Raw genomic sequence first — 72089 nt, forward strand, 5'->3', positions numbered from 1 at the left:
ACATTTTTGGAGAATAAAACATGTCTTTAATAAATTATTTAAAATAGTGTAAATGTTTATTGGAAGAAACATATTTATAATTATTTAAGATTTAATAACGATATTGCTATCGTAGAGGAAAGACGGAGGGAAAGATAGAGGGATATAGAAGAATTTGTTTACAGAGTAAGTGAATATTAATTATAATTAAACGAAATTACAGAATGGCTTTTAACTCTATCGATTAAAAAAAAACAGGCCGATATCTCAATATTTGCGGAAGTTAGAGCAACCACGGACATTTTTAAAAAAATTCAAAATTTTTTTATATTTAATATTCACTTACTTTTGTGAATTTTTTTCAAAAATCCACAATACACGATACGTTTTATCCATGATACGTTTTCATAATATTTTATCATATCCGTGGTTGCTCTAACTTCCGCAAATATTGAGATATCGGGCTGTTTTTTTTTTTTAATCGATAGAGTCTCGTTCAAGGAAGGTTGGTATTGAATTTGGCGACGATCGGTAAAGGGGTTCTTTTTTAAAAAAATTTTAAATTTTTTTAGAAATGTCATTCTATTTCATATATAATTCTTTTAAATTCGGTTGATTAGACTTAGCTTTATATGCGATCAAAATTATGGACCTTTGATCGCGTATAAAGTTGGGTCTAATCAACCAAATCTTAAAAAATTTTTTTAAAAAAGAACCCCTTTACCGATCATCGCCAAATTCAATACCAACCTTCCTTGAACGATACTCTATCGATTAAAAAAAAAAAAAACAGCCCGATATCTTAATATTTGCGGAAGTTAGAGCAACCACAACATCAAATGTGCACATACACACACACACACATACACACATACGGACATTTTTTTTAGGCGATATTTCGACGTTTTACAACAATCTGAACATATTGGCAGAAAAAACTCAAAAACCAATCTCTTCGTTGGTTTCTTCTACCCCTATTTCATATATATATTTTTTAAATTTGGTTGACTAGATCCAACTTTATACACAATCAAAGGTTCATATACGAAAATCACGAAAACAAAGCTTCCTCTATGAGGAAGCAATAGGTAGAATCATAGACCTAGGATAAGATAGACGGAGCGTAAACTGCTACTATGGACAAGGGGGGTAAGGATAGCGCGGGAGGGGAAATAGACCCAAGTCTCGGCAAAGTTCGGTTAGACTCGGGGACGTTCGGACCACGTTACGCGCGCGTGAATTGAAGTTGTCGCATATGACGATCACAAACGTCAAATTCTGCAAATAAAAAATAAATATGCAAATTCTGCATAAGTATTTACCGTAATTACAAAAATGCGATGCGCGTCACATCTTCGACGCCTCGGACGCGCTTTCCTCCGTGGAAATAAAGTCGCGATTTCGAGCCCGCATTCAAATTAAGTACTCGCAGGATATTTCCGTGGGCGTTCGCGAGGCATCTCAGGATTTTCTAGTCGCTCGAGGAGCTCCCGGGGGTACCCGAGATTCTTCCGGAGGGCACGCTCGCGCGATGTCTCGACACCAACGGTGCCAGCAACAGCAACAGCAGCAGCAGCAAACTTTCTTTCCTTCGGTACCTTTCCAGATGGTCCAGAGCACCTCCCTCGTCGTTCAGCGCAACGTTAAGCCACTCGAATCCCTCGAACCTATTCCTCGAGGGGAAAAAAGGCACGCGGAAGATGGGCAAGGTGATTCCCTATATGGCGGTCAATCCCGCCGTAGGAGCAACGCTTGCGGAAGAATGTAAACAATCTCGGAGATCCCCGTCCGGCGATATTCCCTCGCGGATTCTCACCGCGCGCCGCGCATCCTCCGCAACTCGACGACGCCGCGACCGACGAGCGACGAAATCTGTACACTAAATACCAATTAAGCACTTCATTTCCATGATACGCTTCTGTATTCTAGGGCTGCGTTCGGGGAGCGCGCTATTAACGCTATTGCATCGTTCTATCTTTATCGCTCATCAGATGTACAACAAGGATAGAATAACCAAATAGCGCTGATAGCGCGCTCCCCGAACAAAGCCTAGGTTATGGTATCCACCGTCCGGAGAAATGTGTCAATTTGACACTGTCAAATGTGTAATCGAACAAACAGCGCATGCCAGCGCATCCCCTCCACATGCTGCCAACGCACACCAAAGCGCGAAGGCACATCCGTGTGCTGTCGAGTCGGTCGAGCGTTCGAATGTTTCCGAGTCTAACCGAACTTTGCCGAAATTTGGGTCTATTTCCCCTCCCGCGCTATCACCTACCCCGCAGGCTTACGCTCCGTCTATCTTATTCTAGGTCTATGGGTAGAATACATATTTTTCGGGCTCCCCCGATTTGATTATCACTGTCGGAGTCACAACAAAGGTTTTTACCCAGGAAGCCGTAAAAAAATATCAAAATTCGGAAAAGGCCTTATTGTAAAGAATTACCATGATTAAAAACTCTTTAAATATTTCTTCTCTCATAAGAAGCCGTAAAATTAAATAATCAACCTTGACATAAGTTTAGTTTTTAGCTATCTGCAAAATCCTTAAATTTGACTAACATTATTAAAAAATATTTTATAGATCCATTAATAGCAATGTAAGTCGCAACTTTGACGCAATAAACTCTACGTTATAATAATCAATATCTTTTTAACAATAAGCGACACAACAAATTATTCCTTTTAAGGGAAAGTCCTAACAACATACTTAATTTTGATTGCGATGACTGCTCTGTGAACTGATTAGTAGACAATTATGGTAGTCATTTGTGTCAAATATGAAGTTATTCGAATAACGTTCTCAAGTTATCGTTACAGTTTAAAAAAATTTTATTCTAAAAAATGGACACAATAATGTTAATACTTATTACTATAAAATATAATTTTTTTATGCCAAGATACTGTGCATATTAAACATACTTAATAAATATATATAACAAAAAATTCGTACTTCTATTAATTTATAACTTTTCACAATTTGACCCAAATTTTTTTTAATTTTTATTTCTGTCAGAGTCCTGTAACTCTTTAATAGTGTGAAACATTGCATTGGTTGCATCGCATTGGTTCTATATGAATGTTAATTAAAATAAACAATTACTGACGTTTTGAATAATCGCTCAATCTTCCGTGAGCCATTTATACAATAATATAATTAAAAAGTAAATTATATATGGTAAACTAAACTTTCAATAAAAATATTTTTTTAATTTTCATATTGTAGTAGCTCATATTTAAAAATAAGCATGGCTACCAAATGTTAAAAATTTTTGAAATGGCAGCACTGATATACTTTACACGCAGTGAACTATATACTAAACTAGAATCTGAACTCGACTCACTCTACTGAGAAGAAAACGGGACAAGCGGGAGGGAGAATTGCGGCCAACCCCTCCTTTTTTGTTGGACTGCGTTCAGAAATTCAACTTATAGCATTAGGGGCTAAGCAAAATGAAAGGAATAGAGAACAGGGAATAAAGAACAGTTTAATATTAGCATATGCATTGTGCATATGGCATGCAGAATATAGAATAAAATTTTATCACTGTTTCTTATAGTGCTATTCCTCTGTTCGTCTATTATGTGTTAACAAATCACATATGTTGATGATTTTTATATATTAATTATTGAACTATTCCCTATTCCCTGTTTCTTGTTCCCTATTCCTTTCATTATGCGCAGCCACTTAGAGTCACAGTATAAGTATACACAGTAAAGAGATTGAACTTTTTTAGTAACAAAGGACCCCGCACAAAAACCTATGGAAATGGGTTCTCGGCGAATTTGTCTGAAACTTTGGGAAAATGTTGTTCATGTCATTCTGATCAAAAGTTCTCGTGGCAACAACTCTCTTTAAAGCAGTATTTTAGCTCCAGGAGACCTCAAAGATGGATATTTTATCACGCGATCACAAATGATTTTACCCATTCAGCTTTCAGAATAATGATTGTGTGTGTATTGCATAACCCATAAAACCTGAGGACAAAATTCTGTTTTAAAGAGAGTTGTTGTCATGAGAACTTTTGATCAAGATGACATGAACAACATTTTCCCAAAGTTTTAGACAAATTCGCCGAGAACCTATTTCCATAGGTTTTTGTGCGGGGTCCTTTTATCCAGCTACCAGGAATATGGCGGCTGGATTAGGCGTCGATTCGATGGGTCATTTCTCGCTGAAAAGCTACAGTTTACGTCACATATACTATAGTATTAGAGTTACCTAGGTAATTATCCCTAGGCGTAATTTCTGAACGCACCCCTAGGTGTGCCTAAGCGTAATTCGTGAACGCTCCTCTGCTGTACTTCACGACAACAACTGAATACCATTGACCAATCAAAAGTCTGCTAAACAGAGAAAGAACGGTCGCAAAGGACTCTAGTCGCAAAGCAATCCGTCTTTTTTTTCTCGAGGACCGGATGCTAGCAAGGGAGTTCACGTTCCAGTATAGTATATATTATAGTTCTATGGTTTAGTTTACACCGTAAAAGCGTTTTGCAAACGCTTATTGTTGTGGCGATCACTGTATCATATTTAGTATCAGACAATTTGTATAACAGGATAATTATAATGATACCAAAAAGAAGACATAGTAAGTTGTGGAATTATTTCGAGGAATTGAAATCTAAGCTGGTAAAGTGCACGACCTGTAAAAAAGAAATTAAGATACCGCATCCAACAAGCCGCACAACAATATTGAGAGCACATTTAAAGAAACATGGAATATTTCTCGATAATGACACACTACCTGCCGACTTGAGGCAATATTACTCAGAGTTACCGAGACATAAGGCAAAATGTAATGATTGTGATAAAACAATGTCTATGTTAACAAATGTTGGAAATTTACGAGTACATTTAAGAAGACATTGCACAAAAGTCGAGAGTCGAGATGAGTAAGTACACATTCAAAAAATTATTAAAATACTAGACTATAAAATAAATGCAATAGAACGATCAACAGCTAAAGAAAAGCGCGAGTACAAGTTTTTATCGGGGCATAATATTTTGATCATAAAAGGGCCTCTTAAATCATAATAATAATAATAATAATTTTATTCTATATAAATATTGAATAAGCCATTTACAGTCTGAGCTTGGGACTTAGTAACTTAATAATATTTTTTGCACACTACACATATTTTTTCTTCAACTCAAACTCAACTATTTTTTCTTTAACCTTAATAACGTTAAAGTCAAGATACATCTAGTTTGCCCGTTCAATTATTTAAAGAAACAACAGAAAAAACAGGCGCACTTAATGAGTAATTATTTGTTTTTCTTATATCATACAATACAATGATATCTTGATATTTATTTTTTTACTCTTTTACAAGAGAGTAAAATTTACGACGTTAGTATTTTACATAATTCTGTTTCTAATTGCACCGTTTTCCAATGCAGACCCAGCACTTCAAGTTCAACGAGTTACGATATAGATCCCAATGCAGAACATCGAAATCAGGAAACAGTTGATTTGACTCTTCAATCATGTAAGCAATTGAAAAAAGAAACAAGGGCACGTGTTAGGTAATTATTTGTTTTGTTTATATTATACAATATAATGATATATCTTACTCTTGAAATACTTACTCTTCTGCAAAAAGAATAATTTATAATATTAATATTTTAAATAATTTTATTTCTAATTGCACCGTGTATTTCAATGCAGATCAAGCACTTCAATTTTAACGGGTTATAATACGAATTCTACCGCAGAATGTTACAGTCAGGAAACAGTTGATTTAGATCCTCAAACATGTAAACAATCGAGAAAAGAAACAAGGGCATGTGATGGGTAATTGTTTTGCTTGTATCACACAATATAATGATATCTCATTATTGAAAAATTTACTTTTCTGCAAAGAATAATTTATAAGGTTAATATTTTATATAATTCCATTTCTAATTCAACACATTTCGATGCAGAACAAGCTTTTCGAGTTCGACGTGTTATGATACAAATCATTCTGCAGAACAATACCTTTACTTCCTTATTGTCAGCGTTTTTTATTTGCAAATTAATATATCAAAGGTTTTACATTTTCATGGTTTCCATGTAATTGTAAAAAAGGAGTGATATCCGTACAAAACATACTTAAAAAAAAAGTTAATAAAGTGCGCCAGGTATACACACTCCATACACAATCTTTATTGAAAAAAATAACAACGTAGAACTACGTCAACTGTCATTATTTCATTCAACGAAGGAAAGTAGAGGTAGGGCTACATCAACTGTCACTATTTCATGTTATAGTATTCATCGAAAGACAGTTGACGTAACCCTACGTCTACTTTCCTTCGTTGAATACTTTAAGGGGATCCTGCAGCCGTATGATTTACCGACATTATCGTTTTTCGATGGATTTTTTAATTGGTTTTATAGAATTGCAAAAATCTTTTACAGAATTAAAGTACGCACAAAAATCTAGGGTAGCAAACGCGATTTTATATCAAAAACATCAAAAAATTAAAAATATTACTTATTTGGGCACATACACAGCTGTCACCTGACGACAATATTTGCTTAAAACAAAAATTCTGCAGTTTATACATACATAATGTTTATCATCTGCCCTTGGGAAAACATGTAGGAATAATACCGTGCAAGTAGAAGTAAGATTCAATGCGTACAAAAAAAGATCCATCGAAAAATTATTTTAGTAATGCAAATACGGATGCAAAATGACAAGAAGAGCAGCAACAGTAGTTGCCGGATCTTGCGAGAGATGGCGAGCAATCGAAAAAAGGACAGATGTCATTTCGTTAGACAAAGACAGATATAGAAAAAACAAAATTAGAAAGGTTGACATTATCGACATCGAGGAAGTTCGTCTATCACTGCAGGATCCTCTTAACATGAAATAGTTACAGTTGACGTAGTTCTACGTTGTTGTTTGCGGCACAGTTGTTACTGTGCCCGTTTTCTTTCCCAAATATATAATCTTTTTATAATTTTACCTTAGGCTTTTTCATATAGGAAGCTTTTTAAATGAAAAATATGGTGGACTTCTACCAGGTTTCCTCGTTTTTCTTACTCTCACGATCTCTTAATCCTTTATATCTTTTTCCTGTATTATTGTTTCCTGACTCATATGACGAAATGATTTCCTGTTTAATACAATTCGTCACTTTTGAGGATATCGATGTTCGAGTATTGACAGTCCAACGTATCATATATATTGACAGATTATCAAATTCACATAAAATATGTGAAACCAGCAACTTATAGATATAATCATTTATGAGATGGAAATAAAGAGTGATACGTTTGAATATATGTATACACATATACACATACATGTACATGTATACATATAAGTACATATTGCTCATAAAGTTTTATCTATGAAAAATTGACCAAATTGAGGAAGCAATCTGCAAATTTCTAAATTGAACACTTTTTTTATTATATTTGTAAATTTATAATAAAAATTGTATATGGAATAGAAGTAGAAAACTTCATACACTTTTAAAGCAGAAATCGGTAACTTCTTCCCAGATCATCAGAAAATTCAATACCAACCTTCTTTTAATGATGCTCTATATAAGAATACATGTATAACTTATACTCTATTTAGGCATAAATCGGTATCCCCTATCGACGACAAATTCAATACCAACCTTCCTTTCATGATAATTTATCCATCAAAAAATTCAGTTCAATGTCATAAAATTTACGGAAATTAGGGCAATTATAGAGATTTGTTAAGATAGAAATCGGTAATTCTTTTTAGAGACTTTAGAGACTTTAGAGAGAAAATGGGACTCTATAAGTTATCGAATGACACTTTATTTATTACTCTACAATTATTAATTTCAAAGATATAAACGTTCAAAGTGTGACATGTTTTCGTTGCATCTGTGCTCCTAGATTTATCCCCTACTTACTGTCGATAAACACTAGTATATTCTTTCACTAGTATATTCTTCCATTTCTTTACGTTTAATATTTAGATATAAATTTTAATACATGTGTATATTAATATTTATTTATTAATGTTTTCTCTACAACATATTGTGTATATATTGACAGATTATCAAATTGACATATAATATGTGAAACCAGCAACTTATAAATATAATCATTCAAAGAGCGATACGTTTGAATATATACACATATAAGTACACATACACATACATATATAATAATTTTCTCTTTATTTTTGCGGCATTTCTAAATTTTTATCTAAAACTTGCTTCCTAACCATTTTTTTCCCTCATAAAGTTTCCTGTAAGAGAAATTTTTCAAAATTATTAGCCTATCATAGATTGGTTTCCTCATAGAGGAAACTTTACATGCGAAGTAAAAATATGAGGGAGCAATGTGCAAATTTCTAATTTGCACGTTTTATTTATTATATTGACAAATTTTTTATAGTTTTAAAAGCAGAAATCGGTAACCTCTTTTCAGATCATCAGAAAATTTAATATCAACCTTCCTTTAATGATGCTCTATATAAGATTACATATATAACTTATACTTTTTTAAATAAAAAATTGGTTACTCCTTCAACGATCTTAGCCAAATTCAATACCAACCTTTCTTTAATAATACTCTATATACAATTACATGTATAACTTACACACTTCTTTTAAAGCAAAAATCGGTTACTCCTTCAATGATCTTCGCCAAATTCAATATTATACCAATCTTCCTTTAATGATGCTCTATGCTCTATGCTCTATATAAGAATGCATGTATAACATAATCTATTTAGGCACAAATCGATATCCCCGGATTGACGACAAATTCATGTCAATACAAGATCCTCCCAGTGTTAAGTATAAATTTCTTGCAGAAATTGGTAACCCTTTTCCCGATTTTCGCCATAATCAATGCCAACCTTCCTTTAACGATATTCCATACAAGATTACATGTATAACTTTACATTTTTTTTAGACATAAATCGGTAACCTCTTCAACGGTTGACGCCAAATTCAATATCAACCTTCCTTTAATGATCATCTCTATCCATCAAAAAATTCAGCTTAATATCACAAAACAAACACGGAGATTTGTTAAAACAAAAATCGGGGTAACCCCTTCACCAATCATCACCCAATTCAATACCAACCTTTCTTTAATGACACTCTATCCATAAAAATAAATTTCAGCTTAATATCACAAAATTTACGGAAATTAGAGCAATCATAGAGATTTGTTAAGATAGAAATCGGTAATCTTTTTTGGAGACTTTAGAGACTTTAGAGAGAAAATGGGACTCTATAAACTATCGAATGACATCTTATTTATTACTCTACAATTATTAGTTTCGAAGATATAACAAAAATTAGAGCAATCATGGAGATTTGTTAAGATAGAAATCGGTAACTTCTTTTGGAGAGTTTACAGATTTTAGAGAAAAAATGGGACTATATAAGCTATCGAATGACACCTTATTTATTACTCTACGATTATTAGTTTCGAAGATATAACAAAAATTAGAGCAATCATGAAGATTTGCTAAGATAGAAATCGGTAACCCCTTTTGGAAACTTTATAGACTTTAGAGAAAAAATGGGACTATATAAGCTATCAAATGACACCTTATTTATTACTCTACAATTATTAGTTTCAAAGATATAAACGTTCAAAGTGTGACATGTTTTCGTTGCATAACAAAAATTAAAGCAATCATGGAGATTTGTTAAGATAGAAATTGGTAGCCCCTTTTGGAGACTTTATAGACTTTAGAGAGAAAATGGGACTATATAAGCTATCGAATGGCACCTTATTTATTACTCTACGATTATTAGTTTCGAAGATATAGACGTTCAAAGTGTGACATGTTTCCGTTGCATCTGTGCCTGAATTTACCCCCTCCTTACTGTTGACAAAGGCGTAGTTCTACGTCAAAAATTTTGATCTAATTTTGTTATATAATTTTAATTGTTTTTCTTGCTATAAAAACAATGGTACCCCAAAGTTTGCATCAAGTAAATAAGATAAATTAGTAATTTTTTTTTACGTAGAACTACGTCTTTCTCCGCGGTAAGGGGGGTAATATCGGGTGCACGATGCAACGCGACGATGCAACGAAAACATGTCACACTTTGAACGTTTAGATCTTTGAAACTAATAATCGTAGAGTAATAATTGACATCTCATTTTAAAGCGTAAGAAGTCCCATTTATGATAAAACAAGTCCGAACTCTTTATTTCTTACCGTTTAGATATAGTAGCGATAGAAAGTTTTTTCTTGCAACGTTTTCTTGCAACGTTTTCCGCGAACTACTCATTTGTTAATAGACCGAATTTTAAAGAGTTATATATGAAACAGGGGTAGAATTTTCCGGGAATGGCGGTGGTAGGGTTAATTTTTTGATACCGATTTTTTTTAAACCGGTTGTGTAGTTTTTTGTTATATTTTCGAAAATAATAATCGTAATAAATAAGTTGTTATTTGATAGCTTATATAATCTCATTTTCTCTCTAAAGTCTATAAAGTCTCCAAAAAAGGTTACCGATTTTTTTCTTGCAACGTTTTCCGCAAACTACTCGTTTGTTAATAAACCGAATTTTCAAGAATTATATATGAAACAGAGGTAGAATTTTCCGAGAATAGTGGTGGTGGGGTTAATTTTTCAATACCGACTTTTTTTAAACCGGTTGCGTAGTTTTCGATGCCAATGTGTTTCTTATGTTCTAATACGTCGAAATATCGCATTAAAAAAAAAAAATGCAAACGTGCTAATAATAAAGGGGTTACGATTTTTGTTTTTTTGTTATATTTTTGAAAATAATAATCGTAGAGTAATAAATAAGTTGTCATTTGATAGTTTATATAGTCTCATTTTCTCTCTAAAGTCTATAAAGTCTCCAAAAGGGACAAAAGAAATTGTCTATTCGTTCTAAAATAGAACAGGTACACAACAAGTATAATCATTAAACATCATTAATAAAAAAAAAGTTACTAATTCATCATATTTACTAAGCGGAAACCTTCTGACATCGTTGTTTACGTAGTAAAAAATACAAATAAAATTAAAAGATCAAATAAAATTTAAATACTTTTAATAAAAATTTTGTATGGTACACGTATATTTGGCGCGTTTTTTTATCTTTCTTGGAAAAAAGTAAGTTTGAAGATCTGTACGCAATCTGGTAAATTTGAACTATCCACATAAACGTACATTCCACTTAATAAACCATGTCTCTTTTTGCTTATTAAGGCGATAATTGTATCACATTTAGTATCAAACAATCTGTATTACAGGACGGCACCAAAAGGAAAACGCAGAAAGTTGTGGGATTATTTCAAGGGATTGAAACCTTCGCTGGTAAAGTGCACAATGTGTAAAAAAAAAATTAAGACACCTAATCCTCCAACAAGACGCACAAAAATAATGAGAGTACACTTATTAAAAAGACATGGAATATTTCTCAAGGATGATACTTTCAAACTACCTGATGACTTGAGGCAATATTACTTGGAATTACCGGGGTATAAGGCAAAATGTATAGATTGTTGCAAAACATTGTCTTTTTTAACAAATATAGCACCTTTACGACAACATTTAGAAAGACATTCCACAAGAATCCAGAGTCAAGATGAGTAAGTGTACATTCAAAAGATTATTAAATTACTAAAAATTATAAAATGAATGTAATGATGAAACAATCAATAGCTAAAAAAAATTGAACGGACAAAAGTTTTATTAGGGCATCCATATAATATTTATTTGCAATTTTGATCATAAAATGTGCTTCTCAAATTGTAGGAATAATAATTTTTTAATTATTTTACACATAGAGTAGAGTGGGGTAAAAGTGCGCGACCGATAAAAGTGCGCAGTGCAGGTATTTTTTTACACAATTCCCAATTCTCAATATTTTAATTATAAATATTTATTATTTATTTTAGAAGTATTAGTATCTGTTATTCAAACCCGATTTTTTATTCCCTCTATCCTTTATATAAAAGAAATCTAATTACGACAAACAGATATCACCTCTTCCTTCTATTAAGAATTAAATCATGACTAATTATTTCACCAAGAATCTTAAAAATCTGACTATAAATTAAACTATTAAGTAACTCTAAACTCCATTTTTAATTCTCACTTCTCAATTCTCACTTCTCAATTCTCAATTTTCAATTCTTAATCCTCAATTCCCAATTCCCAATTCCGAATTCTCAATTCTCAATTCTCAATTCCCAATTGGAAGAAATCAAAATATTATATCAGAAAGCTGAAAAATGAAACTTAGCGTTTTCGATTTGTTGACTCAACCCGACTCGAATCAGATTAAAAGTTCGGAAAAATGATAATAAAATATGATAATGCTAATAGTTCAGTCAAAATACGATTAGACCTAGAAAAAATTGCAACACAAGGTATTATTACGTCATTGTGTTCAGAAAAATATACTGAACAACATATTCAAATTCCGCCATTTTCCGCTATCCTTAAGTATGTTTTTTATTAACAATTTATAAACAAATTTGTTTTTCTCCACAAATACGATGAATTTTGAATTTTTTGTAGAAATCAAAGTTGTAGAACAAACAAATATCTACAAAAAATGTTCTTATGAATTTTTTGAAATATCTTATATTATTTGAGATATTTACAACAAGAGCTACTAGGCTACGCGCGGAGCGGAGCGGAAAGTTCTAACAAGCACACGGCAGTCTCTACTGGTCGCTGCTAGTTCTCTAGGTTCTACAAGGAACTTGAGTTGGTTCTCTATACTAGTATATGTGTCTATGTACACACACACACACACACACACACACACACACACACACACACACACACACACACACACGCACGCACACACACACACACACACACACACACACACACACACACACACACACACACACACACACACACACACACACACATATATACATATACATATATGGGATAATCCACGTCACTTGTACCCCCCTCTGTCCAAAATTGGTATGGACAGATTTTAATGACTAAGGGCGAAAAATGTTCGTCTTGAAAAGAGCTTTTGAAAGGCGTGTGGCATATCAACATCGCGTCATAGTTATGGCTGCTTAAAGGGATAAATTCAAAATTTCAGATTCAAGTACATGACGCCATGTTGAATTGCGCATATATGCCACACGCCTTTCGAAAGCTCTTTTCAAGACGAACATTTTCCGCCCTTAGTCATTCAAATCCATCCATACCAATTTTGGACAGAGGAGGGTAAAAGTGACGTGGATTGTCCTATATATATATATGTGTGTATACATAGACACATATACTAGTATCGAGAACCAACTCAAGTTCCTTGTAGAACCTAGAGAACTAGCAGCGACCGGTAGAGACTGCCGTGTGCTTGTTAGAACTCTCCGCTCCGCTCCGCGCGTAGCCTAGTAGCTCTTGTTGCAAATATCTCAAATAATATAAGATATTTCAAAAAATTTATAAGAACATTTTTTGTAGATATTTGTCTGTTCTACAACTTTGATTTCTACAAAAATTTCAAAATTCATCGTATTTGTGGAGAAAAACGAATTTGTTTATAAATTGTTAATAAAAAACATACTTAGGGATAGCGGAAAATGGCGGAATTTGAATATGTTGTTCAGTATATTTTTCTGAACTTAATGACGTAATAAAACCTTGTGTTGCAATTTTTTCTAGGTACCTCCCCTTTTTTCCGTATTTTGACTGGACTATAAGAATATGTGACAGAAGTTAAGAAATGCTTTCTACCATGATAGTTTAGAGTCATCGAGTTTCAAACTGAACTTTCGATCTGACCCGAGTCGGGTCGAGTTAACAAATCGAAAATACTAATAGTTTTAACGCTATTCAGTCGAATCGGCTGTCATATGGCGCTACTCAGTCATGACAGTTTACGAATTAACTAGGTATTGTCAATAACCTAATTTACACGAAAACAAATATACCTGCATTGCACACTTTTGCCCTACTGCATGCGAACTTTTGCCTCACCGGTGGGGCAAAAGTGCGTTTTTGCAATCAGTTCAAGAAAAGCTTATTACATGGAATGTATTCAAAATATAAACATAAGCCCTAGTAAATTTTGAAAAAAAAAAATGTTTGAAGATTTTACAGTTCAAATTTCAAGACTCTAGCTATATCTCAACGATAGATATATGGAATTAAAAACTAAGTGTGTGTACTTTTGCTCCATTCTACTCTAACTTAAATAAATTTGAATCGCCTGTTTCCACGTTCTTTTATGCATCATAGATATAGGCAATTCAAAAATTTAGATTAGTAATTTGTTGTTTGACATTAGTAAAGGAAACTAGGGACAAAAGTAACGTGGGATGAATGTAATCTAAATGCTTCTACTTTCAAATCGGACCGCATAAATGTTTTCATGAATTAAACAGGTCGTAACCGGTCTTTTTCTACTCGAGTTTCACACTATTGAGTCATTTCCGCTTTTCTGATATTTTACTTACCGATCAGCGCCATCATCCCTTGATTTATCCGGGCGTTTTTTCGGGAATTTTGAGATTGCTCGCTCGCGATGTACACAGAACCTCAATTTTTCACTTAAAAAGTGAAATGCAAAGCATTCATGTAAAGCGTGTCGCCGACAAATGACGTTTCTCATATACTGAGAAAATCAATACAATCAGTACGAAGTTTGATGTATTGATTTTCCATAAAAACTGTTTGTGGAATTACTAATCTGACCTGCTATTAATTCACTCTCTTGTCATTATAAGCTGCTGGTTTCACATATTTATGTCATTTTGATAATTTATCACGATACGTTGGAAAATATATGAAATAGAGGTAGAAAAGACTGAAGAATATAATAGAATTATAGCCCAATATCTCCAAATTGGCGGATTTCTAAAAAAATTCCAAATTTTATTTAAAAAGAACCCTTTTTTACCGGTTATCGCCAAATTCAATACTAACCTTCCTTTAATGATACTCTATATAAAATTACATGTATAACTTATACACTTTTCAAGCAGAAATCGGTAAGGCAAAAATTAGAAATCAGTAAGTCAAAAATCGGAAACCCTTTTACCGATTCTCACTAAATACATGTATAACTTATATACTTTTTATGCAGAAATCGGTAAGACAAAAATTAGAAATCGGTAAGGCAAAAATCGGAAACCCTTTCACCGATTCTCGCCAAATTCAATACCAATCTACTTTTAATATACTCTATCCATAAAAAAAAATTGCGGAAATCAGAGCAATCATATAGATTTTTTAAGACAGAAATCGGTAACTCCTTTATTATTAGCAATTTTTTGAATTCTATTATATTCCTCAGTTTTTTCTACCCTTATTTCATATATAATACTTTAAGATTTGGTTGATTAAGAAAATCTAAACAAAAAAGTCATTAAGTACGATTCTTTCAAAAAATTTAAAATTTTAGATATTCCGATTTTTTTTCAAATTAGGTTGTAGCACAATGGCACATAGCCTATGTCCCTCAGAAAGACATAAGCTATCCACCGGTGTAAAAATTTTTGAAATCGATTCAGTAGTTTCTAAGATTACCCCGAACAATGCTACAAACTTTTCCCCTTTATACAATAGTAGAGATAGAGATAGAGATAGAGATATTACAAATCAACTCTGAGCTCTGCTGTTACAACTCTAGGGATAGGAATAACAGTAACAAATCTTCATAAAATTTGATTTTTCTACTGAATTACAAGATATGGATATATTTCATCAATACTATAATGTAAGCAAAGAATGTACGTGTTTTCCTTATGAAAAAAAAGAGTTTATATACAAACAAGCAAATTGAAGACATCAATTCAAATGAGCAAAATGTTACGTTTGTCCCTGGTTTCCCTTATTATTACAATCGAGGCCGAGGCAGATATATAAAATGTATTATTTATACGTAGGCTGGTATTCATAGTCAGATCTTATATTTAAGATCGTCTTAAATCCGGTCAAAGGTAGTCTCAATACTCCGGCGTCCAGCCAATGAAAATTAGCATCTTAAAACATTACTTAAGACGGCTTTGAAATAAGATCCGATTATGAATGCCGCCCATATAGTTCTTATAAGTATTCAAATTAAGGTTGTTCTGGCTATACTATAAAATACTATAATCCCAGACAAAAAGTTATTTCAATTTAAAATTGGTTGAAATTCTATATATATGCTTTTGTGAGTTAAGTACATGATATGTGCTTGTATCGTGTAAAGGATTTAAATAATGCTAATTAATATGATATTTGGCACTACAAATTAATATATTTGCACATTTTGCAAATTTTGTGACTGTCAGTAAAAAAAACTTTTAGACGTAAATTTTATCTGAAACAAATTGTAAGGAACGACAAAACGTTACGTATATTAGTAATATTTTATGTATACAGACATTGGATAATACTTAAAAACGCATAAGATGTGTGAGAAAATGTTATTGACATAATATTTACTTTTCTAGCCCTGTGTATCATAACCTATTTTCGAAATTTTACATTGCTTTTTCATTAATAACTTGAGAACACGTTAGTGAATTAATATCAACTTTTTTAGAAATGTTGCTCAGTATTTTATTTACTCACAAAGTTTCAGAATATTGCCAATGGTGCTGCCTTATAATTTTGTTTACATAAATGAGATGCTGCCATTCCATATAAAAACTCATACAAAATTAAAAGTTAAAAATAATTCATAAACCGGTTAGAGAATTGATTTCAGGTTTTGCATACGTGTACGTGTATAATAAATAAAAACAATACATTAAATTTTCAAGATATTGCACACGGAAAAAAAAGATTAGCTACTATAGCTAAGTCCTAATATATGGATAACTAACATTTTTTGTAACGAGAGTAACATTTTTGCAACGAGAACAGAAAGTTTTGCTACTATTGCTAAACTATAGCTCTCGCTGCAAAAAATATAGCTCTTGCTGCAAAAATATTAGTTGTCCATATTTTACGACTAGCTAAATTTTTGTTGGAAAGTTAGCGCCAGAACATCCTTAAATAGCTCTTGACTCTAATTAGCCAGTTCGTTCCACTTAGTATTCAAATTAAAGCTCTATTTAATAAAATTTATATAGGACGACACAAATCTTCCATCCACATATTACATATATAGATAATTAATAATTAATAAAAATTTCTATTAGCCAACAATCAACGGTTCTTTAGTTTACAGTCACGACAGGATCTTGGCAACTTAATAATATTATTTGTGTGAATTTATGTACATTTCCATATTATAGCAAACTATGCGTCGCGCCACGACCGTTACAAATGGACTTAAAACAGTAGTCTCTAACTAAAGCTGGAGTAGAACAATTATGATAAAATAGCGTTTCTCTCTAACTTGATTGTATAACCCCAGATAGCGCAATTATTACGTCATTTGACGTCATCACTTTGCTACCTGGGACATATCGGTCTTGTTTCACTTATCTATTAATAACAAAATCAGTCTAGACGTTAATTGTTTGACATTAGCATTACAGAAATTTGAGATGTAAAATATTCTCTCTCTCTTTCTCTCTCTCTCTCTCTCTCTCTCTCTCTCTCTCTCTCTCTCTCTCTCTCTCTCTCTCTCTTCCCTCCTTCCCCCTTTCCCTCTCCCTCTCCTATTTATCTTCCACCTTTCCTTTCTCACTCACAAAACTTCACTTCATGACGGTTTACCGTCAACAAGTACATAATAGCAGTACTACGTACAGTTGTAGTATTTTAATAATTATTACTTTTTCTATTTTTAATTACGCCACATTTCTATGCAGTCCAAGCACTTCAACTTCGACATGTGTTATGGATTCTTCTGTAGAACGTCAAAGTCAACATACATCTGGTTTGCCGGTTCAAGCATTTAAAGAAACGACAGAAAAAACAGGCGCACTTAATGAGTAATTATTTCTTTTGCTTATATTATACAACATAATGATATCTTGATACTTAAATATTTACTCTTTGCAAAAAATTAATTAACAACTTTATTTTAAATAATTCGATTTCTAATTGCTCCGTATTTTAATGCAGATCAAGCTCTTCAATTTCAACTGGTTATAATACGAATCATACTGCAGAATGTCAAAGTCAGGAAACAGTTGATTTGGCTCTTCAAACATGTGAACAATCGAGAAAAGAAACAAGGGCACGTGATGGGTAATTAGTTATTTCGTTTATATCATACAATATAATAAAATCTTATTATTGAAATATTTACTCTTCTTCAAAAGAATAATTTATAAGGTTAATATTTTAAATAATTCTATTTCTAATTGCATCATTTCGATGCAGACCAAGCATTTCAAGTTTAACGGGTCATGATACAAATCCTTCTACAGAATGTCAAAGCCAAGAATCACCTGGTTTGCCCATTCTGTTATCTGAACAAATAAGAATAGCATTGGACACAATTGAAAGGTAGCTATTCGTTTTCTTTATATTATACAATGTAACGGTACCCAAATAGTTAAATATTGATCTCTTTGCATAAATACATAACGCCAATATTTTAAATAATTCTATTTCTAATTGCACCATTTCAATGAGCAGACCAAGAACTTCAATTACAATGGGTTTTGATACGAGACCTACTGTAGAATGTCAAAGCCAAGAATCACCTGGTTTGTCCGTTCAATCATTTAAAGAAACGGCAGAAAATGCAGGAATACTTGAGAAGTAATTATTTGTTTTGCTTATATAATTTAATAGTATTCAAATTGTTTAATATTGACTTTTCTGCACAAGTACATTTTACAACAGACATTTTAAATAACTATATAGCTTTTGAGTATACTCTTTTCTCTTTATTTTTAATCACACCACATTTCTACACAGATCAAGCACTTCAAGTTTAGCGGATTATAGAATGGATCCTCCTGCAGAACGCCAAAATCAAGATACATCTAGTTTGCCCATTCAATTATTTAAAGGCGCACTTAATGAGTAGTTATTCGTTTTGCTTATATCATACAATATAATGATATATTAATATTTAAATATTTACTCTTTTGCAAAGTAATGATTTAGAACGTTAATATTTTAAATAATTTCTATTTACATATTTTCTATTTTTAATTGCACCGTATTTCAATGCAGATCAAGCACTTCAATTTCAACGGGTTATAATACAAATTCTACCACAGAATGTCACAGTCAGGAAACAGTTGATTTGGATCCTCAAACATGTAAACAATCGAGAAAAGAAACAAGGGCATGTGATGGGTAATTATTTGTTTTGCTTGTATCACACAATATAATGATATCTTATTATTGAAATATTTACTTTTCTGCAAAGAATATTTTATATGGTTAATTATATAACCTGCGCTTCGCGTGGGCAAAAAATCTAGTTTTATATAATTCCATTTATAATTCAACACATTTCGATACAGAGCAAGCATTTCAAGTTCAACGTGTTATGATACAAATCCTTCTGCAGAACGTTAAAATACTGCAGAAAAATACCTTTGCTTTCTTATTGTCCACGTTTTTTATTTGCAAATTAATATATCAAAAGTTTTATATTTTTATAATTCCCATGTAATTGTAAAAAAAGGAGTGATATCCGTACAAAACATACTTTTTTTTTAAAGTTAATAAAATGCGCCAGGTATACGTGCTCCATACACAATCAGTATTGAAAACAATTTTGATCTAATTTTGTTATATAATTTTAATTGTTTTTCTTGCTACAAAAACAATGGCACCCCAAAGTTTGCATCAAGTAGATAAGATAAATTAATAAATTTTGATTTTTTAAATAATGTTTCTTTATTATAGTTTCTTTATTATTATTTGAAAAAGAACAAGTACATAACAAATATATAATAAAGATCTAAAAAAAGAAAACACGTATTCAACAACTGTAATAAAAGAACCTCACTAAGAAAATCTGATGTTACTATTATAATTTATCCTATTCACTTGATGCAAACTTTTATTGTTTTTACAGTAAAAAATACAAATAAAGTTATAACATCAAATATTATTTCAAAATTTCTCCAATAATAAGTTTGTATAGAACACGGACATATATACTTGGTTACTGGCGTTATTTACTTTTTTAGTAAAATGTAACTTTTGTAAATCTATACGCAATCTCTCTGGGAATTATGTAAATTCGAACTATATATCCATATAAACATACGCCCCAATAAAAAAACCATATCTCTTTTTTACCTTTGTAAGAAATTCTACAAGCGCTTTTTAAAGCGCTCACTGCATCACATTTATCAGACAATCTGTGTTACAGGACGGTTACAATGACATGGGGAAGAAAACGCAGCAAATTTTGGAATTATTTCGAGGAACTGAATAATCCTTCGCTGGTAAAGTGCACGATCTGTAAAGAAGAAATTAAGATACATCATTCAAACAGCGTACAAATATTCAGAGAACACTTATTAATTAAACATGGAATATCTGTCAATAATGACACTTACATACTACCTGATGTCTTAAAACAATATTACTCGGAGTTACCGGAATATAAGGCAAAATGTAAAGATTGTGGCAAAACATTTACTTTCTTAACAAGTATGGTATATTTACGGGAACATTTAATAAGACATTCTACAAAAATCCAGAGTCGAGATGAGTAAGTACATTCAAAAAATTAATAAATTATTAAAAATTATAAAATAAATGTAATGATAGAACAATTAATAGCTGAAGAAAATTGAGCGAATAAAAGTACATGGTGCGCAAATATAAAAATTAATAAATTACAGTGTATATAACCCATATACGGGGTGTCAATTTAAAAACTTACAGTCGGAATATCTCGGTAACTAGTAAAGATACCAAAACACGTTTTGGAAAGAATATAGGGTAGCAAGGAGGACATACTTTGATTAAAAAAGTTTTACCTTGGATGGAAGCGTCGTGGTCAAATAAAGGTCAACTTAATATTTTTAAATGGACACATAATTTTTTAAACATCTACGTTTGTAACTCTTCTCATTATGAGCTCAACGCGCTATGATCAAAAATCTTCGAAGGTCAAATGACCAAATGCAGGCTCACAGTATTATTGTTTTTGTAAATGTTATGAGACACCTTTTGCAGCTGCAGCTTCTCTACTAAATCGAAACTAAATCGAAATCGAACGGATCTTGTTGTTAGACTGCTATTTCTGTTCGTGTTTATGTTCGTGGACATGGGCAGTGTCATGATGACTTAGTTTGGCACGCGGAATTACCATGTTAACGCTTGTAGTACAAATTAGCACTCACTGTACTTACTAATTTAAGTAAACTAGAAAAAAATGTCAGTCACACCTACGTCCAATTAATATTAAAATTTGAAGAAACAGGATTAATAGCAAAGAAGAACAAAACTGTACAAAGATTAGTGAATGAAGCAACTCAACTGGAAATGTTAGGTTATTTTGCAAAAAATGTTTCATAACATGTACAAAGACAATAACACTATGAGCCTGCATTTGATCATTTAACCTTCGGCTACTTTGTATCATAACGCGTTGAGCTCGTAATGAGAAGGGCTACAAACGTAGATATTTAAAAAATCATGTATCCATTTATAAAAATTGAGTTGACCTTTATTTGACCTTGATGTCTCCACCCAAGGTAAAATTTTTTTTCATCAAAGTATGTCCCCCTTGCTCCCCTACATTCTCTCCAAATCGTGTTTTGATATCGTTACTAATTCTCGAGATATTTCGACTGAAAGTTTTCAAATTGACACCCTGTATATATTCCAACTTAATAAACTGCGCGCCAATTTTTTTTTGGACTTGTAACACAGCTATCATTGGAACATTAAAAACCCTTACCTCTCCGCAATTAAATTGACGCGATTTAATTATCTAAAAACTATAAAGAAATTATTGCAAAAAATATTACCTCAGCCAGGATTCGTACCTGGAACTTCCTTCATTCCGTGAAGGGTATCGCGTACCAATTCGACTACTGAGGCATGTGGTAATATTTATCACAATAACAAAAATAAATTATTTAGTAGTTTAATAATATTTTTTGCACACTACATATTTTTTCTTCAACTTTAATAAACTGAACTATTTTTTCTTCAACATTAGTAACGTCAAAGTCAAGATACATCTAATTTGCCCGTTCAATTACTTAAAGAAACAACAGAAAAAACAAGCGTAATTAATCAGTAATTATTTGTTTTGCTGTTTTGTTTATATCAGACAATGATATCTTACTATTGAAATATTTATTCTTCTGCAAAAGAATGATTTATAACGTTAATATTTTATATAATTCCATTTCTAATTGCACTACATTTCGATGCAAGCCAACGGGTGCAATTATGATATATACGAATCCTTCCGCAGAACGTCAAAACACTGCAGTACCGTTGCTTCTGTATTGTCCACGTCTATTTTATTTGCAAAATATCAAAATTTTATATTTCTATAGTTTTTGTGTACTTGTAACAAGGCGTTGTATCCGTATAAATAAACATACTTACAAAAAGAAAGTTAAACAAACGCGTCAAGTATGTATGTTCTATACAAAATCTTTATTGAAAAAGATTTTGATATAATTTGGTCATATTATTTTATTTGTAGGTATTTCTTGCTACGAAAACAATAATACCGGAAGGTTTACGTCAAGTAAATATGATCAATTAGTAACATCTGATTTTCTTAATTATGTTTTATTATTACACTTGTTGTGTATATTCTTTTTTAGAACAGATACACAATAAATATTTTTTAATAAAAATATTTTTTAATAAAAATTTTGTATAGAACACGTACACTTGGCGCGTTTTTTTTATCTTTCTTGGAAAAAAAGTAAGTTTGAAGATTTGTACGCGATGTGGTAAATTTGAACTATCCACATAAACGTGCATTCCACTAAATAAACCATGCCTCTTTTTGCTTATTGAGGCGATAACTGTAGGTATCACATTTAGTATCAGACAATCTGTATTACAGGACGGCACCAAAAGGAAAACGCAGAAAGTTGTGGGATTATTTCAAGGGATTGAAACCTTCGCTGGTAAAGTGCACGATCTGTAAAAAAGAAATTAAGACACCTAATCCAACAATGCGCACAAAAATAATAAGAATACACTTATTAAAAAGACATGGAATATCTCTCAATGATGACACTTTCAAACTACCTGATGACTTAAGGCAATATTACTCGGAGTTACCGGGGTATAAAGCAAAATGTAAAGATTGTTGCAAAACATTGTCTTTCTTAACAAATACAGCACCTTTACGACAACATTTAGAAAGACATTCCACAAGAATTCAGAGTCGAGATGAGTAAGTGTACATTCAAAAAATTATTAAATTACTAATAATTATAAAATGAATGTAATGATGAAACAATCAATAGCTAAAGAAAATTGAACGGAAAAAAGTTTTATCAGAGCATCCATATAATATTTACTTGCAATTTTGATCATAAACCCAGCAAAAAATGACTTATCGAATCAACGTCTAATTGACGTCGAAAACATATATCGAAAAATAATTGAAATATTCATCGATTTTGATTGATTTATGTCACAACTTTCGATGACTTTTTGACTCAGAATAAATCAATTTTGACTCGATATTAAATATTATTTTCTCACTACAGCTATGGGCCAATTTCATCGTCTCCGATTGAAGAGTACGTTTTAATCGGAAGATCAAGTTAATCGAAGACTATGAAATTGGCCCTACATTGAAGTAGATTATCAGAAGCGAGAAAACATATAAACTTTTTTTTGTATTATACAAATAAATGAATATATTCACATTCCACTACTTATTGTTTAATAGTATATTCGTAAAATATATCGAAAATTATATTTTTTGTTGTTCTTCCGTTAGTAAATAAATATATGCAATTCAAACAATGCATTTCTAAAAATTGGTTTATATATAAAATTAATTTACACTAATTAAATATACACTAATAAAATTAAACAACTATTACATTACAAATCTAGTCTTCAATATTTTATCAAATATTATTGAACATTTGATGATCAATATTAAATATTAAAAATTTTATAACATGAGAAGCAAAACTTTAAAAATATAATTTTATTTTGACATATAGTGCAAAAAAGATTTATATGTCTCATTTTTTATTAAAATATAAATACAATTAAAAGTTGCAATAACTATTTATTTCTATGTATATACTATGTAGATAAATGTAAATACAAATATCTTATTGTATTAACATTTTATATTAATATTTAATTAGTTGCTTAATTTAACTTCTAGTTTAATAAAGAAGCGAATGTAGTTTCAATTTTTAAAACAATTGTCAAATTACTAACAGGAATTTTGTTTTGACTTTTACAGTTATAAAGTACTTATTTAATGGAAATGAAAGCATAAAAGAATTAATTTTATGCTCAAATCATAAAATCTTTACATGTTTACATTATCCATGTCTGCCAATACAATATAATTTTTTATTCATATTGCATTCTATACATATAATAGCAATGTTATTATATTCGACATTCGAATAACTTCGAATCGATATCAAAATGATGAAATATCGATGTCTTAATAGAAAATATAGAATTTGCCTGTTTAAAGTCTGGCGCGATGAATGTGTGTCACAAATAATCTCTTTTTTTTTTAAATGTTATAAAGCACAAACACACACACACACACATCGAAATAAGCTTCAAATTTTGAGTATTATTTCGATATGATATAATATCGATAATTTCGACGTCAGTTATAGACGTCGATTCGATGTGTCATTCTACATACAATATAATGATATCTTGATATTTAAATATTTACTCTTTTGCAAAATAATAATTTATGTTAATGTTTTAAATAATTCCATTTACATATTTTCCATTTTTAATTATTCTGCATTTTAATGCAGATCAAGCACTTCAATTTCAACGGGTTATAATACAAATCCTACCTCAAAATGTCAAAGTCAGAAAACAGTTGATTTGGATCCTCAAACATATGAACAATCGAGAAAGGAAACAAGGGCATGTGATGGGTAATTATTTGTTTTGTCTACAGCATACAATATAATGATATCTTACTATTGAAATATTTATACTCTTCTACATATGAATAATTTATAACGTTAATATTTTAAAATTTTAAAAAACCAATCTCCTTAAAATCCATACCGGTCGACAGATTTTAATAAAACTAGAGGAGAACATACTTTCTATGATACTCTATTTGTGTACCAAAATTCAACCCGGTATCTAAAAAATTGTAGAAGTAGATGCGTGTACAAAAAATCCGTACACACACACACACACACGCCATACATACATACTTCCGAACATTTTCTACTAATATGATTTTTCGACATTTTGGAACATTTTAAACCTATTTCCATCAAAATCTCAAAAATTTTTTTTTATTATCACAAAGCTTCCTCTATGAGGAAGCAAAAGAAGAAATATCGGCCTATAAAAGCCATTTCATATTAACAAATTTACCTTAGGTGCGCACTATTACCCCACTTTCCCCTAGTAATAATAATAATCTGTATTTGTGAGAAAAACTCTTTAGTATATACAAATGAGAAACCTGCAGTTTACAGAATTAAAATAAAATAGGTATAAAAAGAGCAATAAAAGAATAATATCTATAATGTATGTTATAAAAGTAAGCGAATGTGTTTCTGTTTAAATCTAGATGCATTGTCACCAAAGAAATCAACCACGTTAGTATAATTATTTGCCGTGATAATCATCCTATTTAAGCACGAATTAAAACCCTATATAAAAAGATATAAAACATTCTTTCTCTATCTCTTTCTCTTTCTTTTTTCCTTCTCACACTTACTTACAAAACTTCACTCCATTACGGTGAATAAGGCCAGTATTCATAGCCGGATCTTATTTCAAGACCTAAGTATATAATAGGATTAAGTAATACGTACAATTTATATAGTATTTTAAGAATTATTACTTATTTCTATTTTTAATTATACCACATTTCTATGCAGACCAAGCACTTCAACTTTAGTGGATTATATTATGGATAATTCTGCAGAACGTCAAAGTCAAGACACATCTAGTTTGCCCGTTCAATCATTTAAGGAAACGACAAGAAAAACAGGCGTACTTAATGAGTAATTATTCGTTTTTCTTATCATACAATGTAATGAAATATTGATATTTAAATATTTACTCTTTTGCAAAGTAATGCTTTACAATGTTAATATTTTACACAATTCCGTTTCTAAATGCAGACCAAGCACTTCAAGTTCAACAGGTACCGATATGGATCCGAATGCAGAACGTCAAACTCAAGAAACAGTTGATTTGGCTCTTCAATCTTGTGAACAATCGAAAAAAGAAACAAGGACATGTGATAGGTAATTATTTGTTTTGTTTACATCATACAATGTAATGATATCTTACTATTGAAATATTTATACTCTTCTGCAAATAAATAATTTATAACCTTAATATTTTAAATAACATTATTTTTAATTGCACCGTATTTCAATGCAGACCAAGCACTTCAAGTTCAACGGGTTATATTATGGATCCTTCTACAGAAAAAAATGTAATTCTTCAACATCAAAACCGGCAGAATCGTTTTCCGGTAATAACATCCGTGCTCTCCGGGAGATTCATTTCCAAGGACGCCCTAGCCAAACTTGGTCGGCTTAAAACAATACACTCTGCTCCGACGACAGAGAAAAACCATTTACGTCAAAGTCAAAAACAAGAACCACCTGGTTTGCCTGTTCAATCATTTAAAGAAGCGATAGAAAAAACAAGCGCACTTGATGAGTAATTATTCGTATTGCTTATATCATACAATATAATGATATCTTAATATTTAAATATTTACTCTTTTGCAAAAGAATAATTTACAATGTTAATGTTTCAAATAATTCCTAATCATTTCTAATTGCTCCGTATTTTAATGCAGACCAAGCACTTCAGCTGTAGTGGATTATATTACGGATAATTCTGCAAAACGTCAAAGTCAATATACATCTGACTTGCCCGTTCAACCATTTAAAGAAACTACAGAAACAACAGGCACACTTAATGAGTAATTATTCGCCTTTCTTATATCATGCAATACAATGATATCTCAATATTTAAATTTTTACTCTTTTGCAACAGTAATTTATATAACGTTAATATTTTGAATAATTCCGTTTCTAATGGCACCGTTTTTCAATACAGGCCGAGACCTTCAAGTTCAACGAGTTACGATATAGATCCCAATGCAGAACATCAAAATCAGGAAACAGTTGATTTGGCTCTTCAATCATGTGAGCAATTGAAAAAAGAAACAAGGGCACGTGTTAGGTAATTATTTGTTATGTTTATATTATACAATATAATGATATCTTAATATTGAAATACTTACTCTTCTGCAAAAAGAATAATTTATAATATTAATATATTAAATAATTTTATTTCTAATATTACACCGTGTATTTCAATGCAGATCAAGCACTTCAATTTCAACGGGTTATAATACGAATTCTACCGCAGAATGTCACAGTCAGGAAACAGTTGATTTGGATCCTCAAACATGTGAACAATCGAGAAAAGAAACAAGGGCATGTGATGGGTAATTATTTGTTTTGCTTAATTGTATCACACAACATAGTAATATCTTATTATTAAAATATTTACTTTTCTGCAAAGAATAATTTATAAGGTTAATATTTTATATAATTCCATTTCTAACTCAACACATTTCGATGCAGAGCAAACATTTCAAGTTCAACGTGTTATGATACAAATCCTTCTGCAGAACGTTAAAATACTGCAGTACAATACCTTTGGTATACGTGCTCCATACACAATCTTTATTGAAAAAATTTTTTATCTAATTTTGTCATATAATTTTAATTGTTTTTTTTGTTACAAAAACAATTATACCCCAAAAATTGCATCAAGTGAATAAGATAAATTAGTAACATTTGATTAGGGCGGCGGTGTGGTCTAGTGGTAGAGCGCCAGACTCGTAATCTGAGGAACCCAGGTTCGAGTCCACTAGAGCCATGAATCATGGAAAAGTTTTTTTCCAAAAAAACCGCGCCTCTCCGTGCAAGATGCGGAGAAAACTGGGCTCCGTCTTTCGGAAGAGACGTTAAATTGTTGGTCCAAAGAAGGAAACAGTAAGGTAGTGGATAAATTGGAGGTTAGGGTTGGGTACGTCCCTTCAAAACGCTCTTTAAGACCCCTTGGGGTATATAAAGTAAAATTCTTTATCCTTTTAGTAACATTTAATTTTTTAAATAATGTTTCTTTATTATAGTTTCTTTATTATTAGGGGAAGATGGGGCAAAACGGGGTACTTATTGTTTAACTACATAAAATAATTATTAAATATAAAAAAACATCCATTCTTTTCTGCACGGATCCCTTCATTAAACCCTTCTTTACATATGACAATGGTTAAAACTAACAAACATGTACGAATAATTGTTTCAGAAAGCAATCTTTGAAAAATTGTCTTTTGCCCCATTTTGTCCCATAAAATGGCGGGGTAAAATGGGATATATACCTCTATTTACTCGTTCTAAATATTTAATTTCAAAATTGAACCGTCCAAGTAAAAGAACAAAATGTTTATTGTTAGTTGAGACAAACGTATATATTCCATAATTATTTATTTTCACACAAAACAGATATAAACAATGTCTTTATCTTCATCGTCAATTCTTGCGCAAGAGTTATGTGCCCAAGCGGCGCAACGAATCCAGCCTTCGTCGGAATAATCACGGCAGTAGAGAGGCACTGGTCATCTTTAACAACTTCGCTATTGCTGGATCCTTCCTAAGTCGTACCTCGGTACTGAGGGTAGTTATCCCCACCCCGTTTTGCCCCGAAGCAACATTTAGGTTTCATCTATTATATAAGTACCGTCTTCTGTCTGCCTGTCTGTCTGTCTGTCTGTCTGACCGCGAACTACTCATTCGTTAGTCATTCGGACCGAATTTTTACTAAAAGTATATGAAATAGGGGTTGAATTTTTCTGGGAGTGTTATGATGTGTATAGTTTTTTGTTACCGATTTTCTAGAAACCGGTTTTTCTAATTTTTCTAATTTTTCGGAAAATAATTGACCAAATCTCAAAGAATTACTTATGAAACAGGGGTAGAATTTTCTGGGGAATGCTATAAAGTGTATAACTTTTTGTTACCGATTTTTTTTTAAGCCGGTACCGAATTTTTTCCAATTTTTCGGGAATTAATTGACCGAATCTCAAAGAATTGTAAGAGTTCAAAATAATACTTACTCACGTTTTTAGTTGAAACAGCAAATATGATGTCGCAATATTCTAATACGGTGTTCAAACTGGACACAACTTGTGAAAATGATAGAACTACGCATCACAATAAAGCCAGTGACTGTCAAAACAATGGCTCATTATCGAATAATAAAATTTCAAAAAAATCCGATGGATAGCGCCAAGTGGGGGGGGAAAATAAAGGGGGTACCCCGTTTTGCCCCACATTCCCCTATCTAAAAAAGAACGCGTAAACAACAAATATTATAAAGATCTAAAAAAGAACACGTTCCCAACAACTATAATAAAAAAACATTATTAAGAAAATCAGATGTTACTACTAATTTATCCTATTCACTTGATGCAAACTTTGGGGTATTATTATAAATAGTTTAAAGAAACATCAGATGTTACTAATTTATCATATTTACTTGGTGCAAAAATTCTGATATTATTGTTTTTATAGTAAAAAATACAAATGAAATTATAACATCAAATATTATTTCAGGATTTTTTTTAGTAATAAGTTTGTATAGAGCACGGTGCCACGGATATTTGGTTATTGGCGTTATTTACCCTTTATAGAAAAATGTAGTTTTTGTATATCTATACGGATCTGGTAATTTAAAAAATTTAAATTATATATATCCATATACACAGAAAAATAATCATTCTACATCCACAAGAAAAGCACTTTTTCACAACACCTCCACGGAAAGTTCGACTTTCCATGCCTGTAGAGAGGGACGAAAGTCACCAATTTCACGCCAGGACGGCATTAGCGGGACGAAAGTAACCACTTTCCTCCCTAGGGCGAAAAGTGATCACTTTTGTCCCGCTAAACAGCTAAGAATGGCGGAAAAACGCTACTTTCGCCCCTTGGTGCACAATATACTATACTTATTTTATTATACTTCTTTTAAGCAAGTTTTCTCACAACCAAGAATATTTTCTTACTAATAGTTATCAAATATCTTGACACAAGTCAAGAATATTGTTTTGAGTAAATGTAATTCTTACTATGATTTTATGGTAGATTTGCGGGATACATAAAACCTTATAATAAAGTAATAGACATAAAGGTTTGAAAACTATTAGTAAGAAAATATTTTTTTTGTAAAGCCTGTCGCGAAAGTTCGATTTTCGATTGCTGTTTAGCGTGCAAAAAGTGGCTTATTTCTCAACGATTCAATATATGCCTTACTTTACCGCACTAGTACGAGAAAAGCACCTTTATGACTTACTTTACCGCACTAATATGTAAAAAAAATCTCCTTTTTTTCACGGTTGATAGTTTTTATTTTAAAAATTCCCGTGAGACAAAACGTCAATTCGTTACAACCGTCATCATTCAAGAAGAATAAAATGAATAAAGAAAACAATTATTGTCCAAAACCGTCCACGCCGGTGGAAAGAAGCTGGATCTGCCACAGAGAATTTACTACCGAAGAAATCAAAAGATAAATATATGAGTATTTATGAAAATTTTATGGAATGGAAAGCATCTAAAAATACAACCTCATTTTCGGAAAATGTCTTATATAATGGCATATTGTGATGAATTGTCAAAAAATGCGAAACCATCAACCCTTTAGTCTCACTACTCGATGCTAAAAGGTTCTTTGAATATACATCAGAACGTCAATATAGAAAATTATGCGAAACTCAATGCAATCTTGAAAAGACCGGCGAAATTAACCGAATTTGTCTGCAAAAAATCAAAAGTTATCACATCGGATAAAATTGAAAAATTTATAAATAAAGCCCCGCGGATAATAAATATTTAGCAACAAAGGTAAAAATCAAAATTTAAACACTTAAATTTACAAAAAAATTCATTGCCATGGTAATTACAGGCTGCTCTGCTTCTCGGAATAACTGGCGCATGTAGGAGAGAAGAACTTTGCAATATTACCGTCAATGATGTAAAAAATTATGACTTATCGACGATCCTCGTGAGCTTCCCAAATACTGAAACGCATATTAAACGATCATTCACAATCAACGGCGCATTCCACGAAATTAAAAAAAAAAATATATATAGCTTTACGTCCAGCCAACTCAAAATCTAACTGGTTTTTTTTGAATTATCAAAATGGGAAATGTACCCAACAACCGATTGAAATTAACAAATTCGGGGGCATGCCAAAAGAAATCTCCAAGTATTTAAATTTACCAGATCCCGAAAATTATACTGGTCACACTTTCCGACGAACTTCAGCAACTTTACTTGCTGATGCTGGAGCCGACATTACAATACATTGAAACGTCACGGGGGATGGAAGTCTAATCAGATCGTCGAAAGTTATATAGAGAATTCAGTGAGCAACAAACGACGGATATGTGAGAAAATCATCCATTTCGTTAATGTAACGAACTCCAATATTCCTGCTACTTCAACATCAATTCCGTCAACATAAAAAATAATAAGAAGCTCATAAAGTTTCTGCAAAGTGAATATAAATGCACCGCAATCAAATAATGAAAATTCTTAATCAAAATTCTGAACCATCTTTGCAAACATCTTCAAAAAACATTACGTTTAATATTTTAATAATTGTTTAAATATCACATTTTATTTTGGCGATGAATAAATATAACGCCAAATACTATTTCTTATTTGAATTTAATTTCAATTAATTCTTTAATCTCAAATCGAACTTTCCGACAGGCATTACAAAAAATATTGTGTGTGACATTTGCGGAAAACAACAAACTACGTCGCGCGTGAAGTTGCCGCATTTGCCTCAGCTTATGTTGCATTCACACTTGTACTCGTGTGAATTCACCATAAGCCTTCGGCCCATGCGACAACTTCACGCGCGACGTAATTCGTTGTTTTCCACACTTGCCACACAAGATACTATTGTTATAAAAAAACTTATTTAAAAGAAGTATAATAAAATAAGTAAAGTGCTTTTCTTGGCTGTCGAATGATTATTTTTCTGTATGTATAAGCATACACTCTAATTTAAAAAAACTATACCTCTATTTGACTTTTGTGAGAAAGTCTACAAGCACTTTTTAAGGCGCCCACTGTATCACATTTTGTATATATCAGAAAATCTGTATTACAGGACGGTTATAATGGCACCGAAAAGAAAACGCAACAAGTTGTGGAATTATTTCGAAGAATTGAAACCTTCGCTGGTAAAGTGCGCAATTTGTAAAATAGAAATTCATATGCCTCATCCATCAAACAGCACAGGAATAATGATAAAACACTTAAATAGACATGAAATATTTCTCAATAATGACACTTTTACATTATCTGACGACTTGAGACAATATTACTCGGAGTTACCGAGATATAAGGCAAAATGTAATGATTGTAGCAAAACAATATCTTTTTTAACAAATAATGCACGTTTACGAAAACATTTAAGAAGACATTCCACAAAAATCCTGAGTCTAGATGAGTAAGTACACGTTCAAAAAATTATTAAAATACTAAAGACTATAAAATAAATATAATGATAAACAATCAATAGCTGAAAAAATTAAGCGAATAAAAGTTTTTATAGGGGCACCCATGTAACACTTATTTGCAATTTCGATCATAAATGTGCTTCTCAAATCGTAATAATAATATAGTATTTCAATTATTTCGCATAATTTAAATAAATCTAAGTCGCTTATTTTCACGTTCTTTTGCATTATAGATATATACAATTCAAAAATTTAGATTAGATATTTATATATTTGACATTATAGTATTAAAATTCGGAGCAGATATATAAAATATGTGATTTATACTTAGTTTTTATAGGTATTCAAATTAAATAGCTCTATTTAATAAAATCTATATGATATGGACAACTGAAATTTGCCTTCCACATATTATATAGATGATTAGTGATTAATAAAAATTTTTATTAGCAAACAATCAACGGTTCTTTATAATATTTGAATATACGTTGTAGGTCTGCAAATGTCAGCATAGTAGTATTAATGTTTTATTCGTTATCCTTGAAATTATTTGCAGCAACCTAATTTATTTTGACAATTTTTCGTGAGAACATTCTATGATTATCGACCGTTTTAATTGGTGATAAGATGTATCCGTCGTCTTATGTTTAAATGCAAACTCACAAAATTATATGTATATTGGGAAAAAAACGTCTCTTTCAGGAGTTTCAGGCGACGTATATATACAATAAGCAATTAAGTGAAACACGACCGATATAATATATACAATCAAATTAAGAAGGAACGTCATTGTAACGTACAAAATATCATAAGTTTAATTAGAGAGATACGCCATTTTATAATCAGGACAGGATTTTGGTAGCCTAATATAATTATTCGTGTATTTATGTACTTTTCTTCATCTCAACTAAAGCTAGAATAGATCAATTACGTTAAAATAGTGTTTCTCCCTAACTTAATTTTATATCATATATACCGTGTTTCACTTATCTATTAACCACAAATTCAGTCAGACATTAATTCAGTTAGACATTAATTGTTTAACATTAGCATATTACAGAAATTCGAGATCAGGGGAAAGTAGGGAAACAGGACTCAGTAGGTAATAGTGCGCACCTCAAGCTTGAGACTGCGACGATAGCTGGTGACACGTGAGTGACAAAATTCAAAGCTTACGTCAATTCTAGATAATATAGATACATTTTATCCCAGCTCAAAGCTTCATTTGAACGGAGGAAGCGAAAAAAAAATGCGCCCGTTTTTTTTACAATTTTGAAGCAACAGGAGTTAAGCTTGTAAGTGGGCAATTTTTATTTGCTACTGTAATTGGTATAACATAGTGAAATATGATCTCTTAGGAATAACCTTTTGCCGCGTTGGTCCCATAATTTCATTTGCAGTTCGCGAGTAATTGACAAAATTGTCCCGGAATAACAAATCAGGGAATAGTGCGCGGCTTTTATTTATCTCGATTTTATATACATGCATATATAGTTTATTTATATTCGAATTTATATATATATATTTATGTCGAATTAATCGTACGTTGAAGTCATGAGTCAATTCTACTTGATTAAAAAAAATTCTTTTTTAATATCCCTTTATTTTTAAAGAGTTTCGCGTTTAATTTTGAATTATTTATTATCACGCACACATGAACTATTCTTAAAACTAATGATTTAAACAAAAATGTTTAAAATTTATCCGCTGCAGACACAAATTTTGGCAATTTCCAAACTGCACACTATTACCCGCCACTTTCATTTTTGCCCGACTTTGCATCGTTCTAAATATCGCTCAATAAATGTTTAACAACAAAATTATTATCAAACTAGCTGGTTACTCGTTTTTTTTCAAACGACTTCATTTGTGATTCAATTTCCTTATTGTGGACAAACATAAAGAGTGTGTCGGATGGTTGATTTAAAGGCGGTAGTTTAACTTTTCCGCTTGAACAACACATTCCAGGTGCTTAAGTTTTAAACTTTTTTGCTTGACAATGATCACATATTGCATCCATTTTCCCAATTATTACTCTCGGGTGAAATTGATATTTGTAATTTGAATCATAATTAAATGCCTCTAATTTCAAATCGGACCGCATAAATGTTTTCCTTGATTGAACATGTTGTAACCGGTCTTTTTCTACTCAAGTTTCACACTATTGAGTCATTTCCGCTTTTTCGATATTTCACTTACCGATCAGCGACATCATCCCTTGGTTTTCCCGGGCGTTTTTTCAGAAATTTCAAGATTGTTCGCCCGCGATGTACACAGAACCTCGATTTTTCACTTAAAAAACGCCCTGGAAAACCAAGGGATAAAATCGGTAATCGGTAAGTGAAATATCGAGTACATAAGTTCAAATTTTCTCTAAATTTTTTTTTAATAGAAAATTATTAAAAGATGAGTATTATTGATTGGTTTAGAAAAAAATATAACCTATCGTCGCCGTCCCCGAAAAATTAGAAAAATTTAGGCCCCGGTTTCAAAAAAATCGGTTTAGAAAATAATTTAACCCATCGTTGCCATTCCCGAGTATGTTTGTATGTGTGTACCTATGTATTCCACCCGTTGAGGATAATCCAAAAGGACGCATTAAATAACCAATTTTCTTGAAACCGGTTCTAAATTTTTCTAATTTTTCGGTGATTGCGACAATGGGTTTAATTTCTTGAGACCGCGGGTGCTAAAGTTTTTCACAAAAACAAAGCTTTCTTTTAAAGAAATTAAACCCATCGTTGCAATCCCCAAAAAATTAGAAAAATTTTGGCCCCGGTGTCAAGAAAAACGGTAAAACAAAAATCGAACCCCATCGCCGCCATCCCCAAGAAATTAGAAAAATTTTGACACTTTTTGCAAGAGAATCGAGAAACCCATTAATGAATGAGTAGTTCGCAGTCAGACAGACAGACAGACATTCGACACTTATATATACAGATGAGTGATATTTAATTTCGAAACGATCAGTTTTAAAAATAAAAAAAGACCAACTAAAATAAATTGCAAGTGCATTTAGCTTACATTATGAAATTTAAAAAACACTATAATTAAGTATTCTTTCCTTTAAAATTTTTTGAAATATAAAAGCAAACATACATACATACTAATCCACAAAAATGCTCTAAATTCAAAAAAATTACTTTTTAAAAAAGAACCGCCAAATTAAATTGCCCTATAGTACTCCTGAGATTTCAAGGAACATATTGGTATAAATTTTTTCAAAGTTGGTCCAATAGTTCTTAAGTTAATAACGTTCAAACACACACCACCCGTAAGAATTTTATATTATAGTACAGCGATGTATAGATTATAGTATAGATATGAGTTACATACTTGTAGATAAACGTATAAAGATTCCATAGCTGCATTTAAATTAATTGTAAAGCCATTTTATATTAACAGATTTACCTTTAGGTGCGCACTATTACCCCACTTTCTCCTAGTAATAATATTAATCTTTATTTGTGAGAAGAACCCTTTAGTATATACAAATGAGAAACTTGCAGCTTACAGGATTAAAATAAAATAGGTATAAAAATAGCAATAAAAAAATTATATCTATAATGTATATTATGAAAGTAAGCGAATGTGTTTCTGTTTAAATGTAGATGCATTGTCACCAAAGAAATCAACTACGTTAGTATAATTATTTGCCGAAATAATCATCCTATTTTTAAGCACGAATTAACCCTATATAAAAAGATATAAAATCTAAAGAATTTTTTCTCTATCTCTTTCTCTTTCTTCCTTTTCTTCTCACACTTACTTACAAAACTTCACTCCATTACGGTGAATAAGGCCGATATTCATAGTCGGATCTTATTTCAAGACCGTCTTAAATGATGTCTTATGATGCTAATACGGCTCTGTGATTGGTTTATTACATCTTAAGATCGTACTTACATAAGACGGTCTTAAGTTTAAGATCCGACTATGAATATCGGCCTAAGTATATAATAGCATTAAGTAATACGTACAGTTTAGTATTTTAAGAATTATTACTTATTTCTATTTTTAATTACACCACAATTTTATGCAGACCAAGCACTTCAACTTTAGTGGATTATATTATGGATAATTCTGCAGAACGTCAAAGTCAAAACACAAGTTTGCCCGTTCGACCATTTAAAGAAACTACAGAAACAACAGGCACACTTAATGAGTAATTCTTTTTTTCTTTCTTTTTTAAAATAATTATTCGTCTTTCTTATATCATACAATACAATGATATCTCAATATTTAAATTTTTACTCTTTTACAAGAGAGTAATTTATATAACGTTAATATTTTGAATAATTCCGTTTCTAATGGCACCGTTTTCCAATGCAGGCCGAGCACTTCAAGTTCAGCAAATTATAATATAGATCCCGATGCAGAACGTCAAAGTCAGGAAAGAGTTGATTTGGTTCTTCAATCATGTGAGCAATTGAAAAAAGAAACAAGGACATGTCTTAAGTAATTATTAGTTTTGTTTATATTATACAATATAATGATATCTCTTACTCTTGAAATACTTACTCTTCTGCAAAAAGAATAATTTATAATATTAATATTTTAAGTAATTTTATTTCTAATTGCACCGTGTATTTTAATGCAGATCAAGCACTTCAATTTCAACGGGTTATAATACGAATTCTACCGCAGAATGTCACAGTCAGGAAACAGTTGATTTGGATCCTCAAACATGTAAACAATCGAGAAAAGAAACAAGGGCATGTGATGGGTAATTATTTGTTTTGCTTGTATCACACAATATAATGATATCTTATTATTGAAATATTTACTTTTCTGCAAAGAATAATTTATAAGGTTAATATTTTATATAATTCCATTTCTAATTCAACACATTTTGATGCAGAGCAAGCATTTCAAGTTCAACGTGTTATGATACAAATCCTTCTGCAGAACGTTAAAATACTGCAGAACAATACCTTTGCTTTCTTATTGTCCACGTTTTTTATTTGCAAATTAATATATCAAAGGTTTTATATTTTCATGGAGTAATTATAAAAAAAGAAGAAATATCCGTACAAAACATACTTTTTTTTTTTTAAAGTTAATAAAATGCGCCAAGTATACGTGCTCCATACACAATCAGTATTGAAAAAAATTTTGATCTAATTTTGTTATATAATTTTAATTGTTCTTTTTGCTACAAAAACAATGATGCCCCAAAGTTTGCATCAATTAAGTAGATAAGATAAATTAATAAATTTTGATTTTTTAAATAATGTTTTTTTATAGTTTCTTTATTATTATCTGAAAAAGAACAAGTACACAACAGATATATAATAAAGATCTAAAAAAAGAAAACACGTACCCAACAATTGTAATAAAGAAACCTCACTAAGAAAATCTGATGTTACTATTATAATGTATCCTATTCACTTGATGCAAATTTTTATTGTTTTTACAGTAAAAAATACAAATAAAGTTATAACATCAAATATTATATCAAAATTTCTTCAATAATAAATTTGTATAGAGCACGGACATATATATTTGGTTATTGGCGTTATACTTTTTCAGTAAAATGTAACTTTTGTAAATCTATACGCAATCTCTGGTAATTATGTAAATTCAAACTATATATCCATATAAACATACGCCCCAATAATTTAACCATATCTTTTTTTTACCTTTGTGAGAAATTCTACAAGCGCTTTTTAAAGCGCTAACTGCATCACATTTTTATCAGACAATCTGTGTTACAGGACGGTTACAATGACATGGGGAAGAAAACGCAGCAAGTTTTGGAATTATTTCGAGGAACTGAATAATCCTTCGCTGGTAAAGTGCACGATCTGTAAAGAAGAAATTAAGATACATCATTCAAACAGCGTACAAATATTCAGAGAACACTTATTAATTAAACATGGAATATCTGTCGATAATGACACTTACATACTACCTGATGTCTTAAAACAATATTACTCGGAGTTACCGGAATATAAGGCAAAATGTAAAGATTGTGGCAAAACATTTACTTTCTTTACAAGTATGGTATATTTACGGGAACATTTAATAAGACATTCTACAAAAATCCAGAGTCGAGATGAGTAAGTACACATTCAAAAAATTAATAAATTATTAAAAATTATAAAATAAATGTAATGATAAAACAATTAATAGCTGAAGAAAATTGAGCGAATAAAAGTACATGGTGCGCAAATATAAAAATTAATAAATTACAGTGTATATAACCCATATACGGGGTGTCAATTTAAAAACTTACAGTCGGAATATCTCGGTAACTAGTAAAGATACCAAAACACGGTTTAGAGAGAATATAGGGTAGCAAAAAGGACATATTTTGATTTAAAAAAATTTGACCTTGGGTGAAGGCGTCATGGTCAAATAAAGGTCAACTTAATTTTTTTAAACACACACATAATTTTTTAAACATCTACGTTTGTAACCCTTCTCATTACGAGCTCAACGCTCTATGATCCAAGTAGCCGACATCTAAGGATCAAAAAGCGACGTCGCTATGAACGCTTGGCCGCCACAAGCCAGTTATCCCTGTGGTAACTTTTCTGACACCTCTTGCTGAAAACTCTTCAAGCCAAAAAGATCGATAGGCCGTGCTTTCGGAGTCTCTATGTGTACTGAACATCGAGATCAAGCCAGCTTTTGCCCTTTTGCTCTACGCGAGGTTTCTGTCCTCGCTGAGCTGGCCTTAGGACTAATTTCCGAGATATTTCGACTGAAAGTTTTCAAATTGACACCCTGTAAATATTCCAACAATAAACTGCGCGCCGATTTTTTGTCGGACTTGAAACACAGCTATCATTGGAACATTAGAACATTACAAACCCTTCTTTCCCCGAAATTAAATTGACGCGATTTAATTATCTAAAAACTATAAAGAAATTATTGCAAAAAATATTACCTCAGCCAGGATTCGAACCTGGAATTTCTCTCATTCCGTGAAGGGTGTCGTACCAATTCGACCACTGAGGCATGTGGTAATATTTATCGCAATAACAAAAATAAATTATTTAGTAGCTTAATAATATTTTTTGCACACTACAAAATTTTTCTTTAACTTTAGTAAACTGAACCATTTTTTCTTCAACCTTAGTAACGTCAAAGTCAAGATACATCTAATTTGCCCATTCAATTGCTTAAAGAAACAACAGAAAAAACAAGCGTAATTGCCCAGCAAGAAATGACCTATCGAATCGACGTCTAATTGACGTCGAAAACATATATCGAAAAATAATTGAAATATTCATCGATTTCGATTGATTTATGTCACAACTTTCGATGAATTTTTGACTCAGAATAAATCGATTTCGACTCGATATTAAAATATTATTTTCTCACTACAGCTATAGGCCGATTTCATCGTCTCCGATTGAAAAGTAAGTTTTAATCGGAGAATCAAGTTAATCAAAGACTATGAAATTGGCCCTATATTAAAGTAGATTATCAGAAGCGAGAAAGCATAAACTTTTTTTTTGTATTATACATTAAAATAAATGAATATATTCACAGTCCACTATACTTATTGTTCAATAGTATATTCGTAAAATATATCGATAATTATCTTTTTTGTTGTTCTTCCGTTAGTAAATGAATATATGCAATTCAAACAACGCATTTCTAAAAATTGGTTTATATATAAAATTAATTTACACTAATTAAATATACACTAATAAAATTAAACAACTATTACATTACAAATCTAGTCTTCAATATTTTATCAAATATTATTGAATATTTGATGATCAATATTAAATATTGAAAATTTTATAAAAAACATAAGAAGCAAAACTTAGAAATATAATTTTATTTCAACATCACTCACATTAACTATACTTAAAACTAACGATTTAAGCAAAAATGTTCGAAATTTATCCGCTGCAGACACAAATTTTGGTAATTTCCAAACTGCACACTATTACCTGCCACTTTTATTTCTGCCCGACTTTGCATCGTTCTAAATATCACCCAATAAATGTTTAACAACAAAATTATTATCAAATATGAGTTTACGTACTTGTAGACAAACGTTTAAAGATTCCATAGCTGCATTTAAATTAATTGCAACTATGGCCGGTATTCATATAGTCATATCTTATTTCAAGACTGTTAAGTAATATTTTAAGATGCTAATACGGCTCTATGATTGGTTAATAACATCTTAAGATTGTACTTAAGACGATCTTAAATATAAAAATTATGAATACCGGCCTATAAAAGCTATTTTATATTAACAGATTTACCTTAGGTGCGCACTATTACCCCACTTTTCCCTAGTAATAATAATAATCTTTATTTATGAGAAGAACCCTTTAGTATATACAAATGAGAAACGTGCAGCCTACAGGATTAAAATAAAATAGGTATAAAAAGAGCAATAAAAAAATAATATCTATAATGTATATTATGAAAGTAAGCGAATGAGTTTTTATTTAAATGTAGATGCATTGTCACCAAAGAAATAAACTACGTTAGTATAATTATTTGCCGAGATAATCATCCTATTTAAGCACGAATTAACCCTATATAAAGAGATATAAAGAATTCTTTCTCTATCTCTTTCTCTTTCTTCCTTTCCTTCTCACACTTACTTACAAAAATTCACTCCATTACGGTGAATTAGGTCGGTATTCGTAGTCGGATCTTATTTCAAGACCGTCTTAAATAATGTCTTATGATGCTAATACTCTGTGATTTGTTTATTACATCTTAAGATCGTACTTAAGACGGTCTTAAGTTTAAGATCCGACTATGAATACCGGCCTAAGTATATAATAGCATTAAGTAATACGTACAGTTTAGTATTTTAAGAATTATTACTTATTTTTATGTTTAATTACACCACATTTCTATGCAGACCAAGCACTTCAACTTTAGTGGATTATATTATGGATAATTCTGCAGAACGTCAAAGTCAAGACACATCTAGTTTGCCCGTTCAATCATTTAAAGAAACGACAGAAAAAACAGGCGCACTTAATGAGTAATTATTCGTTTTTCTTATCATACAATGTAATGATATATTGATATTTAAATATTTACTCTTTTGCAAAGTAATGATTTACAACGTTAATATTTTACACAATTCCGTTTCTAAATGCACCGTTTTCAATGCAGACCAAGCACTTTAAGTTCAACTGGTACCGATATGGATCCGAATGCAGAACGTCAAAGTCAAGAAACAATTGATTTGGCTCTTCAATCTTGTGAACAATCGAGAAAAGAAACAAGGACATGTGATGGGTAATTATTTGTTTTGTTTACATCATACAATGTAATGATATCTTACTATTGAAATATTTATACTCTTCTGGAAATAAATAATTTATAACGTTAATATTTTAAATAATATTATTTCTAATTGCACCGTATTTCAATGCAGACCAAGCACTTCAAGTTCAACGGGTTATATTATGGATCCTTCTACAGAAAAAAATATCTCTTTACGTCAAAGTCAAGAACAAGAACCACCTGGTTTGCCTGTTCAATCATTTAGAGAAGCGATAGAAAAAACAGGCGCACTTGATGAGTAATTATTCGTATTTCTTATATCATACAATATAATAATATCTTGATATTTAAATATTTACTCTTTTGCAAAAGAATAATTTACAATGTTAATGTATCAAATAATTCCTAATTATTTCTCCGTATTTTAATGCAGACCAAGCACTTCAAATGTAATGGATTATATTACGGATAATTCTGCAGAACGTCAAAGTCAAGATATATCTAGCTTGCCCGTTCAACCATTTAAAGAAACTACAGAAACAACAGGCACACTTAATGAGTAATTATTCGTCTTTCTTATATCATACAATACAATGATATCTCAATATTTAAATTTTTACTCTTTTGCAAGAGAGTAATTTATATAACGTTAATATTTTGAATAATTCTGTTTCTAATAGCACCGTTTTTCAATGCAGGCCGAGCACTTCAAGTACAGCGCATTATAATATAGATCCCAATGCAGAACGTCAAAGTCAGGAGATAGATGATTTGGTTCTTCAATCTTGTAAACAATCGAGAAACGAAACAAGGGCACCTGATGGGTAATTATTTGTTTGTTTACATTATGCAATATAATGATATCTTAATATTGAAATATTTACTCTTCTGCAAAAGAATATAACGTTAATCTTTTAAATAATTCCATTTCTAATTACACTATTTTGATGCAGACTAAGCATCTCAAGTTCAACGGGTTATGATACAAATCCTTCTGCAGAATGTCAATATCTAGAACTACCTGATTGGCCCGTTCAATCATTTGAACAAGTCACAGATGGATCGAGCGCACTTTATTCATATTGGTTTTATTATACAATGTAATGATACTCAACTAGTTAAATATTGACTTTTCTATACAAATGTAATTTATAACTGTGACATTTTAAATAATTGCTCTTTTTTTCTATTTTTGGTCACAAAACATTTCTATGTAGACCAAACAATTCAAGTTCACCGTGTTATATTACGGATCCCAATGCAGTAGGTCAAAGTCAGGAAACAGTTGATTTGACTCTTCAATCATGTGAACAATCGAAAAAAGAAATAACGACACTTGATGGGTAATTATTTGTTTGCTTATATAATACAATAGAATGATATTATTAAAATATTTACTCTTCTCTTCAAAAAAATGATTTACAACGTTAATATTTTAAATATTTCCATTTCTAATTGTACCGTATTTCATTGCAGACCAAGCACATCAATTACAACGAGTTTTGATACGAATCCTACTGCAGAACTTCAAAGTCAAGAATCACCCGTTCAATGTTTTGAACAAACGAGAAAAGAAATAAGCGCACTTGATAAGTAATTATTTGTTTTGCTTTTATATCTTATATTTTATATTATAACTTATATTATATACAATATAATGGTTCCAAATAGTTAAATATTGACCTTTCTACACAAATATAACTTACAACTATAACAATTTTAAATAATTACTCTCTCCTATTTATTTTTAAACATATCACATTTCTATGCATACCAAGCACTTCAAGTTCAATGGATTATATTATGGGTCCTTCTGCAGAACATCAAAATGGAGAACCACTTGATTTACCCGTTCAATCATTTAAAGAAAATGCAGGAATTCTTGATGAGTAATTATTCGTTTTACTTATATAGTAAAATGTAATGGTAACCAAATAGTTATATAGTAAAATGTAATGGTAACCAAATAGTTAAATATTGACTTTTCTGCACAAGTATTTTTACAACTGTGTGACATATTTTAAATATAATTACTCTCTCTTTTTTATTTTTAATCACATCACGTTTCTATACAGACCGAGCACTTCAAGTTCAGCGGATTATATTATGGATCCTTCTGCAGAACATCAAAGTGGAGAACCATCTGGTTTACTCGTTCAATCATTTGAACAAATGACAGAAGGAACAAGCGCACTTCATTCGAATTGGTTCTATTATACAATGTAATAACATCCAACTGGTTAAATATTGACTTTTCTACATAAATGTAACTTACAACATTTTAAATAATTGTTTCTTTTTAATTTTTAATTATACCACATTTCTATGCAGACCAAGCACTTCAAGTTCAACGTGTTATGTTATGGCTCCTTCTGCAGAACATCAAAGTGGAGAACAACCTGGTTTACCCGTTCAATCATTTGAACAAATGACAGAAGAAACAAACGCACTTTATTCGTATTGGTTTCATCATACAATGTAATAAATTCCTAACTAATTAAATATTGATTTTTCTACACAAATATAACTTACAAGTGTGAAAATTTTTATTATTGTACTTTTTTTTACTTTTAATTACATCACATTTCTATGCAGACCAAGCACTTCAAGTTTAGCGGATTATAATATGGATCCTTCCGCAGAACGTCAAAGTTAAGAATATCGTGTTTGCCTGTTTATTCATTTAAACAAATAACAGTATAGGAATTAACACTCGCACTTGATGAGTAATTATACGTACGTTTTGCTTATATCATACAATGAAATGATATTCCATCTAATATTCAAATATTGACTTTTTTCAAAGATGTAATGTTTTGTTTTAATAACATATTTTAATATTTTTTTCTGTTGGTACAAATATTTATTGTGGAGCATTGTAATAAACATATTACTGTTAAAAAACATTATTAATTTCTAGTTTACTTAAAAAAAAAGTATTAAAAGTTGTAAGCGACGGGAAAAATTAACGGAGCCGACCGGGACTCAAACTCGGGATCCTTTTCGTTCATGCACACGCCTAGCACTTAGGCTGCTACCCCACGACTGCTCCACTACTACGCTAATTTCTCCGATCTCCCATCAATACCGGCCCACCATTTTATTCCACCATATCTTTTTACTGACCTTCTTATTTGTCGTACCGAGTGCTTCCTTCGCCGCTCCCCTAATGCTGTTTGTGATATTTTCATATATCTCTTCTATTGTTTGATTGTCTGTGCTATTAAGCTTCTCATCTAACCTTGTTTGATATAACCTCTTAGTGCTTTCATGCTGCAAACTGTCCAGATTGTATCGCGCCGCTCTATATCACAATATTCTAATGTGTCTTGCTTTTTGTTCTCCGTGTTATTATTCCTGGTTTAATGGGAAGTGTATTTTTGACACAAGTAGGTGGTGGTCTGTGTGGAGCTCCTCTGCAAACTCTGACGTCTTGTACTTGTAATTCTGTTTTTTGTTGTACTATTAAATAGTCTATTATTGACTTTAGGTTCCTTGTTTGTTGTATCCATCTTATAATTATGTATATCCTTATGTTTATAGAACCCATTCGCAATTCTTAGTTCATTATGCTCACATACTTCTATAAGTTTTTTTCCATTATCGTTTATATGAGCTTCTCCAAATGGTCCCACAAGTTTACTATTTGTTTGATTTCCTGTACGACTATTTAGGTCTCCTAGAAGTATTATTTCTCTATTTGTCTCAATGTTTGTTAGCGCTCTTTCTAGTTTTTCAAAGAACTCCTCTTTCTTAGCGATCATTTCATCATCAGATTTGCATAGACTCCAACCATTACTTTTCTTTGATATATGTGATAATGTATACTTTTAGTATATTTTCATCTATCATCTCCCAATTGGTAATGTTTTTCTTGAATCTTTTATGGATTAATATTAAGACTCCTCTTTTTGCTTGTTAACCTTTGGAACTTCGCTATATATATACATTTCTAAACTAAATAGTAAAAATTCAAAATTGAGAATAATTGAAAATTGAGAATTGAGAATTGAGAATTGAGAATTGATAATTGAGAATTGAGAATTAAGAATTGACAATTGATAATTGATAATTGAGAATTGAGAATTAAGAATTAAGAATTGAAAATTGATAAATAATTGATAATTGAGAATTGAGAATTGAGAATTGAAAATTGAAAATTGAGAATTGAGAATTGAGAACTGAGAATTGAGAATTGAGAAATGAGAAATGTGAATTATTGAGTAGTTTAATTTATGGGATCACACTTACTGTACAAGTTAAATTATTTAAGATTGTTAGTAAAATAATAATTAGTCATAGTTTAATTTTTACCAGAAGAAAGAGGTGATTATTATTTGTCGTTGTAATTAGATTTATTTTTTATAAAGGATAGAGGAGATAAAAAAACAGGCTTGACTTATGGATACTGATATTTTTAAAAGAAATAATAAAAATTAAAATTGAGGATCGAGAATTGAGAATTGAGAATTGAGAATTGAGAACTAAGAATTGAGAATTAAGAATTGAAAATAGAGAGTTTAGAATTATTAAGTAGTTTAATTTATAGAGAAGTAATGGAAGGAGTAGTTTAATATATGGAATTATCTTACATTGTACAAACTTAATTATTTAAGATTCTTAGTGAAATAAGAATAAGAATTATCACCAAGTGCACAGGCCGCACGTTTTCGTGTCCAAGTGAACGGCGAGCACTTCTTGCAGTGTCCAAATAAACCATGTCCAAATGAAAGGTGTCCAAATGTGTCGGGTCCAAGTGTACATCTCCCGAAATGTCTAGGGATTGTTTTCTAATAGTAGGAGTGGAGCAACAAAATCAAGATTAATAGAAATGTGAAGCAACAAAATCAAAATGATACAATCCTTCGAAATTTTACTTGAAATTCGAGTTATAAGGTGTTGTACTAGATATGAGTAACTAGGGGTAGTTTTTTGATAATAGAGGTGGAGCAACAAAATCAGAGTCCAAAAAAGCAACAAAATCAAAATAATATAATCTATCAAGATATTTCTTTAAAACGGAATTTTTATCGTGGTGCTAGGTGGGATTAATTAGGGGTATTTTTTCATGTTAGGGGTAGTGCAACAAATTTGGGAATAGAACAACAAATTAGCAACAAAATAGCACTAAATATATGTGTTGTGCCTCGTATAAGGACGAGAGTGTGTAAATGATTATGGACGATGAACGAAGGATGTGTGCTAGTACGTATATTTATTATATCGAAACGTATCGTACAAGAGTCTGAGACCGACTGACTGCGGTTGTCGTGGCGCGCACGTACTGCCCTGCGGACGTGGCGCACTCTCTGTCGACACCCTCGTGTAGCGTGTGGTCCCCAACAATATATAATTGTTTTTTTTTATCTTATTGCTTCCTCATAGAAAAGGCTTTATTTTTGTGGAAAAAAAAAGTTTTTTTTAGTTGCTGCTGCCAATGTGTTCAGAATGTTATAAAACATCGAAAAATTGCATTAAAAAAATGTCCGTGAATGTGTGTGTGTGTGTGTGTTTGTGTGTACGGATTTGATGTCCATGATTGCTCTATCTTCCGCAAATTTTAAGATATCGGGCTAAATTTTTTTTCAATTAATAGAGTATTATGTAAGGAAGGCTGGTATTGAATTTTGCGATGATCGGTAAAGGAGTTCTTTTTTAATAAAATTTGTAATTTTTTGAGAAATGTCTGTGGTTGCTCTAACTTCAAATTTTGAGATATCGACCTATTTCTATTTCTATTATATTTCTCAGTTTTTCATATAAAATTCTTTAAGATTTGATTGATTAGATCCAGCTTTATAAGCTCTTATGCTTGTATGTACGTATTGCTCAAAATTTTAATTTTGTTTTATTCAACCAAATAGGTTTCTCAGTGTTCAAACAATTTCGTTTCTACACTTGACGTGTAGTTCAGAATGGTGTAGCGTTAGTTTAAATACATTTTTACGAGAGAACGTAAAATAGTGAAATACTAGCTGGTTACCCGGGCTTCGCCCTGGAGGACATGTGTATTAAGACACGCAAATAGTCTCTCTGCTATATTATGTTTTTGCCCTTTAGCCTTTGCTTGGGCATAATAAATTATATCAATCAATCAACCAATCTCTCTCTCTCTCTCTCTCTCTCTCTCTCTCTCTCTCCTCTCTCTCTCTCTCTCTCTCTCTCTCTCTCTCTCTCTCTCTCTCTCTCTCTCTCTTCTCTCTCTCTCTCTCTCTCTCTCTCTCTCTCTCTCTCTCTCTAAAATGCTATAAATTGAAAAATATTATTTTTTTATCTACTGAAGTTTAATTACAGTCGTCGTATACAGTTCTTTAAGATTCACTGAATTATTTCCTAAAAAATTGGAAAAATTTTGTAACCGATTTCCAAAAAGATAGGTAACGAAAAACTATACAGCTTATAGCACTCCCCGGGAAATTCTACCCCTGTTTTATATACAATTCTTTAAAATTCGATCAATTATTTCCCCAAAAATTTGTCAAACTTCTGATACCTGTTTCCAAAAAGATCGGTAACGAAAAATTATATACTTTATAGCATTTTCCGGGAAATTTAACCCCTACTTTGTGTACAATTCTTTGAGATTCGGTCATTCAAAACCGGTTTCCAAAAAAATCGGTAACAAAAAATAGTAACACTTTATAGCACTCCCCGGGAAATTTTACCCCTACTTCATGTATAATTCTTTGAGATTCAATTAATTATTTCCCGAAAAATTGGAAAAATTAAAAAAAAACCGGTTTTCAAAAAGATCGGTAACAAAAACTGTACACATCATGGCGCTCCCCGTAAAATTCTACCCCTACTTCATATACAATTCTTTGAGATTCCGTCAATTATTTCCCGAAAAATTGAAGAAATTAGAAAAACCGGTTTTCAGAAGATTGGTAACGAAAAACTATACACACAGTGACACTCCCCGGGAAATTCTACCCCTATTTCATATACTTTTGGTAAAAATTCGGTCCATTGGTTTCCAAGATCATCGAGGACAAACAATCAAACCGACAAACTCTGTCTCTTTATAATAGTAGTATAATAGATAAAACTTACTGATCATATCAGCATGAAATTTGTATTCTAATATAAATAATAAAGATCAATCACACTCTTTTGCCTCTAAAGATGCATCTTCTTTTTTTTATGGCGGATGAGTAATCGTTAAATCTGCGGCGATGAGTAATTATTAAATCTCGTAATATATATGTAATTTTCTAGCATTATCGCATCCTTAGCGGAAGTTACTGCAAATACACGTTGCGATAGCTGAAGAAATACGTAGTTATAATGTATGTACACATGGATAACCTAAACCAAATTTAGTCTTGATTTTCATTAGACTTTTATTTTCTATAATTATTTGATAATTATATAGGCAAAATATCGCAAAAGTTAAGCTAACATGACCCAGATAGCCAAATGCTGTGAGTTTGTTGCCATGTTGCCAACAAGCAGCTTGTCGTTAATGCAACTAATTTTGACAAACTCGGGACAAGGTGAGACAGTATGCTTGTCGGGTTGAACTCATATGAATTATATTTCTATTAACAGCAAATTGATATCAACGTGACATCATCATTTGTGAGGGATTTGTGACAATTTCATATTGTCAACACTTCGTTAGCAATGAGATACAATTAAAAAATTTCATAGCTTGATGACATATACACAATAACGGATGGAAATCATTATATATGTGTTGTTGCCGTCACGTTTGCATCATGATGCTCAAGATGGAACGATGAACCATTCATTGCTGTCATGTTGCTGACATGTTGCAGACAACATAACGTACCAATATTGCGGACTGTTTGCTCTTGAAATTGCGTCAACTGATTGCATGTATAAGCAGTCATGTAGCTGTATTTGTAACGTGTTCTATTTCGATGTCAGTAAATATATGAAAACACATGCAATGCATTAGTTTTCTCAATATGCTCTATCACGCTTGGCTATATGAATGAACGAATCACTTAATATTTTCCAATTTATCACGTATCAAGTCCTAAGATGGAAAGTTTTATATGCGTCGTCGGAAAATTCTTCTTAAATCTACAAGAACATAATAATTATAACATATTCAATTTTTGTAGATAATAAAAAAAATATGCATAATGTTCTATGCAATATAAATGAAAATGATATGTGCATATTAATTGCTGAAACATTTTTCATAGACTCATATGTATATTGTAACTATAAGTTTTCTAATTTATGCAGAAAAAAATATTTTATTTAACAATTGAAATTATTGACGTCAAAGAATTTATTAAGCTTATAAGTGCATTGAAATTATAATTTCTTATTATTTATGCTGCCTGTCTGATAATATGCAACGATTATCACTCTTGATATTTAGATTAGAAAAGATTTCGAAAATAATCGTTCCAATGCACAGCGTACAATAGTACAAAGTGCACTAACTATCGCAGTTGCATTCGTTTTGTCAAGTGTGTATCAACGGGATCTAAATAACTTATACTAGTACTTTATATATTAGTCTGCAGTTTGAAAAATATAAATTAAATAAACATTAAGATGTTCACAGCGCTCCATATTTTAGATAAAGTATATTTATTTGGTTTAGTTGTCTCTTATCTTCTCAGCTTTTCTCTTCGTCCGACTAAAACTGTATAATTATGTACATTTTAGAGATAAATATGCGTTTCTAATATATCACTATTACATAATAGGAAAGAAGCCAAGATTAGATTAGATAGATAGATATTTATTGTTCCCCTTGGGGTTACAATCTTTACAAATAAAAAACTTAACACTAACTTAATTCTATCTTATTCTACGCCTTATCTCGCTCGCACGCTTCACACGCTTCTCACGCTCCGCACGCTTCGCACGCCTCGCACGCTCCGCACGCCAAGGAAAGAAGCCAAGACATTTATCAATTCTCGTCGTTCACTCTCCTCACTATCACCGCCGTCTTCGTCGCAATTATCACCCGCAGGACAGTCTCAAAACCTCGCAACATCATTCTCTCCGATATCTCGCAACACACGTCTCTCAAATCTGTTCTATTCGATCTCGGCTGAGCCTCCAAAAAAGTGTAGTGTGCAGTATTTATTATATTTTGTTATAAAAAACAAATTATAATATAATAAATACGTCTCAAGCTTGAATAAGACTTGCAACTGATTCGCACGACGGTCTCAGAACTTTTTTTCGCGCGAGGACGACTGTTTTTTACGCGATCGTTAAGCTGGGGCCAGACTATGCGCGATTCGTGGTTCGTGATTCGGGGTTCGCCATTCGTAAAGATTCGTACGAATCACGAATCGCGCATAGTCTGGCGCCGAAGATTCGTATAGATTCGTATGCCAATGTCGCGGTTCGCCATTTGTATAGATTCGTGTCGTTCGCATTCATGGTTCATCATTTGTTATTCGCGATTTTGATTCGTTTATGATTCGGCAGTCATTGTATGCAAATAAAAGAAGACACCGAGGAAAGAACGCAATTTACTTTTATTATCCAGAGTACATTTTTGCGTAATAAGATTCGATCATGAGCGATAGCGATGATAGTGACGTTGCAATTGCGAGTGCAATATATATTTTAATTGCAAAGAAGAAAATGAAAAGAAGAAAGCGGAGATGGTGGATCAAACCACTATTCAATAGGTTAGTTAATAAAATCAGTATTGCAAGTTTTGAAATAAGAAATTTCTCAATCACGGTAAGACCAAATTACTTCATTAATATTTTTTGCTCTAGACATAGTGGAACTGTATGGCTCAATGATGTAAAGAGGAGTGAGAAATTCGAGAATTTTTGTAGAATGTCGGCAGAGGATTATGAATTTCTTCTCAATTTGATAGGACCCCGAATTGCTAAACAAAGCACTCATTTAAGAAAACCTGTATCAACCAAAGAGAAAGACTAGCAGTAACATTGAGATTCTTGGCGTCAGGCGATAGTTTCCAAAGTTTGAGCTATTTATTTAGAATTTCGCCACAACTAATATCGTCCATCAAATTTTCTATTTCCACTTTTGTAATCCTTGTCTTTGGGATCCAGACGCGGAGATAAATTATTTGTTTATTGCAGCTAGGGGCGAGCAACAAAATCATACGTTGCATATTCTGGTAGGGCACGGTCCATAGAATATTTAAATAACAAAAACACCTAAGCAACAAATTTTTTTACTTAATTTTTAGCCATCGAAGTCGTAGGTAACGGTCGACGCGGAGATAAATAATTTGTTTACTTGCAGTTAGGGGCGAGCAACAAAATTATACGTTGCATCTTCCGGTAGGACACGGTCTATAGAATATTTAAATAACAAAAAGACCCGAGCAACAAATTCTTTTACTTAGTTTTTAGCCATTGAAGTCGTGGATAACGGTCGACGCGGAGATAAATAATTTGTTTATTGCAGTTAGGGGCGAGCAACAAAATCATACGTTGCACATTCTGGTAGGGCACAGTCCATAGAATATTTTAAGACCAAAAAAAGCCGAGCAACAAATTCTTTTAGTTAGTTATTAGCCATCGAAGTCGTAGGTAACAGTCGACGCGGAGATAAATTATTTGTTTATTTGCAGTTAGGGGCGAGCAACAAAATCATATGTTGCATATTTTGGTAGGGCACGGTCCATAGAATATTTTAAGACCAAAAAGAGCCGAGCAACAAATTGTTTTAATTAGTTTTTAGCCATCGAAGTCGCAGATAACGGTCGAAGATGCAATATTTATTAGTGGCATTTTGTTTACAGAACCTTATATTTTGAAAATTTGTTTACGCTATCTTAAAGCAACAAAAAAGCAACAAATTTTGGTGTATTGTTTTTTTGGATTTGAGCACTCTATATGTGTTTTTTAGTATGTGGTGGGACTAGAACTTGTGTCAAGCTGGCCCCCCCCATGCGAAAAAAATATATAGAGTGCTCAAATCCAAAAAACAAATACACCAGAATTTGTTGCTTTTTTGTTGCTCCAAGATAGCGTGAAAACATTTCTGAAATATAACGTTGTTTAAGATGTAGTCAATATAGTGCTGTCTGTTAAGTATTCGGATATACGTATTTTCTAAAAAAAACGTTATATTTCAGAAATGTTTTCACGCTATCTTGAAGCAACAAATTCTGTTGTATTTGTTTTTTGGATTTGAGCACTCTATATAGGTTTTTTATTATGGGGGGGGGGCTAGCTTGACGACAAGCTGGCCCCACCCATTTCGATCGCTATTTCCTGCTAAACGGTTTGAGCAACAAAATCCGGACTAGAGCAACAAATTAGCACATAAATAGCATTAAATTTTTTAATAGGTCCGGATTTTTTTTGCGATGATGGGGGGCTAACTTGATAGAGGTGGCTATGTGTCCACACACTTTACGTTTTTTTCGAGTTTACTAAAAAACTAATAAAGATATTTGGCTAAAATTTTAATGGTATAACATTTCAACCTTGCTATTAAAAAAAAACATAATTAGAATCGTTGAGCTTTTAACATTTTAAAAAGGTGAATTTTTTAAGTGGACAAGTCAAGCGTAGACAGATAGCCCCATATGCGGGGCTATCTGTCCACATAATGAAAAACACATTATTTATATTAATTTCTATACTTATTTATAATATTATTTATTATTATTAATATATAATATTGAAAAAACTGCCTAGTCGTTGGAGTCAGAGAAGTAGTAGGCACTTTGTGTAGATTTTTTGACAAGTTTCCTGCGTAGAGCTGAATACGGTGGCATCAAACTGATTTTGAGACCGTTGCAAAATCAATGTGATGAGTTTTTTTTGTTCCCTCAATTCTTTAATCTTCTTTTTTATTTAGGGCTTTTACTTTATCCTCAGCAGCGTTTGAAATAGAAAATACTTAATAATTTAAAACCAACTCATATATTTAACTTGACGTGTATTTTTAAAATAAAAATTTGGTGACGATTCTTAAATCGCAGAATCAAGTAGTTGCTCGTAGGTTACTTTTTTACAGTAGCGAGTGAGAGCCCGAACATTCATTCCAAAGTCTAACGCTGTTTTTACGAAAAGATTCTTGCTCAATTTTTATTCTTTTAATCGCTCTAAATATAATTTTATTAGATATGTTTACCTTATCCGTCTTAAGGAAAATCTTTTTTTTGTAGTTACGCACTCTTATCTATTTATAAAAGAACAATTTGTCATTGAAGTGTGAACACATTGCCCCATCAAGAATAGGACAGATAGCCCCGACCACGTTTTTCAGTCTTTAACATGTTGCCAATTTTAGATAATGCGGAACTAAGATTTGGCGCTTCTCACACCTGATAACTATATATTAATTAATAATATTATGAATTGCTTACTTTAATTTGAGTTAAACTACTGTCGCACAGCAAATTTTCGACCGTCAAAAAATGTGAATAATTGTTTTCGCTTTTCTTTTAACATGTATAGCGTCTGCGAGAGGCATCGCAAGAAAACAAACATTTAAATATCTTACGTAAGGCATTTTTCAATTACTTGTTACAATGAGAGACATCTGTCTCTTAAAACTTGAGATAGCAATACTGTGGACACATAATATATACATATATAGCCTCCGTAGACAGATAGCCTCGGTCTCCCCTACAACAATAATTCCAGACATTACATCTGTTTTAGAACAGTTATACATATGTAAAATTGTATTTTAAATACTTACAGACTGCAAAATCTCGAAATGTACATTAAACATACGAAACAGAGGTATGTTAATGAATGCTAATTATTATAAGCAATAATAACGGAATATGTTAAAAGTATAAATAACAGATTTGTAATTTCAAAAGTTTATCACAATTTGAGTGTATTTCTGAAGAGGATGAGCAAGTCGAAGTATGTTGTAATACTTTAATTGACACTGTTGAAGGTCTCTTTTGGCTTGAATTTTTTCTTTTATAGTAATCAAGAATATTTGTGGGGTTATTTTGTTAGTTGTAAAATTTTTCCGATTATATTATCAATTTTAGGGAGCTTATTATGTATTTTTATATGACAGTTGCTGAAATAATGTTTGAACTTTAGATATAGTCTGTATATAGTTTGTACGATTACAAACTTCGTTTAAATAATCATATTTTTCACAGCAAAATCTTTTGTGTACAAAAAGTGTACGAAAGATATGGTAAAAATGATTCATATATTAGTTTTATTCCTATACAGTTCTATACATTATAAATAATTTTAAAAACACTTGTTACTAATAATTACAAGTATGTACCTATATAATAATATTAGGTATTTTAAAAATTACTTTTTCGAACTTGGGGTCTCAAAAGTTGCTTTAATAATGTTATATACATTTTTTATTTTATTATCCTAAAGTTTCTTCTTCGAGGAAACAAAAATTTACGTATAAAATATTTACAAAGCATGAATTTGCTTATTGATATCGTGATACAATAATATGGCGTAATGCAAAATTTTTTATTTAAATATCAAAGCTTTTTGTAACTTAAAAATAAAGTATTGAATAACTTCACGCTTGTATTTTTTTAAATGTTGCTGTTTATTTAGCAAGAATTATTTTTAGATAAAGACTATATCTAAAGTTCATCCAGTCACAGAGTGTAAGGCAGATTTTGACAAATTAAATTCAAAATATATAACATTAAAAGAAGAAAATTGTAAGGTAAAAGAGAAAATAAAGGAACTGAAGAAAGAAAATGAAAAAATAAGACAATAGATCTGATATGAGAAAAAAGTTAGAAGAACAAACATGCGAATTAAGAAAAGTAAGAGAATTGAATGAAAGTCTTCAAGTTACGATAATCGAGAAATTTCAAGAGAGTGATGGTGTAAATATAATTTATTTCTTTATATAAAAAATATTTTATTTTTCTATAAAAATTTTTACATATTATATTCTATATTTTTAAGTATAATAAAAGTATTGTGTATTAATTAATTCTTAGCTATGGTAGAAAAACTACATGCCAGAGAGTCTATTCTTTATGAAGACAACTATCCACCGATTGGAACTCTTCGCACTAGTGACAATTGTCGAAGAGTAAATAAAGTTTTTTTAAATATATATAAAATTTTCGAAAATTTATTTAGAAAAATTTTATATTTATATTTTTTTATTACAGATACACATTGGTAGAGACCAGTGGATACATGAAGCAGGATACAGTACTTTGTTAAATACTGCAAAAAGTCCACGCCAATGTGCTAGTAGCATACTTACATTAGTTTTTGATCTCGAAATTTTATTAACGAGTACAAAATCAGGATTCGAGAGTAATAAAAAGCAATTCGAAAAAAATCTTGTCCAAAATAAGATCCAGTCAAATTTGGTGCATGTAAAGGTAAAAAATATTTGTTTACAATAAAACAAAATATTTTATTAAATGTAACTGTGTATATTTATAATGCATTAAAAAAAATTTAAACTGAATTCAAATAAATATTCCAGTACTCCTAACAATTTATTTATTCAAACTAATATTAATATAATTATTAAAAGTAATAAATATTTATTAATTATGGATATGGATATATTTTAAATCGAATAAGTATTTTTACGTCAAATAAATATTGTTAATTCCAAATAAATATTATATATTAGAAAAATTGGAATAAATATTCATATAAATTCAGAGTATTTTTTGTTAGTGTAGTATTTTTAAATAGAACCATTTTATTTTGTTTTTATTTATCACTATTTTAAATTTTTTATATTTTATTAGTATTTTGTCTTATTATCAGTATTTTAAATTTTTGTTTAACATTTTATAGATTTTCAAACTCAATCGTCATTTTTCTAATAAGTAATTAATAACGTTAATTTTTTGTTTTTTAGACTTTTACATTTATTGGATGAAGAACACCTATAAACCAACAAAAGACGAAAAAAAAAATTATTTGAGTGAATTAAATAAGTTTGATTTTTATGCTGGTAAGAAAATAGCCGAATTGAAAAGAGATACAGAAAGTTTGAGTAAAAAAATCAAGTAAACGCTCGAACAAGACTAAACAGTTATCAAAATCTGACGAAGACCTCACTAATGAAAAGTTTTAAATAGAAAAAAAGACGCAAGCAAGTACTAATCCAGCTAAAATTAATGAAAATCTTGTAGACCTTCGTGTGAACAAAAAAACTGCCGAAAGTACTGCAGGTTGCAGTCGTGAACCTGATAACAAAAATCAAGAAAATGCTGAAACGAGTGATGTATTCTATGATTGGTCCCCGAACACTTCAATTTCTTTATCTGACAATAAGATAGAAATTGAAGAGGTTGATCCGTTGAGGGATGCCGTATAAATGTTGTATAGCATCAGGATCTATGAGTAAAAAAATGTGTATAACTTTAGTTTCTTAAAAACTTTTTAAGATAACTCAAATTTAATGTTTTAACTTCAATGTTTATGATTATAAAGTTTATGATTTATGTTTGTGATATGAAAGTTTGATGCAGCAGGATATATTTTATGATTAAGACTTATATAGATATTTAAGAAATGCATTTTAAATAAGCGCAGCTACAAAAAAATAAAGTAAGGGCAGTATATATTATCGATTATTATAAACACTTTGTTTATTTTTTAATAAAATATGTTTCTAATTTGATTTAATACTAGTTTTAGCGCGACTAATATTGAAATAAATATAAAACATTATCTATACTAACAAGTAATATTTTTTGTTACCGGTAATACCGGTAATAAATAAATATACCAAAAAGTCATCAGAAAGTTGTTAATATTACTTATTACATATTATTATTACATGATATTATTTATTTTATTTTAATACAAATATATATATATATATATATATATAATTTTTTTTGGACAATCAAAAAGAATTTGAGTCTTCTAAGCAATTTATTATACCTTTTAATGTACTTAATTATAAATGACCAATTTCATTCGTATATTTAAACATGATTATTAGATCGCGCATTACACTATATACTTTTATTTAGCCAATTAAAACAAATTGAAAAAAATATATAAATACTATTAAAAACAACAGAGACGGATTCACATTAATTAAAACGGGGTTCACGAAATCATAACGATTGAAACGGATTGACTAAGACCGATTCAAAACGATAAAAACCGATTGAAATAAATGAATCGGTGTGAATCCGGTTCCTTAATACGGAATTCATGGATTTATAACGATTGAAATGGATTGACTAAAACCGATTCAAACCGATAGAAACCGATTAAAATTACATCCTTGAATACGAATCTGTTTCAATCGTTTTTAATCGGTTTAATCGTTACGAATCCATGAATTTCAGATTAAGAAACCGGATTCATACGGATTGAACTTTTTTCAATCAGTTTCAATTGGACATTTTCAGCAGCATGCACTTCATTTCGGAGGTACGTGATTTGTGTGTGTGCGCGCGTTTTTTTTTTTAATAATATATTTTGTTTAATTTTTTACAGCATGATGTGAACGAGAGGAACCTTGATGAAAGGACGGTCGACGAATACAAGAATTTCGTTAAATTTGCAGCTGACACGGAAAACCCAGTCGAAATGCATGTACGTTTCAGCATGTTGACGGTGATAATTTTTAAATAACATTTTATTTTAAAAAATATAATTATATATAATAAAAATAAGTAATTCATATTTAATATATTTTTATAGATTTTCCATATTCCGATGACGAACCCGCCACGCTCTCGCCAAAGGTATGTGTGTGTGTGTGTAATTTAAAAAAATAATTTTTATAAAATAATTTTTTTCAGTGGGTGATAGACGTCCCGGGAACAAGGCGATTACATATCGACAGCATACACCATACAGAGGTGCAGTTACACGAGGCGACATCCCTGGTCTTTTGCCCGCCGGAGGTTAGTATATTCATTATTGTCGTGTTCTGTCTGTTGTTAGTCCGTTTTTTGGTCAATGCATTTAAGCAATTTACCAGGGATTTGGACAAGTCGCGTGCGAAAGTTATTATTATTATATTATTATTATTCGGGACCGAAAAAATATCTGAGTTTCTAAGTTTCGTAACGAGGATCACTTTTGTCTATCTGACTGTAATTATAGGATAATCAATGTCGAAATCTACAGGAATAGGTTTAAATGGAGGTGCGTTTTCTAGTTGTTGTAATTCCTGGAGGAGGAGGAGAGGATCTCGATTAAAAGTAACAGCTTGTTTGATCTGGAACCTAATTTGTTTGATTTGAACTCGTTTACCTCCCTTTTTCGTCATTCAGCCCGCGTTCTCGAAAATGAATTTTAAGCTCGCCACACTTTTCGTCAGCGCTCAAAGCCAATCCGCCACTCTTCATCAGCGTAAAGGTCAAATTCTCTTTCGGGAATTAATAACGATTGTTGCGATTTCTAAGAATCAACCCCGTAACCGCCACGCCTTTCGGCAGCGAAAGTACCAGTTCGCCATACTCTTCGTCAGCGCCCAGGACAGATCGCCACGCTCTTTGTCAGCGAAAACTGCGAGTCGAATCTCAGAAATGATTGATTATAAGAATTTTAATACGAGGTCAGATCCCAGATTTCAAGCTTATTCTCTTTTTCAAACTTATCTTACCTTTATTTTTAAAATCTTAGTACAACTGAGTTGTGCGTGAAGCGCGGTCTTAAAGTATAAGAGTGCAGGGATTAAGTCCCAGAATCGAACGCAATGCTCGGACTTGAACGTACAGTCGAATGTCGAAAGTAACGCGTCTCAAAAGGGGAGGTTTTCTAGAAGCTTCTAGAAGCTTCTAGAAGCGTAGTTTTGATAAATTAAACATTTACAAAGATATATTTCCGAGCTAACGCGTATATATCAAGATTTTTAACGTGTCGTCCGAAATTTTAGTATAAAATTTCCGTACGTAACAACTTTAATATATCTATCTGGCATTTGCGTTGAATAAAATAATCCTCTTCTAAAAAGGAGATGTGTTTCTTGTTGTCGCTTTTCCGCGATGCCGATTGGTTCTCTTGCTGCGCTTACTTCATTTGCAGCGGTCATTGTATATTTTGACAGTTGTGTGTATCAAGGAGTTAATAGTGTAATAGTAATAGCATAATGTTAAAGATAAATAGCGCGCGCGAAGCGCGCGTCTGTAGTGTCTAGTATCAAGTAAAAAATCGATTTGCGAAATAAACCATATAATTTTTTACAAATTACAAACTTTTAGACGAAAACTAAAACATTTCACGGTAATTATTCAGTTTACACCCCTCACCTCCGATTTTTATGAACTTAGGCTCAATCGACGCGTTTTTGCACGAAACGAAAGAATCTGGCAGAAAAAAGTGTCGCTCTGCCCCGCGACGCGAGATATTAATCGTTAAAGTTGATAGGAATCAACTTCTGCCAGATTCTTTCGCTTCGTACAAAAACGCGTCGATTGAGCCTAAGTTCATCAAAATCGGAGGTGAGGGGTGTAAACTGAATAATTACCCATTTCACTTTATAATATGGCGAATAGTTAATTAATTAATTAAGTAAATTAACCAAGCTATTAATTGTTTTCATGTTTCTCGACTGAGTGTATTGTATTTTTCATCAAACTATTTATTCGACGCAAAAACATATGTCAAAGCTAGCATTGAACTTTTACATTCAGGGAACTTTTAACACTATATAAAATAATTTTACATCGATTATTTTTTGTTTTTTTTACACTCTTATTTTGTATGCACTTATTTGAAATGTGATTGTTTTAGATTAGATTATGTTCAGGTAAATTATACATTAAAGCGCGATATAAGATTTATTTAAATAGTATTATAGAATTAATAATCTCTAAATTTTTCCATTAAATAATTTAAATATTCAATGAAAAAATTTAACGATTATAAATTCCATAATACTATAATTTAAATAAATCTTACATCACTAAATTTTGCCATTAAATAACTTATAATTTTCAGTTTCGCATTTAGAAAAGAGTCTTGTGATTGCAGCGCATTACTCACGATATTTTAATTATAAATTAAATGACTAAAAACTTTATAATTTGGTAAGTTCATAATGTCAATGTTAATTGGCAAGTAATTAATTTATGTTTTTTCTGTTTTAATTAGACAAATTCTCATATTTCTGCTGCGTTTCTAAAACAATTTAGGCAATTAATGCTCAAAGCAATAAAAATAAAAACTTTGAAGAAACTTTGAAATGTCTTAGTTTTCGTCTAAAAGTTTATATAATTTGTAAAAAGTTAATATTATAGTTGGGAACATAAAATGTTGTGATCATCGTCTATGTAACTACCTGAGGAATGTATAGGTACCCTTAGGACGAGTCATCTCATCGACATATAGTATGGACTCCGCACAGGTATAGAAAAGAGATAGCGACTGGTAGAGGTCAAGTTGTCCTTTTCTATCCAGTGCGTATAGACAAAGAGGGAACGAGGTAGAGGTCAACTCTACCGGACAGTTTTTGAAAGCTTTCATATAGGGATCGATGAGTCGTCTATAGAAACAACCAGAATTTTCCAGAAAAATCTATAGAACCTTTTTGGACCCTATAAAAGGAGAGGACTCTCGGTATACGGCGGCACTTCTCAGCAGTTCTTCGACGGGTCAAGTTCAAAGATTTCAGTACGCTGTACTTACGACGCATAGTCGATTACTAGTGTTGCATCGATATAAGTTAAAAAAGTATTATTGTAAGTAAAGTAATAAATAAATAAATTTTTCGGAATAAGAATTATCGCAAATCGGAAAATCAAATAAAACAACATTGATTATTCATTAATAATATAATTTTACGTAATATGTTTTCGCGTAATTGATAAGTTTGATTGTCTGCACGTGCAATGTTGAATTCCGTATTTCTGATTAATCAATTGTAAGTGTGTCTTTATTAATCGTTATTTGATTAATAAATATCGCGCGTCAAGACCGACATTCTCGAATGTTTCGTCGTTAATATTAACGGAACACATTAAGGACTGGGACACAAGATGGATCAATTCTGGGACAACGTAGCGTTGCAATTCGTTTAATTAGTAAGTAAAATCTATGTTAACCCTGCATTTATTCCTTATAATATTCCGATTTCTAATTATCGTGTAAATATAGATTTTGCGTTCGCACATTGACGATCTATTATAGAATATGCGTATTTCACAAGATTCAATCGCGCGGCCTCAAGTATATCCCGTGAAAAATCGATAAAAAGACGATTACAATTTCAGATATTGCAAGTATCGTGTATATTGATTTACAATTTTATCTTGCATATTTAACTTGCATTATAACACATAATAACGACCTTTAAAACAAGCGTACAGCATATTTATTTTTAAAATGTAAAAAACGCATAAACGCGATATGTTAAGAGGACATGTAAGGCCGCACGCCATTTTTAGAGTGTAAAATTAACCACGTGGTAGAAGAACGTTCTTCACATCTGTTCCATTTTTAACCTACGACACGCGATGACGCGTTACGATTTTTGTCTGTTGGAATGCATACGCGCGCCTGCGCTGACGATCTTCCTGACTGCTAACAATAAGCTCGAAATTGTGTAGTATCCGCTAGAGTCATGCTGCTTGTCTAGATATCAGTGATAAATTAAAAAATGCTATTTTTCTTGCATGGTTTCGTGTTTGCTCATTGTAAGAGCCAATTAGGACGCAGCCTTAGATCGCGTAAGCAAAATTTCTTTTCACACGCGTCGTCTAGCTGCTTAAGGGTTTAACTAGGGAGAAACATGTAACGTCCGCCGGTCCACCACGTGTTGCAAAAGTAATGGAAAGAAAAATAAACAAAGAAAGCTATTTCAATTCTGATAGAGATCTTTAAAGAGAAATTATGCTTGTACGCACGCCAAATTATATTAATAAATATGTTTAAAATAAACGAATATATGCGCGCTACTGTCAGCTGTTCAACTAGCACAAAAATTATCGCATTATTTAAAATTCTGAAGCCAAGCTAACAATGCGGCCATAAGCATTTCCAGCTGCCTTCAACGGAAATCTAGCCATGTAGCAATTCAGCAGGCAAAAACGCATCGTGTACCCATACTCATAGGGTACGTTTCATTTAGCGTTCGCAAAGCTCTTAGAATCGTAGACCGATTGTTGGGGAAGAGTAAAGACGCAGGTAGAAAAAAATTTATGCTCTTTTGTCCTTTCTCGTTTGCACGCGAACAAAAGAATATGCCGTCTTGGAGCCCTTAATAACTAACCCCCCAGGTGGACACTCATTGTCAGTACCGCACCGTTTCCACGTTCACGCCACTCCGTCGCCGTATACGTGCCGCACGTAACGTGCGCCTCTATTCCCAGTTCCCAATAATCCCAGTAGGAATTTTCCACTTTTAAAATAAAGGCAAATGCTAGATATATTATGTCTTATGTGTATATATCACGAGTTTTAATAATACGTTTTATTTTCAAAGCACTATGGACATTGGACGGATACCTTCTGGAACAGATGGTGTCGCGACTAATTTAATTGGTAAGTACAACCTATATTAACTTCACATTTATCATTTATTACAAATTTAACTATTGCGTAAGAATACACGAGGCGGTCTTGCGCTGCGCGTATATCACTGTTGGAAGATTTTTGTAGTTTTGTTAAAAAGGGTCTTTGTGTTAAAATTTTTGTGTAAAATAATCAACACATACATGTGTAGATTTAACACATGCCTGCTATGTTAATTGAACTTTACAAATTAAAAATGTAAAATTATTAAAATAAATTAAAAAATATGTTAAAGTAACACAATTTGAAAGTATTTATTAAATGTGTTAAAATTTGCAGAAAAAGAGTGTTGATTTTATCTTACAATTTTAACTTTAACATAAAAGTTATGTTAATTGTACACATTTACATTTCTTTTCTGTTGAAATATTTTAACATAGTATCGGTGTTACTATTTAACACATCTATATTATATTAAATTAACACAAAAATTTGAGTGGATTGTTTGGGATGTGATTTATGTTATATTTAACACAAATTTTCCAACAGTGTACTTGGCGCGAAACACTACCATGTATCTCTTGATTCGGTGGTCGTACATGTTACACTTTTTTTTTATTTAAAACTTATTTAAACACTAATCGTATCTTCATTATCTGTTAAAATGTGTTATTTTTTTAAACTTGTTTGGCTGAAGATGTATCACGCAGGCAATTGTAAAAATATAATATTTTTAAATACTGTGAGTACCGCGAGTATCTATAGCTAGAATCATCAATGTCGATGGCTAGAATATTTAATACGTTTATTCGTTAAAACAAAAAATAATAAATAATAATCATAATAAAAGATGTAAGCATATAGTAAAATAATAAATAATAATCGTAATAATAGGTATAAATGAGGAAGTTCAGGTATTTTAAACCACTCTAAACCTTTTTCTCAATATAACTTGAAAACTATTAAAGATAGCTAAAATTTGTTTACGCTGAGTTATAATGCCAAATGTTTATTACAACGTTTTCCTAACCAATTTCGTTTATCTGTAGTGAGTTTAATGTTATAGCAAAATTTTCGAAAGTATAAGATTTTTGTCGAGTAATTTGAACTGTGTCGGGCAAGGTAAACTACTTTATTAATCTTGCAAAAGAAAAATAATTTTGTTGTGTTTTAAGGCATTAATAATAAAATAGGATATAATAATTATATTAAATTGTACATTTATTTTATTGTAATTTATTACAAACTGTAATTTTTATAACGTATAAAAGTGTATGATACATGTTTAAAATTTTTTTATTAATGTAATTATATCTTATAATAACATAAACTTTTTACTCATAATATTTATTCATAAAATAAAACGCATTTAAGAAAAGGAACTATCTCGACTTGTCCAAAATCACTATTTTTACCTTTTTATGGTATAAAATAAAAATGTACAAATAGAATATGGGTGCATTTCGTTTGTTGTTCGCCGAATGTTAAACAAAGTTAAATGATCCATCATGCGCATCATGCGTGAAACGGAATGCACCTACAGAAATGCATTTTATTTGCATTTGCATTTTATTTGTGAAATATCGAACGTGCCATAATTTCGTACGCACCTATAATTTTTTTGCTATCGCGACACGATTAAGTATGCGTTGTGATTAATATCGGGAGTCACACGAAGTATGACATAGCCGCACTATCGTTGTAATATAGTAATTTATAATCGCGCTTAATTTTGAGCGACAATTTATTGCGAACGAATTTTGCCTAAATGCCACGAAGAAATAGCAATAGAAAGAGGAGAGCGGAGGAGAAGGCCAGAAAGATAGCCAGATGTGACAGCGAATCGCTGAAAATAACATTTTGTAACTTATTTTATTATTTGTTATTGATGGAAATAGTTGTTTATTTGCACAATAGTACATTTTAGATCACTGTATAATACAATAATGTATTGCACGTAGTATATTGTTTAATAAATATAAAATATTTAAGATTTATAATAATTTAAATTATATTATTGGATTTTTTCTTACCAAATTTTATATAAATTAATATCTGAGAAAACATTTTTATCAAAATGTTATTCTTTTCTGAAAAATTTGTCGAAGTTAGGAACAAGATATTTGCGTGCAAAAATTATTTTTCGATATATTTATTTTGAATATTATTTTTATTTGAATATTATATGTGTAACAGATCAGTCCTACTATAATTTTGCTGTTGCGCATCGTGATGCGAGTATAAGTGAAGTGAAGGAGTTTGGATATTCTGTCAGAGGCAAAGAAGAAACTATAAAAACCCGAGAGCAATAGAAGAAAGCAAAAGAGATATCAGGTAATAACTAACCGGCGCGGGGACGGAGTAACTCCGGTAAGTATTAATATTTGAGTAAAAATAGTCGTTTCTCTCTCTTTTCGTTTATTCAGATCGTTTTATTCCAAAAATTTAAACTTAATAATAAAATTAGAGGAAAAAATTAATTTGAAATTTTATAAAAGTTCATTTTTATATGTATATGTAAAGATTTAAAAAATGTATAATTATGTATATATATAGTATACATTTTTAATAAGTATTTAATTGAAATGCGATTAAAAAATTCTCAATGAAGTAACAGATTTGTGAAAAATGTCAGAAAAATCAAATATATCGTATTGACATTATTATGATTATATTAAAAATGAATATAAAACTTCGTGAATCTACTACCCTAAAATGGATGAACTATAAAAGAATTTAACAAGTATTTAATCTCGAATTTGTTTTTTATCATTTGTTAATTTGCTATGCTAGTGTGCTTGAGGCTATACTCGCGCAAGTACATAGGTTCATTATTTATTAATTTAGTGTGCTATTGTGCTCGAGGCTACACTCGCACAAGTACACATACAGAGAGAGAATACGAAATACAGCTCAACAGTCATTTAACTGTAAATATACTGTTAATAAAATTAAAATAAGAACCTGAATAAAAAATGCAAAAATCAAATTGCAGAGATAAATAAGAAAGAAATAAAGTTGTATTGCAAATAAAATATTGACATTTTAACAATTAAAATTTTGCTACAGACTTCTTTTTTACAAAAAGTATTAGCAGGAGATTTTTATGTATGTAAAATTAAAAAAATGTAATATTTTTTTACTTATCAAACTACGTGTCGATTATACGTCGGTTTTAAAACGCAGTCTCAAGCTAAAGTTGGAATTGTTAAGAGAAAAAATGTTATATAAAAAAATGCACATAAAAATATAAATATTGTTAATCACAAATTTAGCTTTACCAAATTAGGTATATCTAAAATATATAAAAAATTAAAATTAAAAATTACTTTCAGCGATATTTTTTAAATGAATGGATTTTTTTAAGTACATAATTATTTTTCAGAAAGTTATAAAAACTGCGTAAACAATTTATTAATTTATTAATTTATCTATAATAATAGTTACATTTTGTGCAAATGCAAGCTTCCAGAGTTTCAACTTTTCACTGCTGTAAAAATTATTTATGTTTCCGTAAAAATTCTCCTGTTAGTACGACGTTAGACATTAAAATGCTAAGTAGAAAAGAATTTTCCATTATTGTAAAAATAAAAGAAACAAAATTGTGTATTGAAAAAATAAATAAATCTGAAGAACAGCTACTTGAAATAAAATACTGTCCTTGACAATAAAAGATTTATGGTCACCGGATCACCGTAGGTATCCATTTTAGAAAAAGGTATTTTTTATTGATTTAGGACTACTTGCTTTCAAAATTTATGAAACGTACAATATATAGCTAAGTTTAAAGCGTGAAAAAAAAACGTAATTTATTACGTGGTGATTTCGTCGAGCCTTAAGCCCCTTGCACAATGCTAAGCAATAAGCAATAGGAACAAGAAATAACAAAAAAATCGTTAATTACAACCTAAAAAATTCGAATGCTATGATTGGTTGCCAACAGGCAATAAGTACAGAATTTCCAACGTGACGGAAACTCTGTGTCTATTGCCTGTGTCACTGTTTATTCTGCATTTATACATGATTTCTGATTTCTATTCCCTCTGTTCCTATTGCCTATTGCCTAGCATTGTGCAAGGGGCTCTCTGAGCATCTTATTTTGACGGAGGGGAGCGGGGAAAGAAAAACGGGCAGGACCGCTTTATGACATAGTGTGACTAATCCGTCTTTCTTTTATGTTTTCGGACTACCTGCGTTTAAGGTATACATGAAACGTACCATAGCTAATCCTAAAATACAAAAAAAGTAACTTTCACAGGGTATAATTTCGAGCTTTAGTCTAAGCATCTCATTTCGATTCTGAAAGGAAGGAAAATAGAAACGGATAAGATCGTTTTATAGCTGTTTTATAACAAATATAACTCATCTGTCTGTTAGAAATTCTTTTATGATGTAGGACACCGCTTGCATTCAAGGTAAATCATTTACAGAATAAGCAATAGCTAATTCTGAAAAACAAGAAAAAAAATTTATTACGAGTGTCGAGCAGAGTGAATTAGAAAGCTGTGTTACATCCTGAAATGGCACCGAACTTTTGCATTTTTCGAATATCGAAGGGTCGAACATACCATTACTTTTAAATTTTATGGCAAGATAACTGACAATGAGTTAAACCCTGACTGAGTTAAACCTTTATAGTTAAACTATCCGCCCTTTTTAAGCCTTGTGTCCACGATACTATAGAAATCGCTCCGAGATCGCCAGGGCTGGATTAACTTAATATGCGGCTCTAGGCAGATTTTAATAGGGGCCTATGTAAGGAAAAGATTTTTTAAAAAATAATTGAACATTTGAGCACTGAAAAAGAAACTGTAATTAATATAATACAAATAATGCTATATTCTGAATAAGATAATACTTAATTGAACGAAATGTATGGTTTTTGTTTAAATTTATTTTCAGAGTTAAAACATATCTTAATTTACATACAATTATACTTAACTAAAGGGGATCCTAAAGTGAAGGCTGAACTTCCTCGACGTCGGTAATGTCAACATTTCTAATTCTGTTTTCTTGTCATATATCTATATCTGTCCTTGTCTAACGAGAGGCATCTGTCTTTGTTCGATTACTGCGCCATCTCTTGCCACACGCAATATTGCTTATCCTGTCAACCTGAATGTGCTTTTGCACATATAAAAGTTATATAAAGTAATCTTTTTTTCTAGGTTTTCAATCTTAGATCTAATTGCACGATATTGTTCTTAAATGTTGTCCCTAAGTCATGCCGGTCTAATTTTGTGGATATTTATCGTGGAATTTTTGTACAAAGCAAATATTGTCGTCACGTATACCAAAAATTAACAAAAATATTAATTTTTTTTCGTTTTCGATATAAATTTGACCACCATGACCTAGATTTTGATGCGTACTTTAATTCTAGACAAGAATTTTGCATTTCTATAAAGTCAATTAAAAGATTAGTGCTAAGAAAAAAAGCCGGTATTACAGACAGCTTTAGGATCCCCTTAACATTAGATGTATTAATGTTTTGGCAATATTTTTGGTTTGATTCATTTATTTTGCAACTATAATATGATATGATTATAATAATATCTTACGTGCTTTTTTCCGTGAAATCGTCTATAATATCAGGATAGGAAATTTTTCTCAATAAATCGCTTTCAATGTTCAAGAGGAAGATTATTGAGTCGATCTTGGTCCATCGATGACTTTAATCGATTTTTTATTAAGTTCAATTTTGAAAAAGATCTTTCGCTTGTACAATTCGTGGTCATAAGAATGAGATACATTTTCAATACGATGCAAGTATTTGGAAAAATTTCTCGCAAGTCTTTTTCAATTATTAACTTGTACATTTTAGCCTCTAAACATATCTTTTTCTCCTCTTTATCTTCGCGACTATGGATGCGATTGCGACAGATATTATTCATTCTATGATTATTACGACGATGTACATACAACGCGCTACAAAATGTTGCATAAATATTTTAACAATCTAATAATATCTTTATCTGCGTGATTAAACGGTTTAAAGATTGTAATGAGATAATTTCGTGCTGATTTAATACTGATTTTGACAAATGTCGGGATTGCGTAACTCTGAAAAAAATAAAAAATTTTAGAAAATATTACTAATAATTCTTTTTGTCTTATAATATATTTTTTTTATTATGTGTTTGGCAAGAATCATGTACGAGTTATTATAACAAAATATATGTAACTCACATTACGGACAGACAATTTTATTTGTAAAATAATATCTGATAAAGCGATATATCTTACTCATAATTTATATTTATAATTTAAATAGTTGTGTTTTACTCCATACATATAAAATATCGTGTGATAAAAATTTATCAGATGTCATTTATCGAAATTGATTTTATATATATTACAAAAATATGTCATTGCAGATTATGTATCTTGGCAAGAAAACATTGCTCTAGCATTAGCAGTGTATGTAACTTTGACAGATAATGTATCTAGGCAAGGAAACATTGCTCTAGCGTTAGCAGTGTATCTATTTGACAGACAATGTATCTTGGCAAGGAAACATCGCTTTAGCGTATACTATGAAAAAAATAATTATTTATTATGGTAGACATATATTTAAATGGAACAAGAAAACTTTTTTATTTGGTTTTTATTGAAATATGCATAGTGTGAAACGGTGGAATAAATTAACTATGTGAAAGACAGACGTACGTGGAAGACATATATATAAATTGAACAAGAAAATTGCTTCTTTATTCGGTTTTTAATATGGAATTATTTATGTTTGGTTTGTACTTATCAAAGGCTCCAGAGATATCTCCGGAGATGTCTGTAGAGAATGTCTTACATTAATGTTATGATATCTACATTGCACTTGCGACCCTTGGCGCACACTCTAATAACATTGCCCTCCCTGCCCTCGTTGATAAAAAAAAGTTGCCCATAATGGAGCACATTATTTGGTCGAGTTTAGTTAATATTTCTATCGTTAACATAAAATAGAAAAAATTTTATTATAATTTTACAGTGTCGTCCACTCACAATACAGCTATTTTAACTATGCGATAATTTTTTAACCGATTGACTAATTTTGTATTTTGACACTAAGGATGGTCTAATAATGGACCGAAATGTCTGTAGATTTTTAACTCAAATATAGAATTATTAACGTCAACACCTTGTTACGGTTTTATGCTCTATATACTCCAACTGATTTTTAATTTTTTGAGCCTTTATTACTTATATTTCTATCCTTCTCTGTCCGTTACTTGTGTCTACGAAGACGACGTGACGTTCAGGAAGGTTTGTCCAAATCTTTTTCCAGAATTATGTATATACTTTTTATATGTATGCCAGTGAGCTCCACGATGAGTCTTGTGGACACATAGCGGTCCGATCGAAGGATTTCAAGCACTTTTAAGGATCATCATAAGCGCTTTTCCATTTGGTCGCAGTAGGTTGTAAATGTTCTCGAAAGCGGCGCGCGCGCGCGCGCGCTACATATCTTTACACTAATGCAAATAGTAGAATGACACAAGATTGTTATATTTTTTGACTTGGTCACTCGGCAACTCCGACGCTTCTATGTCCAGAACGATTTAGGATAATCGCTTATCGGAGTATATATTTCTGGCGGGCGTAATTCACTATCGCGCGCGCGGTTGCGACACACATATCCGCGCTTACTACCTCTGCGACGCGCGGCAAGATCGGCAGTAACATTTCCTTGGTAATGTACCCTGGACCTGACCCGAGAGAGAGAGAAAGAGAGAGAGAGAGAGGGGGAGAGAGAGAGAGAGAGAGAGAGAGAGAGAGAGAGAGAGAGAGAGAGAGAGAGAGAGAGAGAGAGAAAGAGAGAGAGAGAGAGAGAGAGAGAGAGAGAGAGAGAGAGAGAGAGAGAGAGAGAGAGAGAGAGAGAGAGGAGAGAGAGAGGGAGAGATGATGATGATGATGATGATGAATGTCGTTTATTAGCTGCAGTAGCTACATCATAACATTACAATAAATATACATAATACAAATACAATTAACTGCATGCTATCATTAACGTATCCAATTTCATTCCTACTACACATTTGTTTCTCTCTCTTTCGCTATAATATACTTTGTCAACTTCTTTCTAAAACTTTGAATTTTTTCTTCATTTTTTAGCTCTATTGGTAACGCATTATACATTTCCAACCCTTCATACAATAACATTTTTTGTTCCTCTAGTCTTACATCTATCTATATATATATTACCTACTTGTCTAGTACTAACTCTTTCTTCGTGTTGCACTACTTTTATTTTTCTCCGCAAATATTTCGGATTCGGACACAAACCTTTCAAACAGGATTTAACCAAGAAACAGCGTGATCATTTCGTTTGTGTTAAGAAGCGGTTTGAATCGCTTAAAGACACTGGTGTTACCAACATGACTTTGAGATTTATTAACGGTGTGCCGAAAATTGTAAAAGCTCCCACTAATATGCGCCAAAAAAACGCGACTATCACCCTTTAGCGTATTATCAGAATGTGAGAGGTTTGAGGACGAAATTGGCTGATCTGCGGTGTTCGATCAATTCTTCCGTGCTGAAAGTTGATTTTATTATTTTTACAGAAACGTGGCTTAATTCTGGTGTTTCTGATGCTGAACTGGGCCTAAGTGATTTTAAAGTTTTCCGGTATGACAGGGATAAACATACTAGCATCTACTCGAGGGGCGGCGGTGTTTTAATTACTGTCCGTAATTGTTTTCCCAGCCGCTGTATTGAAATATCTCCTTCTAACATTGAACATCTCTTTGTTGAAGTAAGGATCGGCCGTCGCGTATTTATTATTGTCGCTGTCTATATTCCGCCTAATTCTTTGCCTGATGTTTATGAATCTCATTGTCGTTCCGTGCTGGATGTTTGTTTTTCTTATCCTAATGCTAAACTTATTATTCTTGGTGACTTTAACCTGCCAAATATTATCTGGTATCAAAACAATTCATCTCTGAATTATAATGCCAGGGGCGGCTCACAATTAAGACAAGCT

The 72089-nt window shown here is 31.4% G+C and overlaps 1 protein-coding gene and 2 long non-coding RNA genes across 10 annotated transcripts; all 3 read left to right on the forward strand.

The window, feature by feature from the left end:
• The first annotated feature begins 4402 nt into the window (after positions 1–4402).
• Positions 4403–44308, forward strand: LOC139810390 (uncharacterized). 8 transcript variants are annotated; one of them, XM_071773894.1, is made up of 35 exons: positions 4413–4875; positions 5384–5509; positions 5652–5777; positions 11200–11538; positions 17680–17802; positions 17936–18061; positions 18197–18322; positions 18455–18580; positions 18740–18847; positions 19001–19126; positions 20157–20501; positions 22833–23168; positions 24751–24876; positions 25846–25971; positions 26092–26217; positions 26357–26641; positions 26784–26909; positions 27047–27172; positions 27315–27440; positions 32186–32527; positions 36580–36702; positions 36870–36995; positions 37138–37263; positions 38255–38599; positions 41386–41511; positions 41646–41771; positions 41911–42057; positions 42193–42318; positions 42458–42583; positions 42713–42859; positions 42977–43102; positions 43236–43352; positions 43538–43648; positions 43835–43981; positions 44091–44308. In XM_071773894.1, the coding sequence occupies exons 1-35, from the start codon at positions 4550–4552 to the stop codon at positions 44239–44241; spliced, it is 5886 nt and encodes a 1961-aa protein (XP_071629995.1). In that variant the 5' UTR covers positions 4413–4549; the 3' UTR covers positions 44242–44308. The 8 variants fall into 8 exon arrangements, with proteins under 8 accessions (XP_071629999.1, XP_071629998.1, XP_071629995.1 ...); XM_071773898.1 differs by lacking the exon at positions 44091–44308 and having other exon boundaries at positions 4403–4875; positions 43579–43648; XM_071773897.1 differs by lacking the exon at positions 42193–42318 and having other exon boundaries at positions 4412–4875.
• Positions 44309–55165: 10857 nt separating this feature from the next.
• LOC139810501 (uncharacterized) lies at positions 55166–57326 on the forward strand. The gene is made up of 3 exons (XR_011731406.1): positions 55166–55751; positions 55834–56052; positions 56547–57326. It is a non-coding gene; the product is annotated as an uncharacterized lncRNA (long non-coding RNA).
• Positions 57327–57642: 316 nt separating this feature from the next.
• On the forward strand, positions 57643–59323 carry LOC139810589 (uncharacterized). The gene is made up of 3 exons (XR_011731442.1): positions 57643–58246; positions 58355–58398; positions 58456–59323. It is a non-coding gene; the product is annotated as an uncharacterized lncRNA (long non-coding RNA).
• The last annotated feature ends 12766 nt before the right edge of the window (positions 59324–72089 follow it).

The sequence above is a fragment of the Temnothorax longispinosus genome, chromosome 3 (assembly GCF_030848805.1).
Source record: "Temnothorax longispinosus isolate EJ_2023e chromosome 3, Tlon_JGU_v1, whole genome shotgun sequence".
Lineage (NCBI taxonomy): Eukaryota > Metazoa > Arthropoda > Insecta > Hymenoptera > Formicidae > Temnothorax > Temnothorax longispinosus.

Bases quoted from the DNA above. Each gene is read 5' to 3' on its own strand.
- LOC139810390 (XM_071773894.1), top strand. From the start codon at position 4,550: ATGATACCAAAAAGAAGACATAGTAAGTTGTGGAATTATTTCGAGGAA. The intron at 27,173-27,314 runs GTAATTATTTGT...ATTTCAATGCAG, and splicing joins GAAACAAGGGCACGTGTTAG to ATCAAGCACTTCAATTTCAA. The intron at 32,528-36,579 runs GTAAGTACACGT...AATTTTATGCAG, and splicing joins AAAATCCTGAGTCTAGATGA to ACCAAGCACTTCAACTTTAG.